The sequence below is a fragment of the Wolffia australiana genome, chromosome 16 (genome assembly GCF_029677425.1).
Source record: "Wolffia australiana isolate 7733 chromosome 16, ASM2967742v1".
Lineage (NCBI taxonomy): Eukaryota > Viridiplantae > Streptophyta > Magnoliopsida > Alismatales > Araceae > Wolffia > Wolffia australiana.
Window position 1 is genome coordinate 11,857,901 of NC_135850.1, and position 72,089 is coordinate 11,929,989.

The 72,089-nt window shown below is 39.6% G+C and overlaps 4 protein-coding genes and 4 pseudogenes across 4 annotated transcripts; 4 read left to right on the forward strand and 4 right to left on the reverse strand.

Moving 5' to 3' along the window:
* Positions 1 to 22,932: 22,932 nt before the first annotated feature.
* On the forward strand, positions 22,933 to 23,607 carry LOC144713720 (large ribosomal subunit protein uL15x pseudogene; annotated as a pseudogene).
* A 1,756-nt stretch (positions 23,608 to 25,363) lies between these two features.
* Positions 25,364 to 34,835, forward strand: LOC144713797 (LRR receptor kinase BAK1). The gene is made up of 12 exons (XM_078588488.1): positions 25,364 to 25,571; positions 25,694 to 25,963; positions 26,585 to 26,717; positions 26,810 to 26,881; positions 28,697 to 28,840; positions 29,895 to 29,966; positions 30,053 to 30,124; positions 30,211 to 30,323; positions 30,430 to 30,564; positions 31,008 to 31,349; positions 32,412 to 32,806; positions 34,256 to 34,835. Exons 2-12 carry the CDS (start codon positions 25,870 to 25,872, stop codon positions 34,565 to 34,567), a joined length of 1,884 nt encoding a protein of 627 aa, XP_078444614.1. The 5' UTR covers positions 25,364 to 25,571; positions 25,694 to 25,869; the 3' UTR covers positions 34,568 to 34,835.
* A 10,882-nt stretch (positions 34,836 to 45,717) lies between these two features.
* LOC144713936 (LRR receptor kinase BAK1-like) lies at positions 45,718 to 50,608 on the reverse strand. Its single transcript, XM_078588680.1, has 10 exons — positions 50,520 to 50,608; positions 50,122 to 50,404; positions 49,353 to 49,469; positions 49,189 to 49,260; positions 48,252 to 48,395; positions 47,197 to 47,268; positions 47,039 to 47,110; positions 46,840 to 46,952; positions 46,599 to 46,733; positions 45,718 to 46,155 (listed from the first exon to the last, which is right to left on the reverse strand). The coding sequence occupies exons 3-10, from the start codon at positions 49,451 to 49,453 to the stop codon at positions 45,785 to 45,787; spliced, it is 1,080 nt and encodes a 359-aa protein (XP_078444806.1). The 5' UTR covers positions 49,454 to 49,469; positions 50,122 to 50,404; positions 50,520 to 50,608; the 3' UTR covers positions 45,718 to 45,784.
* A 357-nt stretch (positions 50,609 to 50,965) lies between these two features.
* Positions 50,966 to 51,621, forward strand: LOC144713937 (large ribosomal subunit protein uL15x). The gene has a single exon (XM_078588681.1). It carries the CDS (start codon positions 51,032 to 51,034, stop codon positions 51,476 to 51,478), a length of 447 nt encoding a protein of 148 aa, XP_078444807.1. The 5' UTR covers positions 50,966 to 51,031; the 3' UTR covers positions 51,479 to 51,621.
* An 8,109-nt stretch (positions 51,622 to 59,730) lies between these two features.
* Positions 59,731 to 60,341, reverse strand: LOC144713745 (large ribosomal subunit protein uL15x pseudogene; annotated as a pseudogene).
* Positions 60,342 to 61,582: 1,241 nt separating this feature from the next.
* Positions 61,583 to 62,175, reverse strand: LOC144713758 (large ribosomal subunit protein uL15y pseudogene; annotated as a pseudogene).
* Positions 62,176 to 62,434: 259 nt separating this feature from the next.
* LOC144713633 (large ribosomal subunit protein uL15x pseudogene) lies at positions 62,435 to 62,911 on the forward strand (annotated as a pseudogene).
* Positions 62,912 to 71,326: 8,415 nt separating this feature from the next.
* Positions 71,327 to 71,983, reverse strand: LOC144714044 (large ribosomal subunit protein uL15x). Its single transcript, XM_078588781.1, has one exon. It carries the CDS (start codon positions 71,914 to 71,916, stop codon positions 71,470 to 71,472), a length of 447 nt encoding a protein of 148 aa, XP_078444907.1. The 5' UTR covers positions 71,917 to 71,983; the 3' UTR covers positions 71,327 to 71,469.
* Positions 71,984 to 72,089: the final 106 nt, after the last annotated feature.

A 72,089-nucleotide genomic window follows, 5' to 3' on the forward strand; every position in this document is an offset into this window, starting at 1 on the left:
CCAACAGGGACTGCCCAGGTCAGTCAACGCCGTCGTCCCAGCGTTGTGCATGAGGGTGTAGCCAAGACGTTGTGTCTTGGATTGTCCCACATAGACAGGACTATGTGGCGGGAAGGTCAGGACGGTCGACTGCCATCCCACTGACTGAATCGTGGACGGTCGATCACATCTCGCCGATTTGTAGAATCAGCAGATGCTGAAGGGATGATCCTCTGTGGGTTGTCGGGATGGGCACTCCAAAGAGTAAACACCGACAGCCAACGGAATGCCACCGAAGTCACAATCGCATCTGGAGGATGGGAAAGTTTACCTCACAAGGTCTATCTTAGGGGAAATATGGCATCCCTCAAAGAGGGTATTCCCGACGTTGGGTGAACCCAAGGCGTTGATGGCTGGATATTGATCTGGAGATATCGTATCTCTCTTGGCGGCCTCCGTTGACGGTGATGGATGACCCTTCTTTTTGGCAATCAATGATACAGGTGTCACGCGCGTTGAACAGGAAGTCCTGGGCGCGCGATGACGTAGGGGATGGGGATAATTGGAAGTCTCGACCCACAAGGCATTGCAGTCCCACATTTTGGAGCACACTTCTTCCCCTCTCGTTCTTCCTTGCTCTCCTCTTCCTCCTCGCCTTCTCCTTCCTAGGTGAGATCTGAAGAACGGCGACGTGTAACTGCCAACAATCAAAACTCCAGATCTGAGTACGTGTGGCGCCAATCATGGCCTTATATAGGGCCAGGATGGGCCCTTACAAGATGGTCCATTGGTCAACTAATAAGGGTCCAACTTGGAGAGTCCTTTAACACAAGGACTCTCTTTAGAACAACATTAAAGAAAGAATGATTTAAACAACACATAGAAAGCGATGATGAAGATGAAAATGATGAAGGTGATGGCGGAGACGAAACGATAAGATGATGACGAAGATGAAAACATCAAAAGAAAGATAAAATAAAAACACGGGAAAGATATGGACGAGCTTTCACCCAGGGTTGCTGAAACCCGTGTGCCTTCATTTGCGCCTTGGCGTGCCGATTGGAGGGACACGAGCCAGCTGGAGTCGATGAAGATGATGACGAAGGCTTCGAAGACACGACGGTAATCTCGAGCAGTCAAACTCCGTAAACCCACTTGTCATGGCATAGTAGGTTTTCTCCAATTGACCTAAAAATAACATCTTTTTAATCTGCATTAAAACTAACATCTTTATATTCTCGGTTAATGAATCAAGAGAAGTTTTCCATACATTTTTGGGCTTCACACAGAATTTTTGGCACATTTACTCGCCAAATATTATCTCTCATCCACTTGTCTCATCTTTGAAATCTCATTTATTAAGATTTTAATACAATGTAGTGCCGCCTCATGTCTCTGCTTTCCCATCACATTTATTTTAATTTTAATCTCCCGTTTTTATCATCATGCTGCATGTTCATTCACACTAAAAAAAGGGGATTTTGGTTTGTGATTAATTCATTATGGTGTCACCCTTTGTGGATAGTGGCACATAGCAAAGCATAAATAATATAGCAGGAAAATGTGTTTAAAACCAAATAAAATGTATTCTGACTTAAATATTTAATATTTATATTGATCCAAAATCACAGAACTCCACAAGTAACAAAATTTTAATATTTCTATGGATCCTTATAAACCATTTTCTTGTTATATGATCCTTTTAATGCATACCAACATGTAAAATCAATGATAATAATGCAACATTTAGTATGCTAACACACATATTTATGCACATTATAACAAATAAAATTTATTTGATAATTGGCATGAAATGGCATCAAAATTTGAGATAGCAGAATGACACATCTTTTCAAATGATGATGGAAAACCAATCATTGGTCACAACCATAGATTGGTCACAGACAATGATTATCCATACTATGAATAAATTATACTGTGATGAATGATGAATTCAAAATGAAACAGGAAAAACATAAAATAATCAATCATATTTTCAGGAAAGAAATTTTATTCTAAGTTATAAATTAAATGTCTCTATGAATATGATTTCAGTAAAAAATTTAAGAATTCTCAAAAAAATCCATAAGAATCAGAGTAGTCTTCTTTAAATAAAATTAATCATCTAAATTCTGGTAAAAAGGATTGTTCAGGACTTTGACGCAAATAATCATGTAAATTATTGATTAAAAATGCAATAATAGTGTGTTATTGTACGTCTATGTCCAGGTTGTTAATGATTGGGTATTAGTGCAAAGTAGCTCTTCATCATGCACAGAAGATTCCTGCTCTCTATTTTCAGTCTTCCTCGTTCATACATGGAATGACGAAGTAGGAATGTGTATGCATGTATATGTGATACTAGAAAGATTCTAGAGGAAACATATGCCTTCTTTTCACCATGATAATGGATCCTTTTGTTATCATAAACATCATTCAATTCATTCACTATTTTATAAACCATTTTTTCTAAGAATTTAAAAAGAAGGTATTGGCATTTTTGAGATTTTTTTTATTCTCATGAAATTTTAATTATTTCATATTTAGGGAATATATCAGTCATTTAGTTCAGAACTAGACAACGATATTCAAATCTTTTTTAACTTAAATATTTTTTCATAAATTTAAGGCAAGATGGGCTCAATACATATCGAGGTACGAATTTAATTCTTACTATATGAATTTTCAATATGATTAAGTTTCAATTACTGTATTTTTGAATCTACAGTTCAAATCATTATGATGCTTTCATTTAATATCTATTAAATAAATTAATATTCCTTATTATGCACATGTGATGATTATAGTGGAGTCCAATAAAATTTAAAATTATTTTTGAATTATGATGAGATGTATCCTGAACACTACTTATCTTTAAATATATATCCTGAGAATTCCTAATGGTAGGATATTGAAGGATTTCAGAGTATCTTATAGAAATAGTTCTATTTTCTCCTACTCATATAATGAGTATGTTAGATTCCATAACAATTACTGTGGGATCACTAAGAAAAGATAGAAAGTGGTGCTCTTTGGAGAAATATTTATGGAATTCATCTGAACCAAATCCTACCAAATCACATTTTTTTGCAATAGTGAGTGAGTGACACTTTTGTGTGAGTGATCCATAATTTTTGAGACACCAAAGACATATTATGGATTCATAGTTCTAATTTTACAATGATATATGAGTCCCTAACCAGTGATTACCCATAGTCTTCATTCAGATGCAAGAATAAGTCTACGGATAGTATTGACTGGTCTAGATGGGATTTTGTGCCCTAGGTATAAGAGGATGCTGACTCAAGGAAAATGATGCCATGAAGTCATTGGCGAAGGTAGTAGAAACATAAGAGGAATAGTCATTTAATGATTTCACAATGCATCAATGCTTGCTAAGATGACTCATTAGGGTTTGATACTCAACCATACTCTAAGTTGGTCTAAGAGTATCATACAAACAAAGTATTATAATACATGGTAAATGATGACATAAATGGTTACATGAAATATTTGATGAACTTCTTTGTACCTTCTAGGTCAAGTGATGTAGATTAACACCTTGGATGTTGGTGAGTTCACCTATAGATTGGGTTTAATTTGATCCAAGTAATTAAAATATATCTTGAATATAATAAACTAAATAATTATCTAATGAAGAGTTATTTGCTTTACGGATTCTTTAAATATACTAGAACAGGGACCTAGACGGTTACAAGCATAAAGTTTTGTAAATATTAGAGGATATACTTAATTTATAAGTGTTTTATAAAAAATTCCATCAAAGCAGAAATGGAATACATCATTCTTTATTTTTACTTCATTAAATAAACCACTTTCTTAGTGGCCTCAAAGAAGGTCTTAAATACATATGCTTAGTCCTTGACCTTGAGATTGAAGAATGATGTATTCTTCAATCTCACCCCTTGCTTAAATATATTTCTCGCCCCTTGACCTTGAGATTAAAGTTCTTTGTGGAAGACTACATTAACAACACACAGTCATCTTCTTACCATGTATTGATTCATTAAAATGCATTTTATTATCTCATAAAGAATGTTTAACCTCGTTGGTAGGTCCCCAAGCACTGTATTTGTGTTAAATAACTGCAATGATTTGCACATTTATGCATAATGGGATGCTTATTATGGCAAAAACGTTGAACATATTGACCAGCACGTGCACCTAAAAAATATCTTCTTTTAGTGAGATTGATGAGCATATGTGTGACTATTTATGCATGGTGATCAATGTCCAAAGGATTTTCTTCATGATTGTGCAAAGTATGTGGTCCAATGAAGCCCGCCAAAAAATTAGATAAGTACATAGAACATGCACAAGTGTTAATAAACTGTGAATTGAGAATTCACAATTATGAAAGATGTGTTCAACTTAAATAATATTTATCATCAAAATGTAAAAAATAATTATTAGCAAAAAACAAGGACAATGATTTTTCAAAAGAAAATAAAAGTTTTTTGACAAGTATAATTCAGATCATGTCGAACCTAGCACTAATGTATTTATTAATATGAATTCAAGAATATTTTTAATCCTTTTATTTTTGTGATACTACCTGTGGCCTTTCAATTTGTTGAACGGCGAACAACCAGGGTCAGAGTAAATGATTGGGATCAACCAATCATTTAGCGATGCCATAACAGCATTTAATGATGATGGATTTGATTTTTACTTTTTTTTCTGTCGCAGGGTAATAAATGCCACACGGAGACCAAGGAGTGAGGACTAAAAAATAGTTTTTTTCTTTTTTACCAGATGAAAATTACGGTTACGATTATGTGTCATGCGCCACATAGCACCACTTGTACATGTGGCGCACATATGTCATTTTTTAAAATGCTACAAAAGGGAATGTGATGGTGTGGCGTGTGTTTATACACTGACACATCACACACATTTTTAATTATTTATTTCCTTTATTCTTTTTGTCTCTATTTTGTCTTTCTCCTCAAGGTGGGATGTGGCACGACGAGAGTCTTCGATCGTAAATGATGAGGAAGAATCTCAACTAATCATTTCACTTAATGATAGGATGAGACAAAATCCTGACCAAAAGATGCACAGTGCTGAAGAGGATGAAGAGAGAGAAATGTTTGGATTCAATCAACGATTAGGAATTGTCCAACTTCCAAGCTTGATATACGATGATCCAGAATTTGAATTGAGCAGAAATTTTAAGGGTAGATTTGTCTTAATGTCCTCTATCCATCCATACTGTTGGATCTATAAATTGAGCCCCCAATCTTTATAAAAAACACCATTAAGTTCACTTCCTTCAAGATAGGCATATTTAAAGAAAGTGAAGTTTTGAAGGTCCATCAAGAGTTTCTTGGTGTCCCTAGTGCCTGGAGATGTTCAGTAGAGAAGTAGTTTGATCTACATTAGGAAGATGCATTGATCCTGGCAAAACATAGGGATATAAGGTTAGATGTGGTGAAAGTTAGTTCAACTAACATCATCATCCATCACCTTCATTCATCACCATCCCTGTCTAGCATCAACATCTACCACTTCCATCCATCATCAAGACTCATCTATAATCTATTTCACGTGACCTCTACACCTTTACAATCTCAACACCTATCGATCCATTTTTGTTTAAGAAAACATACATCACTACCTCTCCCGTTTCAATCATCATTCTCATCCTCACTACCCCTATCACCATGTCTCACACCATCACCTTCATCCTTTCTCATCTCTTGATTCTCTCATATTCTATTAAACCCTAAGTAGACATGGTCGTTCTGTTCTTTTGTGTGAATTTGTGCTAATTGTTTTTTCTGTTTGGTTTTCCGAATGGAACAAAAACAAATTCAAATACAACATCGCACAGACCCTTGTGCGGTTCTTTTGTTCGCTTTGTGCGAATTCTGTTCTAATCGTGTGCGAATGTGCGAATTTGTGTGAATGTGCGAATTTTGTTTGTGTTTGAAGAAAAAAAGAACAGAACAAAGAACAAGGTCGTGTGCGGTTTCTTTTGTGCAATTTTTTTGTTCGTTTAAAATGAACAGAACAGAACAACCATGTCTAACCCTAAGTTAGTAAACGCGAATTATTAAACCCTAATGCAATAACTTCTTATCATATCATCTCACGCCACCATTCACACTCACCTTGATTCTATCATCTTACACAATGATTCACAACTAATCTAGCATGATGCTCGTCCATCTTCTTAAATTCCTCCCACCTATATCGTAATCACTATCTCTGCCAATTCACTAGCTTGCATGCTATATGTAACTCTTATCATCTTCTTGACTTCACCCAATTGAGGGAGTTCTTTCCCTGATGTATGTTGCCTCTAGAGATGAACCGTACTAATCACTAGCTAACTAAATTATTTTATGAGTATAGGTTTATAAATATTATTGATTAAACTCAATTTCATAACGAAGTAATTTTACCCCCAATTTTGAGTTTATCATGTAGGGTTGCGACTTGCACACATGGCCTGCCCTAATTCCCCGCGCTTGCATGCCAGCATGCAAAGCACCATGCGGGCCTTGGTTGCAATGATGAAGGATAGGCATCACCACCCGTGATGCAAGTAGCATCCACACGAAAAACTCGACTTCCTATCCTGAGTCCAAGTATGTGGGCATATTCTGAATAGTTAGCGAGATGTTGGAGCCTTACTCATGGCCCTGTGTAGGGGTGTTTCCTCCTTTAGGGCCTTACACATGGCCCTGCTATCCTAATCAACAGACACCACTGAATCAGCAGCCCTCAATACAAAAACTAAAGGTCAGTATTAGTGTGATGGGGGATTTAGGTTGAGTCAGCTAGAAGCCCATTCATCTTCTTGACTCTCACATCTTAAAGATCATGACTTGTTGGGTGGTGATTCCATGTTATCTTCATTGGCCTGCCTTGCTTGGACTTAGATAATAGGTAAAAGTTGATTCCCATATTGAAACTTTTATAAATAAAAACACATACATATGAGTCCCATTATTGGAAATTTCATGCAAAACTATGTTTAAAAATTGGGCTACCCTATCCCTGTATGTGTTCGGGGGCTCCCTCTTTGATACTTCATTAGGCTCTCTTCGGGGGAATTAATACACCCACTTTGTTCCACCTCCTCGCCTTGATGGGCCCTTATGCTGCAGTTGTGCCATGTTGTCTTTGCTAGCATGTGTTGGCGCTCACTAGTTGGTGTTGTCTTGAGTGATGGTGTGTTTCCACGCCAGTGGCTAGCTTGAGTCGTTGGCTGGCAGCTAGTTGTTGCGTTTGCTGGCCACTAGCAGCGGCCCAATTTTTTTTGCTCTTATATTTTTATTTAAAATTCCACCCCTTAAATGATGAACATCAAACAATAACTAGGGCAACTATTAAAATCATTGAACCAAAATAAACAAGCTTCCATGATATAAATATAAGGCATACAGATGATTTAAAATCACCATAAAAAATATAAATATACACATTACACCAATTAATATATGAAGTGTAATGTTGCATTAAAATGAGAATATTATCCAAAATACCCTTAGAGGATCTATGATTTGATGCATAAATTTGGATCGGTCATGCTCCACATGGTCTAACAGAAGACTATCATTGAGACTCCATTATCAATATCTCTAATGCTGACTTGAATGGGATCTCAACCAAACAGCAAGCCACCAAAGCCTAATTGATTAGGAGGCTGTAAAAAAAGCAATACATTGTACCTGTACGCTTATTTTTGTTTTTCCACATCCCATATACTTTTATGGTGTGAAGAGTATTTTAGCGTGAGTATTACTGCCTTAAAGGCTTTTAAATATTATTATCTCTTGGAAGGTATAACCCATATTGCCGACTTTCATGAAATATTTCCTTAACTTTTTAGTACGCATAGTCTGAGATACCAATCATGAGGCATCTCTAGATCTTTCCAAGCATCAAACTTATCCAATTTATCCAATTTAAGTACCTGTATCCAATTTAAGTACCTGTATCCAATTTAAGTGTTATCCCTTGGAAATAACTTCGAGTGAAAGTTAGTACGCCAACATCTTAATAAACAGAAATATAAGGCTTCAATTAAAGTCATTTACATGTGGTTTGATAAAATTACTAATCTCTTTTTTTCAATATAATTGCTGCTTCGCACTTCTAAGACATTGATAACATGTATACTTTTACTTTCATTTTCCATGTAATATATTCAAAAGTGGCCTTTAGTCTTTTGATTCCCTTTGTTCTGCATAATTATTTTGGAATCATGTAAGTCTTAATGGATATAACTTTTTTTACACCAGATTCGGTGGGCCAAAACCGCAGAGAAGTGTCCCTATCTTTGATAATTTTCTCCCGTATTTCCTTTATTTTGTAGTCTTGAAGACCTTCTATCCCACTGTTTACTAACTATCACTATGATTTTATATTCAATTTTAAAAGTAAGAGTCAAGGTTATCAATAGTTGAGTGTTTTAGAATAAGTTCAAAGTTGGATGAAATTAATGATTGATGGTTTTTACGAAGATGTTATTATTATATATTTTAACAACACCAAAGCTTACCCATAAATCACCCCCATCAATAAGAGCACAATCAAAATACAGAGAAGTGTGTCCCTATCTTTTGATCATTTTCTCCCGGACTTTCTTTTGTAGTCTTGAAGACCTTCTATCCCACTGTTTACTAAATATCACTATAATTTTATATTCAATTTTAAAAGTAAGAGTCAAGGTTATCAATAATTGAGTGTTTTCTAATAAGGTCAAATTTTGATGAATTAATGATTGATAGTTTTTATAAAGATATTATTATTATATCTTTTAACAACACCAAAACTTGCCCATAAATCACCCCCATCAATAAGAGCACAATTAAGATAATGAGAAAAATTAAATTTTGCATCAAATCTTATTGTTCAACCCTGTCTTATCAACCATAAAGCCGGACTGATTTGAAACCATCATCCAATTTTTTTAAGGCTTCAAGAGGTGATGGTTTATTCAAAATTAATGTTTAGATAATATTTCAATATTTTTCTCTTTTCACTTTATATCATTATATTGTTAAATATTTTTATACTCTAGACTCCAAGTTCAAAATATTTCCACTTTAGGATTTTAAATGTTGGTAGATTGAATTATACAAGAGAAATATTCAGGTGAATGAAGTCTAAAAGGGATGTTAAAATATCATACATTATTAAATGTAGATATATTATTTTCAGAAGGAAAAATAGTCACTTAAAATATTTTGAAAATGGAAATACTATTGAAAGAAATTTAACGAGTCAAATAATCAAATTAAAATATATAAATAAATTTTTGAATATTAAAATGGAGTTGAGGTTGGAATATATTTCAGTAAAGATGAAATGAATTCAAATATAAAAACTTTTTTTATAACTTTCACAGTTTTGAATTTTTTATTTCGAGTCAAATATTTCCTTTTAAAATATCTTTGAATCCTAATTAAAAATATTAAAATATATTCATTTTAATTTATTCATGCTTCAAATTTATTTTTTTATTTACTTAAGTATAAAGAAATTTCAATTTCAACATTTATTCACTTCAATATATTCATATATTCATCATATACCTACTTAAATATCGTATAAATTGAGTTCTATTTGAAAATCTCTTTAGTTTATATATTTTACATTTTTATTTCACTCTCCTTTTCATTCGCAATTTTTCTTAAGATCCAACTCTTTTTATTTTAAATGTGAAACATCCAACAAAAAAAAGTTTTTTCATAATACTAAATTCAGTCACTTTTAATCATGGATATAAATCTCAAAAAACAAATATTTCAGTTCCATGTTATCTATTTTAATTTAAAAATGTATATCATATATTCAATACAAGTTATAAATACTATACATATTATACTTTGTTGGTCAAACTTGTAACATAATCTATTAGTGTCTTTTAAGGGCTTAATATTATTCTTAGAAATCAGAGAATTGTGGACACTGATGATTCCAAAGAGAAATTCACCTAAACGTAGAAATATGCTATTATGCAAATTATTCTTCATTTGTCATGAAATAAAATATATATTACAAAAAATAAATGATGACTGTTTTAAAATATATATGTCATGAAGCATAATACATAAATAATTTTTCTTTCATTGAATTTTAATATTACAATTATCTGGCATTCTCTTTGATTTATCTTTAATATCTTATTATAAGTCAATATGCACCAATGCACTTATAAATATCTTTAAATAATCATTTTGTGATATGAATTCCCAGTCATTTGTTTCAACATCTCATTTGATTTTTTGAATGATAGCCCCTGATCAAATTATCTATTAGATTTATGTCACCAATTGGTAATAAATAAGTGTATACACAAATATAACACACACACACACATATGACATTTTCAGCGTTTTGCATAATAATAAATTTAATTTCTAAAATATTTTTAAAATATCATTGAATCAAGGCTTTTAAAATAAAATTAAATATCATTAAAATGGTGACATAACTTAACTATCATAAATTTTAAGAGAAAATTGAGTAAAATTACAATTTAAAGCATAAGAAATCCTTAAAGATAGTAGTGTTCATATTTGTCATATTAAAGTATTTTAATCAACAGTATTTTAAATTATGATAAGTATAGATTATGACACAACTTCAATCAACAGGATATAATATATTTTTTCCTATAACACAAGTACCAATAAATTCACAGTAATATTATTTTTCTACTAGATTTATGTCACCAATTAGAAATAAATAAGTGTATACACAAATATAACACATATATATGACTCTTTCAGCGTTTTGCATAATAATAAAAATTAATTTATAAAATATTTTTAAAATATCATTGAATCAAGGCTTTTAAAATAAAATTAAATATCATTAAAATGGTGACATAACTTAACTATCATAAATTTTAAGAGAAAATTGAGTAAAATTACAATTTAAAGTATAAGAAATCCTTAAAGATAGTAGTATTCATATTTGTCTCATAAAAGTATTTTAAATTATGATAAGTATAGTTTATGACACAACTTCAATCAGCAGGATATAATATATTTTTTCCTATAACACAAGTACCAATAAATTCACAGTAATATTATTTTTCTACATTTAGAGGTTTTTATTATATTTTATGAATTATAAGTAATTTTATCATAATTTTAAAGGTTTTCAGTGTTATTTTTGTGTTCTCCCACGTGTCACCATTCAATTTGATAAATGGGAACTAATCATAATTTTTTGTAATGATCAGTGCATCTAATCATTACACAAAGACAACATTATTCCATAAATATTATCAATGCCATGATGGACATGCCTTTTATTGATGGGGTGCCGTGGACCCTAGAAAAAGGATAAATTATTTTTTGATAAATGTGAGAAATTGAAATAAAAGTTACAAAAAAGAGTCAAAAATTAAATTTTAATAAACATGATTGCAGATGATGAGAAATAAGGACACGTGTCAGGTGGAAACAATCCATAAATTTTAAATGAAACTAAAAACTGATGGTGTGCTTACTTTTCATCAATTTATGGGTAGATAAGAAATAATCACACTAACATGGTGCCACAAATTGTGTTCCCACATCATACCTTTCATTTCCTAATCATTCCATCTTTTAATTTAGTGATAAAGAGATGTGGCCAATAAAGAAATTAGTAGACATGGTGAGCGAGGACGTGATTGAATCATTTCTCTTTTATTCCTTATTTTTTGTTTTATTCCATGTTGGAACATGCAGCATAGTAGGAGCCATAATTTAAGGACTAGGTGGAAAAACATGGCCAATCATTGCAAATAGTCTTTGGAAAATTTGAAGCGACAACGGTACTGATGAGGAGAAATATTATTTAATTAAATCAACGATTAGTAAAACTCCAACTTCAAACCTTGATACTGATGCCTTAGAGTAAAGTTAGATAACATATTCTAAAATTAATAAACACCTCTTTAGAAAAGTTTAAACTATCAACCCTATTATTTCCATTTTATACTATACTTAATTAAAATTTAAAAGGCAAAAGTATTCTTCCCAACATATAAATCATAAATTATCATTGATAAAATAATTGGAAAATGATTCATGAATAATATAAAAGTATCATTTCAAAATTCTAATGCCCCGTGATTCATCTATATCCACATAATATATAAGATAATTATTGATTCACGACTTTTATCCTATGATGTATTCCATCTCTGTGGGGAGGGAGTTTCATAACGTGGCTTGTGTTAGAAGTGATATCAGCCAGCCATATAACAGCTATGAATAGATGTTGTGGGGTCAAACCTTGATTATTTTATGGCAGATAACATTTCACTCATTATAATTCTTTTTAAATGGTTGAGCTTCCGAAAACCCCTTGATCTTAAACTATTGTTTTTGGATAAAGTTTGGAAGTCAGTATAAAGTGCCACTTCTTCATATTTCCATGGTGATCATAAATTTACCATGGTTTCATTTTTAAACTAATACTTTGTGTTATTTTATTTAAATGATTTCTAAGAACTATAAAATAAAATTTTTTTAACCTTATAAAATAATCTTAATACAAAATAATATATGATAATGGAATTTATTTTAAGATTTTTTTTCAAATAAGGTCAATAAATTTTAGGTAAATATAGATAATATATTGACATGGATATTTTCACTCTAATATTTTGAGAGACCTTGGTAATTTTTTCCCATTTCAGAAACTAATTATTTTATATTTTTATATATATTATGCACTATGAATATTTAATTTCTCATATTTTTATAAATTCAATAACAAAGCATCTGAGCAGTGAGACACAACCGCTGGCATGCCGTACAAAAAGTTATTGTTTTAATCCATAGTTGGCACCTTGATTCTCACAATAAAGCTGCCAAATTTCTCCTCCTCTATAGATATTGTGACTAATGTCAAATTCTCCACCTCTAGTTTATAAAAAAAAGCTTATATAGAGCCTTTAATTTGAATTAAATATATTAAAGTTTTAAAATCTATAAATTTATCACCAGTGGTGCAGAACACTTCTTACAATGATTGACCTTTCTTAATTCCAAATTCAAGTCCCTCAATGTGATCATTTGAGATTATTTGAGGTATCCCATTTATTATTTTATTATTATTTTATTATTATTTTAATTATTCATTGATTTATAATAATATGTATTATGTATCATAACCATGTCATTCCAGATACAAACTATCTACTGATATACTATAAAATTTAAATGACATAAATTTCTTCAAGTTTTTTCAAAAGTGTAATGTTATTCTACATGAGATTATCTTTGATTTTACTTATTTAAATGTTTACCTTTTAAGGTTTAATTTATATTTATTAATTCATAAGATCCAAAAAAAAATGAAATAAAAAATATCGTGGAATGATTCATTTGAATAAAATAATATGGGCGCATTGATTTAAAAGAGGAATCGTATTAAATATGTTAAATATTCCATAAATGTATTTTAATATTAAATATATATTTTCTAACAATATCATTCATCACATGACATAACATATAATTATACTGGTTTTTTTTCTAAATCTAGCAAAATAAATTGTTCAAGTGTGTTGGAAGTCAGAAAAAAAAGCTAAAAAATGTGACCATGTGTACATACATACTATATCTATTTATTACTTGATGAGTAATTTTGATAGATGTAATGGATTTAATCATCAATGTCCCCATTCTTATACATTCTATGTGTTTCTTTTATAAGAACTCTTCATGTTCGTAGTATTTTATTTTATTGATTTTATAGACTAATCCTATTTGGATTCATTAAACTCAATAAATTATATGTATGTTCATTAATTTTGAGTCTTAAACCTTCATGACTTAGGTTTTGTTTGGGAGATTTGCATCAAGCAAAGGGATTCAACATATTAGGTAACGTGCTAAAAGTGAAGGGAGTTTTAAGGGATTGAAGGGCCAAACTGACATGAAGCTAGAATTATAAAAAGAGAGGTTTTGTTATGATCTACAAGCTAGTTACATAACATTCACATAAATTATCTCATTCAATTACGTCTCCCAGATTCCCATAATTTTAATAGTTGGGTTAAGTTTTCACAGCCTTTTTGGGAGTGCATGCTTGCTATTTCAGAACTTCCCCTAAATAGTGGCATAAGGGGTGGAGGTAGTCATAAATGGAAGGGTAATAAAATATTTGTTTATAGAGGGCATTTTAGGGACAACAAAAAATAGTTGACTGGACAGAAAAAGCATATGAGAACTCTCGCATCTTCAAAGCCAAAATGAAGGCATTCCATGATCAACACATCCACATGAAGGTTTTTGTCCCTGAACAAAAAGTCTGGTTATATAATTCTTGACTTAAACTTTTTCCAAGGAAGCTTAAATCAAGATGGGATGGACCTTACATCGTATGCCAACCTTTTGACAACGGGTCTGTCCTAATTTGAGATCCAAAATGTGGGGCAGAATTCAAAGTCAACGGGCAGCACTTGAAGCCTTTCCTCGAACACGAGCCTCACCCTCCCAACAAGGATATTTCTCTTGCAGCGGCGACATCATCACTCGATTAGAGTTCTCAATTAAACTGTTTATTTTTATTATTTGTCTTAGGATTTGTTTTTGAACTATTTTGGTGTCTTATTTTTGTTTGTGTCTTCTATGGTACCTTTGACCAGATTGAGAGCTTATGATGTTCAACGAAGCAGCAGTGTCTCCAGGATCTTTCACTCATCGTGTCATTGAGCACAATGTCGCCCATCTTACTGTTTGCCATTCTCACTTCAAGTTTCCTTTTGGTTATTTTCTTAGTTATGCATTAAGGACCATGCATGTTCTAGTAGGGGGAGCTAGTTCATTTTATATGGAAAACGGTGACTTATGCATTTAATTTTAAAGAATATTACATGAATTGAGCCTGCTTATAACCATATTTAACATGCACATACATGAATTATATTTTTCATTGATTGGTTTGGGAACATGTGTAGAGAAGTTAAGCTCCTAGAGCGGATCAAGAACATGTTTGAGGTGCAACACACGTGCTTTTGAGCAATGTGGGTTCAATTTCAAATTGGGGAAGGTGTCTAGTAGGCAATTTCAAATTGGGAAAGTCTAGTAGGCGATTATCTTCCTTTCCACGATATCAAATTGATATCGCCTCTTCGCCTCTTTTTCTGTCCATGCTTCACTCTGCATTATCTCAATCTTATTCTTATGTCCTGTCTATCTTGACCAATGTGATTGATATGCCATTCATGATAGTTGTGATAAGATGTTTAGAAACCATTTATAGGATGGAAGATGTTTTATTTTTGTCATGCCTCTCTTCTATTCAAAAAAAAAAGAAAGACAAAAATAACTGTTAAAAAATAAGAAGAAGAAGAAGAAGAAGAAGAAGAAAAAAGGAGGGGCGGTTTGACATGTATGAATTTCTTATGTTAATATCCCATTCATGGTAGTATTGGTCTACGTGTATGAATCATCATATTGGTCATATCTTTTCTATCTCTCTCACTTCTTCTTAAATCTTGGGAGTAGGTTATCTTAGGTAGCAGCACATCCATTGGACCGTAAATCTATCTCATTGTTAACACTTACCCTAACCCCTTCACAAATTTTCCATCTTCCCTATCACAATCATTATAAATCCGCCATATATTCTTCTTGTTATCTCCCATATTTTGTGCTCAACAGGAGGAGAAAATGGCTTCTTCTATTCTTGGGTAGGAGAAAAGCTAATGGAGAGACAAGTACTAGGTGGTCGCCACCCCGGGAGAGAGTGATCTTGCCTGCGAGAGATGTGAGGCCAGCTTCAAATGAGTGCAGCGAGTTTACCTTAGGAGTATAGCGTCATACCTAGCAACAAGTACACTCCCTTTTCATCTACTTAGGCATCCAAACCAAGGAGAAAGGAACCCCACATTCCTGAAAAGGTCGAAGCTCAAATTGTATTTTAGTGTTTTATCTCAGCTTGTGGTTGATATACTTACCACTTCCAACACTCGTTCTTTGACCTGCAGGATGAAAAAAATGATAATTCGGCAAAATACCTAGATGTTGCTAAGGGACTAGCAAAGTCTAAGTAGGGGGGTATATGATAACACCCTAAATTCGATCTTTCTTTCATACTATTAACACAATTTTATGCATTCAAAGAGCTTAAACTGGGGTTGTTATCATGTATTTACATAAAAATACTGTTTTCAAGTGATTTCTGATTTTTCCCTAATCTTCTGTTATTTCTATGAATTTTAAGGGATTTATTTGAGCTTTAAATAATTATTTTTGAATGAAAATGGCAAGTTTAATATTTAACTTCAAGATTTATTAGTACGGGGATGAATCAGTGAATTTTCTAGAATTTTCTTGAATTTTTTAGGATGTTATTGGATTTTTCTGAGATTTATTTGAGGAAGAAATACATTTTTTATTAAGAAAAAATATATATTTATAAGGAAAAAAATGAGTATTAAGATTATTTTCAAACTTTGAAGGGTTTTTCGTAAATTTTTGTTGCAATGATGCCCTCAAAATAGCTCTCAGTCGTGGTTGCATGAGTAAAGATATCATTTAAATTTTTCTAGGGTTTTACTGCAAATGATTTAATATTTATTTTAATGTTTTTAGGAAAAACCAGAGGAGAGAGAGTGCGCAAAGGGCATATACACAAATATTTTTGGGCGGCATCCATCTGCAAGTGCGCGTTTTAAAAAGGCTTTTTGTGTAAAATGACAGGGCGACCTTCGTTGGCGACAATGTGGCCTCATCACAGCCGTCGGATGAGAATCTGACAACAGGTAGTGATAGCGGCCACTGGGCGGTAAGTTTACCGGCCGTGCGGCGCATGCAAAGCGCACGCACGGGTGGTGACATGGCGAGCTGCGAGTGGATACTGCAGTGAACAAATGCAGCTTAGGTGCTTGGCGAAATTTACGGCGCTTATTTGTCTCACCTTTTCTCTTTCTTTTTTTATTTTTGCCAAGGGGTACGTGGCGCAACGAGAACGCACCAGCTTGAAGAAGTTGAAAAGTCACCGCCAGTGAGAGGACCACACCTCAGCGAGCGGTTTAAAAGAAAAAAATTATAAATAAATGATTTAAATCCAATGGTTAATACTGGTTTAAATTCATTTATTCATAACTTTTGATCCAGAAGTCCGATTGAGATGAATTTTTTTTGCATTTGCTCATCTTGATCCCCTCTTTCTATTTTTTTAAGTTGGATCATTATAAAAATTAATTTCTAATTAGGGGTAAATGGTAATTTTTACCATTCAACCTAAGTATAGAAGCCGAATTTCAAGAGGAGGGGGTCATTCTTGATGGTTCTCTATCACAGCTGCAAGATAGAGAGGAGCCCCAGCCTGGATCAACCTGTTTGGTACCTTTCCCTTCATTGTATTTGAATTTTTGGTGCATTTTGGATGAAGTTAGTTTAATTTCTTGATTGATCTTCTTAATTCTGGTCTGAACCTCTAAATCGCTTGGCTTGAGCGGCATGTACAAGCCCTGATTAGGATTGAGAGGAGTAATTGAGATATTTAACTGGTATTCATGTGCATTTCAAAAGAAAACTATAAAAAAAACTTTAAATTCTAGGGTATTAAATTTATTTTTCATTAGTAGCTAATAGTGTAGTTAGTTCTGAATTATCAAATCTAAAAAAACCAACCAACCAAATCAAAATTTTCTTCTTAATCCCTGTAATAAAATTCTTTGATCCTTTCATTTGGATCAATTAATTCAACTTAGAGCTCCCTTACTTCTTCTACTCTTCTCATCTCTTCTACCTCCCTCTCTAAATTCCTTGTCTAATTAGGTTGATTTGATCTTCATTGAAGATCAAATTAATCCTAATTAGGGTTGATTTATCGAAAAAATCATCGAATTGAACTCCTTACTAGCCTCCCTTGGACGATACCTCTACTCATCATTGTACATCTTAAATCATTGTACATCATTGTACATCATTGTATAAGCTAAAATTGACAACGACAAGGGTTTAAAATTGCATAAAATTTACCCCTATTTTTGGCTTATCAACAACCAAGTAAGAGGTTATTGTTTTGAAGAGATCTACTCAGGTATCTAAAGTTATGTTCATTTTATTCATTATACTTAACATAGTCTAATGATTTCACCGAAATAAAGTGCATCATGGCAATGCAAAACAGTAATTAGGAGTTATATATTTGTGTTTTATGAAGTGAAATATATTCCATACACTAATTAAAACCCTAAATGTGTGCAATTAGTGAACGGAAGTAAATATGCACAAAATTATTTTATGTAACTAAATACCATGATTATGTGAATAAAAAAATTCAATGAAGATGTATATACATAATTTATGAACGTATTTTTGTTATTATCCAAAACATAATAAATACATATGAGTGTATTTTTAATCCATAAATATATCAATATTTTTGGGTTCTTAAAGGCCTTGATATGGATAACAAAATTCATGAAATATATCCACAAATTTTGATTGGTCGTAGTAGAAGACTTAAATGGAATTGCAACGACATCAACAAAATCATGAAATGAATCACCTGTGTACATATCACATCTGGGATTTCTTGGGTCCTTGAGTGAGACGAGTCAAGCTGCTCATGTGTGCAGCCTCTTGACATATCCATGTGGTCCATGGTACGTCAAATCTCCTACTTCAACTTAATGAGCTCTGTTCACCGTCCATTGTCGTCATTCCACTGTTTTGATCACATTGAGAATGGAGAGTAGCTATGGGGAGAAGAGAAAAGAAGGGGAGGCCCCTAAACCATTATGGATTGGGTTAATTTTTTTAGGAGCTTCCCTTGTTTATACTAAGTAACAATTTTCATTAAATCCCAAACTTTGTATATCTTTTGACGTCCAAAAGACTATTTGTGTGTGACCCTCTAGGCCCATGTATCAGTTTAGTCAATGATTCCATTGTCTCAATAACTTTTATTTGCCTTTCAAATTATTAATTTATCATCATATATTTAAATGCATGTTGGATTGATTTAACCCAATCGATAGGTCAAGTCTCCAGCCCGTGAGATGCCATGCTACATCTCATACTCTAAAAGATATGAATGAGTGTGTATCGACTCACTGGGGAAACCTGTCTATCAATGGTAATTATCCACGTGACCCTTCTAGGATAACTCAAGGTATGATCAACTTTCAAAACCTAAGTGATAATCCGAGTTAGTATTGATGCGTTCAGAAATTACCGGAGAACTCTTCTTTGATATTTCACTACCTTGTCCAAGAACTTCATCGCATAGTCTTCCTTGATATGTCTCATCTTATACCACAGGCGAACAATCCCACTTTAACAGCTCAATTTTCTTTGTGAACTAATTATAGTATTTTATTTATTCTTATGTTTGAAAAAAACTAAAATATTGCCTATAGTCCTATAATTTTATGTAAATTTTATTCTCTTTATTTCTTTCCAAGTTGTTTATGTTTTCATTACTTTCGCAAATGATTTGGCAGCCCATAACAAATTCATTTTCTTATTGAGTTGAGAAAAACCCACAGTTATTTAATCCCCATGAGGAAACTAATAAGATAAATTTAGTTCAGAAGTTTGAATGCCTAACCATAATTATTGATCGATAAATTAAACAAAAAATGGGTAATTTTGGAGTTCAGTATGGTAATATGTTTTTCAAAAACAAGTGAATAGCCAATTAATTCCAATGAATATGAGATTTTTGAATCTTCAAAACTAGCCAAACTTATTTTATTAAGTTTAACAAAGTTAGTGTCATTTGGTTTGTGATTTTGGATGACTTATGTTGATTTGGGCTTTCTTTTAATTGACTTTAACCCATAATGGCCCGAATATCATTGACACCTAATTGAGAGATGTGGTTTTTAAAAAAATATATTATTGAAAAATGACTTAGAGATGTTATCTTTAGTATTAACAACCTAAATGTATAGTCTACTAATTTTATCAAAAATTCTTGAGGTATGGAAACTATGATCCTTTGAATGTGATAATTTTCTACTTATCAATTTTATAATAGTTGAAGTTAAGAGACACAACATAAAACCATATAAGCTTGATGTTAAAAATATAATGTAGTAATGCAAACCAAATGCCAGGTATGATTGATCTTAATTTAGACTCAGATTTACTAGTAGGATGACAAAGTTGGAGCTTTGTAAGAGTTAAAGTTATTTAGTTTCAAAACCATTGGTTGAAGAACAAGGCTGAAAATTTATAAGAGATTATACAGGGCCTACATGAATCCCACCAATGTTAGCCCATTGACTTCATCAGTAGAAGCCTGGACCTTCATCATATATATCCTCCTTAGGGAGAACTAGTATCTAGTTTAAGTTGCTAGCCCAAAAACTACGTTGTAGCCTTCTAATGGATTGTAATAATCCTTTATCAATGCCACCAATTTGAGCCCCATTAACTTAATTAACATAACCCTTTATGTCATCCTTTATGGGGAACAAATTGCATCACATACACAAGTGCTCTCTGAACCGTGCAATAAGGTCACCCATAACACAGCTCTCCCACTTGAGTTACCTTAGCCCCAGGCCATGCTATTCCATAATATTGTAAATGAAATGGCAGCGTGATGTTTTATTAGTATTAAAAGCTGGGTTGAGGGAGGTTCGATTTTAATCAGAACAAAGAAAGCTTGCTTGAAACTCCATTAGGTGGGGGGGAGAGGAAATCGATAGCTTTGCGTCCGGACAAGGCGCATAGCAATTAAGGTGAATGAGGCACGAGTTTATGAACGTTTAGGAGAAAAGTCAATGTTATCCAATTATTTCAGAACGTAAGGGGCGAACGAGCAGGTTACGAAGTCGATGATGAAGCATCTGAATGTTACGAAGCAAATGAAGATGAATCTGCTAAGAAGTACATTCAGGTGCAAGTTTGCGATGTAAAGGCTGGACCTTTATCATGGACTCTATTGTGCCTTGGTTCAATCATGGAAAGCATGTTTTTCAATAAATCGGAAGTGATTTTGACTCCACATCAATCTTTAAAATCATACATCATTTGTAAATTTTGCGGAACTTGTTCCACCCTTGACTTTCTCGCTCTGAAATCATTCTGAAGTCGTTCATGTGCTCCACCTCTAGAAGTATCCACCCAATCATTTTGCTCTTGGATCTCCACTTCTTGTTCTCCAACTCTTCCTGAAAATCTTGAAGATCTTTGCACCACGAAGACTCTCTCCTTGGTTGAGTGGAGAAGGGATCAGAGTGGAGAAAGGGGGGCCTCCCACTTCTAGCTGGCCTGCGTACCTAAAATGGGTGCCCCGTCCCCTATTTTTAGTTTACCTAGGTTTTTCAAAAAAACTCGATAAAGTAAAATATATTCATCAATGCCCCTATGATCTTATTTGTGTGACCCTCTAGGCACATGTATCATTATACTAAATAAATTTCATGGCCCAAGAATAATTATTGGCCAACCTTATTAATTAACTATATCAACATATAGATTAATTAACTTAGGATCGATTTAACCCAATCGATATGTTAAGTTTTCACCCATGGGGTGCCAAGCTACACCTCATGCTCTAGAAAATAGATGAGGATGACGATGATAATGGTGACCATAAATGATTGACTAGATGACGAAGAAGATGAAAATGATGATGATAGGCGATGAGGAAGATCTTGTTCTTTGGGCAGTTTTCATTGGCATGACTTAAAAGAAGAAGATGATGAAAAAGATGATGCTAGACTATGCAATGAAGAAATTCTCACTCTTTTACTATTTTTCTATCTTTTATGTTTCTTTGGTGTCTCCCAGCTCTCTCATGGGAACAATGAACATTCAACTGGGTCCATGCCTTTTAGCCATTGACCAGCTATTTTGTACAAATTGGAGAGAAAAAACCTATTCAAGGACATACGTTCTTCGAACAAGAAACTGAACAAAAAAATTCACAATTCATATTAAAAAAATTATACAGAATATACAAAATAGAAAGAGACATCTTTAAATCATCTACTACTAAAAGTGTATGAATAACATTTAAGATTAAGAAAATATCACGATTATTATTCCAACAATTCTACAAAATCAACAAAATAAATTGAGACATTATACCGATAAAAAAATTATGAAACCAACTATGGATTTTTATTTAAATGCACATTTCAATTGGTACAATTTTACAAAAAAATTTACGTGTTTAAATTAATATATTACATAAATTCGTCATCGGAAAAAGTCATCCATCAGCCACCACTTTTCGTCCGTCATTATTGTCATCCATTGTCCATCACGAATGACGGATGACAAATAACGTATGGCCGATAGCCCTCCGTTCAGTCATCCGTCTGTCGCTCTTGACGACGACGGATGACAATTTTTGATCGAACTGGGCCTAATAATGCTGGAACATTATTAGGGTTTACTATACTCATAATATGAATATCACCAATCTGAGTTTCATCAAATTCATTCCCAAAACCCCAACCCCCTTTAATTTTAGAACAATTCACTCCAACCAGCGTTGAAGAACAAAGGCAACCACACAAACTCCCCAAGAAAAACAAGTTACATCAACTAATGATAAAAAAATATTTCCATTTCATCACAGTTTACAATACTCCAACATAAATATCACCAATATGAGCTTCATCAACTTCATTCCCAAAACCCTAACCCCCTTCAATTGTAGAACAATTCACTCCAACCATCGTTAAAGAACAAAGGCAACCACACAAACTCCCCAAGAAAAACAAGTTACATCAACTAAATGATAAAAACAATCGCGAAACTTTTCTAGTCTTTACAATACTCAAACATGAATATCACCAATCTGAGCTTCATTACCAAAACCCTAACTTCATTACCAACTTCATTAAGAGGGATGATTAATCATACTGGGCCTAAAAATCACCCACTTAGAATTTCAGCCCACAAACAAAAAAAAAACCCTAGCCCGTTCCACCCTATATAAACTCCTCCACGAACTCCCAACTCCTTCTAGGGCACAGATCGATCGTCTTCTTCCCCGAGCGGCGCAGTAGAGCAGCGAAGATGACGACCCGCTTCAAGAAGAACAGGAAGAAGAGAGGTCACGTCAGCGCCAGCCATGGCCGCGTCGGCAAGCACCGCAAGCATCCCGGTGGAAGAGGTAACGCCGGAGGTATGCACCATCACCGTATTCTCTTCGACAAGTACCATCCCGGCTACTTCGGCAAGGTCGGCATGCGCTACTTCCACAAGCTCAGGAACAAGTTCTTCTGCCCCACCGTCAATGTCGAGAATCTCTGGTCTCTCGTCCCCGAAGGCGTCAAGGCCAAGGCCAAGAGCGACGGATCTTCCATCCCTCTCATCGATGTCACCCAATTTGGGTATTTCAAGGTTCTCGGAAAGGGGGCTTTGCCGGTTTCGCAGCCGATTGTGGTCAAGGCCAAGCTGATCTCGAAGAACGCCGAGAACAAGATCAAGGAGGCTGGGGGAGCTGTCGTTCTTACTGCTTGATTGATAAGTTTTTTTCTTTTTTCTTTGGGTTCTTTTTTCGTGGATGAGGAACTTGGGTTTTTATTTTTCGTGGAGTTAATTATGAGGATCGAACTTACCTTATTTTGTTTCGTGTTTCGTTTAATTTAGAAATCTGTCCTACAGTCATCCTTGTAGATGTCATCGTTTGAATTTCTTTGTAACATCATCTTCATGTTTTTGAGTAATATTTCAATCATAATAACACTCTTTCTCTAATCCTCTTACTGATGCCATTATTATATTTATGGCTAATTACACCATGGAAATACTGGAATTAATCTCAGCAGTATTGCATTCTTATGTCTTTAAAGTTTATCTGACCTTGTAAATCCGTCACTTAATAGTTAATCGTCCTTGTATTGAAATTTGTCATACAGTCATACAGTCATCCTAGTATATATCATCTGCAAGTTTTTGAGTAATATTTCATTCCGTGCTCTTTCATAATAATACTCTTCCTCTAATTCGTTTACTGATGTTCATATGCCATTACATTCTACTTATGGCTAATTACACCGTGGAAATACCGGAATTAATCTCAGCAGTATTGCATTCTTATGTCTGTAAAGTTTGTGTGACCTGTAAATCCGTCACTTAAATCCATCACTGGTTATTAAAATACTAAATTCATAGTCAACCATCTTTGAATTGTAATTTGTCATACAGTCATCCTAGTAGATACCAACATATGAATTTTCTCTGTTAGTAGTATATCAATCCGTGCCCATTAATAATCATGTTCTTCCTCTAATCAGCTTATGGCTGAGTACAACGTAGAAATACTGGAATTAATCTCAGCAGTATTTCATCCTTATGTCTGTAAAGTTTGTCTGATCTGTGAATCCCTCGCTGGTTATTAAATTATTAAACTAATAGTTATTAAATCATCTTTGTATTGAAATTGTCATACAGTCACCCTAGTATATATCATCATATGAATATATTCTGTGACAACATCTGCAAGTTTTTAAGTAATATATCAACCCTTGCTATTTCATAATAATATTCTTCCTCTAATCCGCTTGTTGATGTTCATGTGCCATTACATTCTACTCATGGCTAATTACAACATAGAAATACTGGAATTAATTTCAGTAATATTAAATTTTTATGTCTGTAAAGTTTGTCTAACCTTTTAATCCATCACTAGATATTAAAATACTAAATTAATGGTTAAATTCCAGATATCTATAAATTGAAAATTCATATTTCTTAATTTAATTACCTTTTTAGAATTATCTAAGGCATCAAGATATTCTAACTTAGATTTTGAAATACCACCGCCCTCATTTTAATATTCGAATGATTTTAAATTTCACTCACCATTTAGTTAAGAATTATGATATTATTTGCAAGCTCAGACGGATGGTGGAAACCTATATAATGTCTAGAATTATGAATGATGGGATAAATTATTTGTCCTGTAAATTAATTCGAGGATATTTCTATTATTAGAACCCCCACCCAGAACGACACTTACAAATAAAAAATTAGAATTTCAATGGCATTAAAGTCTAAACTGCTTTTAGAAGAAATAAATAAAAAATCCTACCTTCTCCATTACGCCGTCACGTGCGAGGCCACAAGGCGGCATTGTGTGGGTGCGTTGATCAGATCACAATGTTCACACGTGCCAAACGAGATAGAACGCGTCGAGATAAAGTCCTCTGCCGGTACGGTTACCGCTCCGTTTTAAAAATAATATCAGCAAGGATGAAAATTCTTGGAGGAAGGTAAGCGGGACATATGCTCACCGGCGGAGGACCCGATCCCTTTCAGAAGGAAGCGTGGCGTATATAACTTTGCAATGGCAGCAAACGCTGACCATTGACTATAATAAACTGTGGGCCCGGAAGAGACTAGTAGTTTGACCGTTGACTACTACTTAATAAGCAGGCCCTCTCTCTCCTCCGTTTAAATCCTGCTCATTCTCTCTCTACATTCTCTCTCTTCGCCGCGTTCAATCCTGCTGCTTCTCTCTCTATATTCTCTCTCTCTATCTCTCTCCTCCGCATTCAATCCTGCGGCTTCTCTCTCTACATTCTCTCTCTATCTCTCTATGAAACTGAGTCTTCGGAGATCGAAGAAGCTGTGACGGATTTGGGGGAAGACGAAGGTTTGTGGAGGGAAGAGGTTCGGAAGATAATCTCGCATTGTGAATTTTTTTTGGTTTTTTTTTGTTTTTTGCTGAATGATTTTGCTCCGATCTTTGGGTTTGTTTCCTGACGAGGTGTGAATTTGGTTGATGTTTGCAGAAAACGGTGTTTTTTATTTGAAGGCGGAGAGATTGGATTGTTGGCGTTTTCTGGGGTGGGGAAATTAGGGTTTCGTGGTCGTTGTGATCTGCGGGGAGTGAATCTGGACCAGTTTTGATGGATCTTAACGGGCTGGTGTCGTAAGGATCGGAGGTTTGGTCTGGGGATTTGCAGGAATGGCGCGGTCGCGGATGCAGGTCATTGCGTCTTGGGTCGTTTGGGCGATCCTGTTCTTTCGGCCTGTCTCTAGGGTTTTCGCCAACTTGGAAGGTGATTTCACAAATTAAATGTTGAAACTTTAATTTTAGGAGCTACAGCTCCCCTTGAGCTATCAGTAGGCCTTTCGTTTGCTTCCTGAAGTATATGATATGCTTCTAATTGTAGTTTCTCACGATGGTTTTACTGTTGTTCTAAATTGTCCTCTCTCAAATCTTCTTGTGGGTGTGCTGGAGACCAATTTCCTTGCTCTTTGTTGCTCATGAACTTCTCTCTGTCTCCTACACGCTGGAGGAGAAGCTAACAGTTCATTTTTTTTGTTCTCTATCAATGATTCGTCACTTCAATGGGGAAATGCACATCGATGATTTATTCTTTCCTTTTGACACTCGGTGTATAACTTGTTGGAGTGTAAAATTACAGCCCTGATTAAAGACTTTCTCTCTTTTATTACTAATTGGTAACCTTGAATTTACAGTTTTTCCTTTTTCATAATATTTAAAGTATTAGAGTCTATTCTGAAAGTAGTTGTAACCTTCTCTTTTTATTGAGATCTTCTTGTTCATTTTTCAAACCACGCGAAACTCGCAAGAAAAATTCGAACACTTTTGAGTTTAAGTGAATTCGACCGACTGCTAATGTCTTTTTTATTGTACTTTTCTCTCTGAATAATAGGTGATGCACTGCACAGTCTACGGACCAATTTAATGGATCCTAAAAAGGTGCTTCAAAGTTGGGATCCGACACTCGTGAATCCTTGCACTTGGTTTCATGTCACCTGCAACGCTGAGAATAGTGTTACCAGAGTGTAAGTTGTGTTTTTATCTCTTCTGAAAAATATACTAGCGTCGAATATTCCAGTTTAATTAGTTCATGCTAATATTATTCCCCTTTGTGCAGTGACCTCGGAGGTAGTGGACTGTCTGGGACTTTGGTGCCACAACTTGGGTTACTGAAGAATTTAGAATACCTGTGAGCATTATTACTTGCAGCCTTAACATTTTCATTTAGTGCGATCTCTGGTTTTGTTCTAAAGGATCTTGAAGAAACAAATATTTCAATGTAGTTTTCAAGCTTTTCTTAGCTTTCACTTGTCGACTATTACCGTTATCTGGGTCTCTCAAAAATAAATTACCATTATCTGGAAAAAATAGTCTTAATCAAAGGTCATGAATAATTTCATGTTGACCGACCTATTTGCTTTCCGAGTAATGTCTATTTGCTCTCGGAATTTTTGATAAGATTATTTTGGTTACGTTCCATACCTGGAAAAATTTTGGGGCGTTGCTGCCTTATTTTTTCTTCGAAAACTGGCCCCTTGACATTCAGTATCTGACATAACTTCTTTTAGTTGCACGTTGTGGACAAAAGTTTGTACATAGTTTTTGTCGTCCGCTCTCTTTGATTGGGCAAAGATGGTTCTATGTGCCAAAATATTTTGAAGAAGAATGGTGCCAAATTTGATGCGGATTTAGTCTCATTTTATCTTAGTCTCAGTCAGTTATATTGATTTTGATTCCAGTCCTAGCATGTTGGAATTATCTGGATTTATGATTCTTTTCCAGATTCCAATTTTCCTGCCATTGAATCAGAACTTTTGACTCGCTGATGAACATTCATGAAGAGATTGAAATTGTCTTTTTCTCTGATAAGTTCTATTCGAAGAAATATCAAAGGAAGAATAGAAAAAGGGCGGGTCAACAGTACGTTGACCAGTCGATATGACTAAGCTTCTGTGTTCACCGCCCTATAAATAAAGGGGTCGACAGTCAGGTACGCATCTGGACTTTCTTGTAACGCACGCCGGGTTCCGCATCGGCAAGGCCAGAGCGGGAGAGACTCGCCGTCGACCGCCTGGAGTGGGAGGAGCTCTTCCCATCGGATGAGACGCCCGATCGTCGAGAAGGAACTCCGCCTGGAGTGGGAGGAGTCGTCTCGATCTTACTCGTTACCATATAGTGTATACCGGACAATTTACAATTTCGGAACTCTAGTATTCTTGGCATATATCGTGATTGAAATTCGAGTTCAGATACGTTCGCGTTGAACCTATCAACTGGTATCAGAGCCAGAGATCTCCGGATTCAAGAATTCAGATTGGAAGCTAACGGAATCAAGATTCAGATCCGTCGTCAATACCGAGCTCAAGATTCAAGAGGCATCAAGATTGGAATTCAAGAATTAAAGAAATTATCAAGCAAGACTCGAAGCCAGATTGAAGTGACCGGAAATTCAAATATCCAAGGCTTCCGGAGAATCCTTGGCCATCGTATTCAAGAAAATTCAATATCAGGAGGCCACTTCGAGGCGACTGCTCAAGAGGTCGATATCGACCACCAGTCTTACACCTTCCGTTCTCGTAAATGGAAGATATGTCCGACAAAGGAAAGGCAAAATGTGAAGATATCCCTGTGCCAGCTGAAATCTTAGCTGGAATTTTACAACAGCTGAAAGCGATGAACTCAAAATTGGAGATACCATCATCTACATCTACAAAAAGACCAACGGATCAGCCCAGGCAGGGCAGGGTCCAAACGTTACAAGATCCGCCAACAGACCAGAAGCTTAGTCATATCGCCTGGTCAACGTACTGTTGACCCGCCCTTTTTCTATTCTTCCTTTGATATTTCTTCGAATAGAACTTATCATTCTCAGCGACATTGGCGTTGCTATTCCGAGTGACATAATTTTTATCTTGGGAATGACATAATTTTTTCTTTGTTAGCCATCTCTGGCTTTTACGACTAGTATGAAACTTTGATAATTGACTTTTCCTATCCTTGACAGGGAACTTTACAGTAACGAAATAAGTGGCACGATTCCACCTGAACTTGGGAACTTGACGAACTTAATTAGCTTGGACATCTACTTAAACAAGCTTACTGGTGAAATACCTGAAACCTTGGGAAATCTTAAGAAACTGCGTTTCCTGTAAGTTCTGTATTCATTTCCCATGAGCTACTTTTGGCTCTTTAATATAGTTCTGGGTCATGATGAACATTGTTAAAGTTATTATATCAAATCGATGTCTAATGTTTTAGTTGACAATGTTATGCTCTCTTTGAACCTCCAATTTTCCTGTGGAACTCTAAATACACGTAGTGTTCGCCTTTCAATATTCTTCCTGATATCCAATACCCGGGAAAATCAAGGTGATTTCTTCTTTTCTTCTTGAAGAATAAATCAGTACGATTTCGAACGACTGTGTCAGATATCAGACAGAGATTTGGTATTTGCCCGATATCAGATATCAGGATGGACACTGAAGGGCCTGGGACAGTGGTAGATGACGGTACCAGATATTGGCTTCCAACATCTGTATATCGATAGACGATATCTGTACCAAGATCTGAGATCCGGATATTGGATTTTTTTCGTGAGAAGCCTGTCCAATATGAAAACTTTTGAGAAAAAAGTTGCACATATTGTTTTGTCTGAACATAATACCGCATAGAAACCTTGTCACCACTGAATACCTTCCACATTGACTGTATGTAAATGCATATTTGACTAATATCTTGGGTGGTCAAAGTCTTCCCCTTTTGTATGTCCTCGGTCATATGGCATTTTAACTTAATTGTATTCCTAATTATGTAGGTTATAACTTAATTTTGTTCGCAATTTGGGCGTTTCACATTATACTTAGCATAACGTAAGAAAAAAATATTGAAAAAATATTTAAGATATTTAGCTGGATATCTGAAAATCTGATATCTGCAACCGATATCCATCCCTCAGGCAAATGCGGATGCTGATATCAGAATAGATATTGATACGGATGCCAATATTGTAGCAACAAACATCTGATATCCAGATATCAGTCTAGGCAGATTTCGGATTTCCCCCTTCTGATATCTGGTTCAGCATCGGCCTTGATATTGATTTCGGCATCAGGGCAGCTGAACACTGAATCCAAACATACTTGAAATAATCGGCTAGACCTACTTCTATGACAATGACAGAAAATTTGCGTTATTAATTTCAGACGTCTTAACAACAACAGCTTGACCGGTCCAATTCCTGTGTCGCTGACCAACATATCTACTTTGCAAGTCTTGTAAGTCACCAGCGTATTAATTCCAGTGTTCTTTCATTCTAGTCGATGTCTTTATTCTTGAACTGCGATTCTTATGGCTTACTTAGGGATCTATCCAACAATAACTTAACTGGGGAAGTGCCCTCCAATGGTTCCTTCTCAATGTTCACCCCAATCAGGTTTCTTGGCCTTTGACTTCACTGCTTGACTCTACTTTTCACGTTTTGTTGTGTGTGGTTTCTAATGTCCGAGTTTCCTTTTGTAGCTTCAACAACAATCCTCTACTCTGTGGTCCCGGCACTGCAAAACCCTGCCCTGGGTCACCTCCATTTTCCCCGCCTCCTCCATTTTTACCACAGAATACGCCTCCTTCTCCCGGTAATAGTTTCGTGTATTCTCTTTTTTGTATTATTTTTTTAAAGTCTCTGCCCTTTTTCTCCTTCTGGTTTCCTGACTTCTGTATATGTATATCTTGCCAAGGCAGAAACTAGCACCTCTAGCACTGGCGCCATAGCTGGTGGTGTGGCCGCAGGTGCTGCTCTGCTTTTCGCTGCTCCTGCCATTGGGTTTGCATGGTGGCGACGTCGGAAGCCACAAGAGCACTTCTTTGACGTTCCAGGTATGTAGCTTATTATGTCCATCCAAGCGGGTCAGCATGTCCTGACAACACTGATGCGGTATATTGACGACTGGTTGACAATTTGTCGATGATCTCATCAACATCAATCTACTTCAACTTCAATGTTGACTTTAACCATTTAGGAGTGCCCGCCATTGTCAACCCTCAAAAAATATCAACATCATTGTCAATGAGGCAATAGTAGTTGACGCCTGCCTCTGTCTAGTTGGGTCATCCCATTAATGGCGATGTTGACATGATGTTGATGCAACATTGATGCTGTCGTCAACTGTCAACTGTAGCCCATCAATGGCGTTGTCATTGTCAAGTACCAATAATTGTCGTCTACTAGGGTTGTTGAATGTGGCGATGACATTGACGGGTGCTTCACCCTATCAGCAATGGTTGGCTCTCTGTTAACAGTTTTCTTTTGTTTGGAAAAGCTGAGGAGGACCCGGAGGTGCACCTTGGCCAGCTCAAGAGGTTTTCCCTGAGAGAGCTGCAAGTGGCCACAGATAGCTTCAGTAATAAAAACATACTGGGCCGAGGAGGGTTTGGGAAAGTCTACAAGGGCAGGCTTGCAGACGGGTCTCTTGTGGCGGTGAAGCGGCTCAAGGAGGAGAGAACACCGGGTGGTGAGCTCCAGTTCCAAACGGAGGTGGAGATGATCAGTATGGCTGTCCATCGCAACCTCCTCCGTCTTCGTGGGTTCTGCATGACCCCCACAGAGCGGCTCCTCGTCTATCCTTACATGGCCAATGGGAGCGTTGCGTCCAGATTAAGAGGTACTTTATCTGTTCTGTTTGATTTTTAATGTCGAATTTCTCACTCGTGAGTGGCATCTGTCGCCTCCTAAGAAGATTTCTGCTTTAGCATCAAGATATTTTACCCTCCACAATAAAGGGAGTTACCCTGAAGCCACTCCATGTGGAAAATGCTTTATATTTAGGTCTGAAGTTTTTCATTCGGGATTAATTTGTGGGATCCTAGGTGTCAGCGGTGTCTCATGTTTGGACCTCGTCAATCACAAAGCATCTTCATCGATAGTAACTTCATGTCCTTAACATAAATTTCTGTCATCTGGTCAAAATTAAGAGGATTATGCGGGTGCCCTCATTTTCACATGGATATCATTAAGGATGGCCGATGAGGGCTATGACGAATCATCATCCACCTGTCATCTTTTATCGTTCAAATGTAGAGATGACAAGGAAGACTTGTCATCTTCATCTATAGCCATTGTCAAATGATGATTTTATCATCATCATTATCATTTTGACGAAATGCAGAAGAGAGGGAAGATTAAGACTCGTTGTCATTCCCTCGTCCTCATAGGGGATGGTAAATACGGCTGTGTGCAACTTGAAAGGGAGAGAGTCCTTCTCTTAACGTTCGTCATCTGATCATCAGCGTCATCATCATCAACCGAATGGTGATAAGACATGATGATGATGACAACTCATCATCGTCATCAGGGAGGGCAAACTTTTGGAAGCTTCCATTCTGTTACAATCCCCAATTCCTTTCAGAAGTATTTTGGTAATTTTTTCTGTTGTGTAAGTTCCTTCAAATACTTGTAGCCTCCCCTATGGAGGACAGTCAGTGACTCAGTTAAACACGGGCTTGGGGGTCCTCCGAGGTGGTTCAGGCATCAGTCTACCATTCGATCTTTTCTCCTACTGTTCTCTCTCCTGTGAGATTTCCCTTCTTCAATGGACACCTACCAGAGTTCTCTATCTCATTCCTAGAAATGAGTACCTGTTCATAAATCCTTAGTTTTCTTGCCTGATCTGGATTTTGACAATTTTGACTTGTATCTCATCTTCCTCGCATTGAACTGGATGCAGAACGGCCTCCTAATGAGCCACCGCTTGATTGGGGGACAAGAAAGAGGATCGCCCTTGGGTCAGCAAGGGGGCTTTCGTACTTACACGATCACTGCGATCCGAAGATCATTCATAGGGACGTGAAGGCGGCCAATATCTTGCTAGATGAGGAGTTTGAAGCTGTGGTTGGAGACTTTGGCCTAGCCAAGCTCATGGACTACAAGGACACCCATGTCACCACCGCTGTTCGTGGCACTATTGGTCACATCGCCCCGGAGTACCTCTCGACGGGCAAGTCCTCGGAGAAGACTGATGTCTTCGGCTATGGCATCATGCTTCTGGAACTCATCACTGGCCAGAGGGCCTTCGACCTGGCCCGCCTTGCCAACGACGACGATGTTATGCTTCTTGACTGGGTATGCATTTCCCTTTTTCACTTCTTTATCTGCCATTGAAAGGGTTTTGTTCTAGGTCGTCATCATTGTTTCGGGCCTTATATTTACCACATGCTCTTAGAAATAGTCCGCAAATCAAGTAAAGTTGCCGCTAAACAAGAAAGTGATCATGATGTTGAATCTCAGCTTAGGATTTTGAGTTAAAGGCCATGAACATTATTGGTGCTGCATTATCAACATCATCATCATCTTCCGCAAGGGCATCTCCATTGTCATTATCATTGTTATAAACTTAATTACCATCATCTTATAGGCCATCAACGTTTCATCATTATCATTTTCGGAATTTTAATCATCATCATCATCATCATCGTTCTAATGAAGGCAGCCATCATCATCATCATTGTCATCATCATCAGTGGACCTATTATGCACGAATAAAGATGTGGACATGGTGGTGCAAGGATGATAATGACTTGATGATTACTGACTGATGTAGTCCGTAAGTCAATTAAAGTTGCCGTTAAACAAGAAACTGATCATGATGTTGAATCTCAGCTTGTAGGCCATCAACGTTATCAACAACATCATCATCTTCCTTTAGCACATCATCATCTTATAGATCATCAACGTTTCATCATTATCATTATCAGAATTTTAATCATCATCATCATCGTTCTAATGAAGGCTGCCATCATCATCATCATCACTGGACCTATTATGCATGAATAAAGATGTGTAAGGCCGTGTACATTACTGGTGCAACATCATCATCATCATCTTCCTCAAGCGTATCTCCATTGTCATTATTATCATTGTTAAAACCTCAACCATTGTCAGAGTTTCATTATCATGATCATCATCGTCGTTGTAATGAAGGCCATCATCATCATCGCTCTAATGAAGGTAGCCCTCATCATCATCATCGTTCTAATGAAGGTAGCCATCATCATCATCATCATCGTTCTAATGAAGGTAGCCATCATCATCATCATCATTGTTCTAATGAAGGTCGCCATCATCATCGTCATCATCAGTGTTCTGATGAAGGTAGCCATCATCATCGTCATCATCAGTGTTCTGATGAAGGTAGCCATCATCATCGTCATCATCATCGTTCTAATGAAGGTAGCCATCATCATCGTCATCATCATCATCGTCGTCGTCGTCGTCGTTGTCGTCATCATCATCATCATCATTGTCATCATTGTCATCATTGGACCTATTATATGAATAAAGATCTGGACGTATCACTAGTATCAGCACACTAGCGTGCTGGATGCCATTAGAGCTCCAAAGTTAAGCGTGCTTGGGCGAGAGCAGTACCAGGATGGGTGACCGCCTGGGAAGTCCTCGTTGATGACCACAGCATGGGCATGTGATCACATCATGATATGATGATTACTGAGTGATGTAGCCGGATGGATGATGCGATCTAACAAAAGCGTGCATGTGGATGGGGAACGACAGGTAAAGGGGCTGCTCAAGGAGAAGAAGCTGGACATGCTCGTGGACCCGGACCTGCACAACTACATGGAAGCTGAGGTCGAGCAGCTGATCCAGGTGGCGCTGCTCTGCACCCAGAGCTCGCCCCTCGAGCGGCCGAAGATGTCCGAGGTCGTGCGAATGCTCGAGGGCGACGGCCTTGCCGAGCGCTGGGAGGAGTGGCAGAGGATCGAGGTCGGCCGCCAGGACCTCGACCTCACCCCCACCCGTCACTCTGACTGGATCGTTGACTCCACCGACAACCTGCACGCCGTCGAGCTCTCCGGCCCCAGGTGACCTTTGTTTCTCTCTCTACCGTTTTCTCTCTCTACCATTTTCTCTCTCATCATTAGAGGTTTTGTGCATATGAATTTCCTATTGGGAGTGTATTTATTGTTGGAGCCACAGCCGGTTCCGTCGGCTCTGCGCCGATTTTAATTTTTCTCCCTGTTAGAAGCTCTGGGCTGAGCTGTTCTTGCCCAAACCCATCTTCTGGACACTGAAATAATTTATTTTCTTATTATTCTGTTTAGAAGCATTTACTATAAATGGATTTGGGCAGTGAGATTTACCTTCCCAGTTATTTTTATCTTTTTTCTGATCTTGGAGCCATCTAAAATTAATGAGAACTAATTAGAAACACATTGTTGAAATAAAAAAGCTTAAAAGCTGTGTCATCAAGAAGCTTGCTTGAGAAGTCTGAATGAGCACAAGTTATAATGAACTAGTGAGATAGATTGGTTAAACCCATTTTTCATTGAGACAAAAATTGCTCTATTGTTCTTCGATGTGCTCTAAAATAAAATTTTGGGTCTAGGCAAAAGAAATCTGCCCACTGATTCTCTGGTATTTGGGCCAATAAAAGGGAATGTAATTGAGAAAACACAGATAGAGAGAAAATATGAAGATTGATCAATACTTTTATAGGTCACTGCATAAAAGACTCCCCTAGATTCAGTAACAGGGAGCTAATATTCTCACAGGCCTCTATGGTGATCGTGGAGTGCTATAACAGTCTTAGTCCCAATTTTTCAAAAGGCATATAATATTACCTAAAGTTAGGTCCTCTCTCTCTCTCTCTCTGGTCTTAGTCTGGTAAGTTGACAAGTCAACATCAAAGTCAAAGCACAATACACAATAAAAATTGACATGAACTCATACAAGAATAATACATTAAACAAAGAAGGAATAAAGTCCATCTTGAAAAATATTTACCATTACAAGGGGTTCCACTACACCTGGCCTTCACAAGATGATACTTCCGACCCTGCCATGCCTCCATTCAGTCATCTCATTGCATCCAGCACGTCATCAATTAAGCCTCACTAAGCTGCTTTAACCTAGAAATTCAGATAAACTATCAAAAATAATCACAAAATAATCATGATTCATATCACAAAATGAGAAAAAGATATTCAAAAAAATTCAATAATAAAACTATAAAAATTAATCACAAAATTTTATTATTTGCCCTTGTCCACATCATCATCATCGTTGTATTAGTCATAAACCTTATACATGAAAAATATCTATGATTATGAAGACCAACACAAGCTTATGTGTATGCAGCATTTCAAATATCTATGATTATGGGTTTGGATTCTGCATGTAGTCTTCCTCTTTTAAAAGTGACCATCCCTCATCCTACCCAAAAGATGCTCTTGTGGAGTACTCGAGGTGGAACCAGAGAAGAACTGCCTTCCAAATTACAATTAGTCGTGGATATTTTCTATAGCTAACTTCACAGCACCATTTGAGTGTGCCATCATGAAGACTAACACAAGCTTCATTTAAGTAGCCATACACCTAATCTCTTCTAGATATTTGGATTGCACCTATGCTAATTGTATGGGGATCCATTTATGTAATCATTAGTTTTGAGTGATTAGCTTTAATAATCCATTGGTTTGTTGAAGTTGAAGAGGTGGTTAATTTTTTAACCAATTGCACATCAGTGTAGATAATAAGAAAATTTTGAAAATTTTCATCCTAGATTATAAATTCAAGCCTCTTTCCACAATGGGGATCATGGGCATCAACTTCAAGTGATATTAATAGTCTCTGATGTTGTCTGTCATTGTATCGTACACACTGTCATGTGACCATGTCATTTATTTCTCATTGGCACTCCTGGGAAACTAGGAGAAACATTGTACAATACATGACTTGAAGACTTGAATGCATCTAATTAAATCTGGTGAATCCTGAAAGGATGTTGTGTCATGTGACTGTGAAGTGATGTTATTAGCATCACAAAAACCTTCTATAAATTGTCTTAAAATGTCACACTATTCAGTCATGATGGAATATCTTAGTTTCTTTATATTAATTTAAAACACTTTCTATGTTGTCTATTGCATTTCTCCAATCACATGCATTTTCAATGATTTCAGAAGTGTTATACTTGACAGGGAAAACTTCCATGATAAATTCTGATATTTCATGCCCAAGTCATAGAGCAAAATACAACAGAGGTCAGCGCTCCCTGTCAGATTTCCCAGTCAGCACTCTGCTTTTTTAGTCATCCATTGAGGAACCCCACTGTACTCATCAGCAGTCATCAACAAATTAGAAACTTGTAATGAAAAGTGAGTAGAAATAAATGATAGATCTAAATTGGATTACCATATATGTGTTAAGGAGCTTGAACGGTCAAGACTAGATGGTTATTTAAAGTTCAGGCCATCATAACATGGGCGTCGGGCCAGGTTGGCTTGAAGCCTAGTCATTTTGGGCCTCTTATTCTCTTATTTTATTACAATCCATCTTTTCACCTCTTGACCTAGCCTAAGTTAGAATCATTCGAATATTAAAATGAGGGCGGTGGTATTTCAAAGTCTAAGTTAGAATATCTTGATGTCTTCGATAATTCTAAAAAGGTAATTAAATTCAGAAATATGAATTACCAATTTATAGATATATGGAATTTAGCCACTAACAATTTAGACAAACTTTACAGAAAAATAAAAATTTAATATTGCTGAAATTAATTCCAATATTTCTATGTTGTAATTAGCCAAATAATTTAGTGCTTTTAAGTAGAATTTAATGGCACATGAACATCAATAAGTGGATAAGAGGAAGAATATTATTATGAAATAGCAAGGTGATGTGAAACGACGACGACGACCGGGATCGATCGGCGCGTTTCACGTCACAGGGTTATGATGCGAATGTATGGGATGTAAGCCGAATGATGAGAAAATACGAATGAGCAGATAAGGACTTGACGGATAGCGACGTCGGCCGTACCGATCAATGAGAGACGAGTGATCCTAAGATCAAACTCCCAATGACCCGCTGGACCTACTAGACGTCTACTAAGTGAGGGGCATCTAACAGCCCTAGAGCGTTCGGCGTCCAAGTCGGATGACAGTCCGTCTACCACAAGAATCCCTACGCTCGACAAGGTGGCTAGTCCTATCCGATGATGTTCGAGAATATCACGGTAGCGGACGCGATAGGGGAAGACGAGACTGTCGAAGATAATAATACTGGAGTTTATAGAGGGGAGACTGACCTTTGTATCGCTTAGTCCAAGGTGTCCAAGTCGTCGGCGAATGCTTAGTGTCGGGTCGTGCGGGCGAGTGTCGTTGGCGAGACAAAACCGGGTGCGGGCGGTGCGATCGTAACTACCAGAGAGCTAAGTCCACGGGTGGCGTGCAACAAAAAGTCGGGCAGAGGCGCACAAAGCGCGCGCTTGGCTGGCGCCGCGGCGTAGTCGTGTGGCGGGCAAGACAGCGAACCAAATATCGTGGGAATAGTCGTGGGGTGGGGCAGAAAACCAAGTGTCGGTTATGGCGTAGAGGTGGGAATCAAGAAATCAAGAAAGATGAGGCGAAGGGGAGAGCGAAGGGGAATCAAGGAGATATGGTGAGATCAAGAAATCAAGAAATCATGAAATCAAGAATTCAAGAAATCAAGAAATCAAGAAATCAAGGGAAAGAAAGTGGGCGATCAAGAAAGACAAGAGGATGCAGTTGGGAATCAAGAAGCGATGGGGAAAGGAGGGTGGGCGATCAAGAAAGGCAAGGCAGGCGGTTGGGAATCAAGCGATGGGAGAAAGGAGGGTAGGCAATCAAGAAAGGCAAGGCAGGCGGTTGGGAATCAAGCGATGGGGAAAGGGGTGGGCGATCAAGAAAGGCAAGAGGAGGTGGTTGGGAATCAAGAAGCGATGGGGAAAGGAGGGTGGGCGATCAAGAAAGGCAAGGCAGGCGGTTGGGAATCAAGAAACAATGGGGAAAGGGGGTGGGCGATCAAGAAAGGCAAGAGGAGGTGGTTGGGAATCAAGCGATGGGGAAAGGAGGGTGGGCGATCAAGAAAGGCAAGGCAGGCGTTGGGAATCAAGCGATGGGGAAAGGGCGATCAAGAAAGGCAAGGCAGGCGGTTGGGAATCAAGCGATGGGGAAAGGGGTGGGCGATCAAGAAAGGCAAGGCAGGCGGTTGGGAATCAAGAAACGATGGGGAAAGGAGGGTGGCGATCAAGAAAGGCAAGGCAGGCGGTTGGGAATCAAGCGATGGGAAAGGAGGAAAGAGGGAAATTCAAGAAATGTGGGAGGGTGTTCAAGAACGGTGGTGGGGTGGATCAGACGAAGAGAAGGGGTATGGATCAGGAATGGTGGAAGGGTGGAAAAAAGGTACCAAGAAATGGCTTTCTTGAACTGTAACAACCAAGAACCCTCCAAGAAAGAGGAGTTCTTGATGGATCTGGGTGTGCTCCTCGGCGGAGCAGATTTCCCAGGTTGATGGCGTGTCGCGGCGCTTCTTGAATCTCCCAAGACCCCGGAGTAATCTCGGCGAAGGCCTCTTCGATTCTTGATGGCGGCGACTTCTTGAAACTCTTTCCTCACACGGAGTGATCTCGGCGGCGGCTTTAACACGTCTCCTCGGGTGATCTCGATGGGAGGCGTGGGCTCTACCGCGGAGTGATCTCGGCGTGGGGTGGGGCTAGCCAAACCCCTACACTACTCTCTCGATGGGGAGGCGAATTGTGAATAAACTTTTCAACAATGACTCCAAGGTGTTCCTTGGGCATGCCATCCCCTTATATAGTGAGGATGGGTGCCAAGTGAGCGTGGGAGAGGGCGAACCGTCGCGAGGCGTGGTTCGGCCTCCCTTACAAATTAAAATACAAACATAAAAGTAAAAATGGCGAGGGCGGGGCCCAACAACATTGGCCCAGTCCACGAATCAAAAATACAAACACACATGAAAATGAGCATAAGTAAAAAGATAAAAGTTCTTACGGTACTTAAACCCAGGTTATGACGTCGGCGTGAGCTGCTCGGCGTGGCTGACGACATCCCGTCGCGTCATCCTCGAGATGGTTCTTCGTCATCGTGGCGTCGTCCTCGAGATGGTCCTCCATCACAAGGGTTGATATAATAGTAATATGATGATATATACTAGGGTGAGTGTATGACAATTTGAATACAAAGATGATTTAATAACTATTAGTTTAATTCTTTAGTAACCCGCGAGGGATTCACATATAAACTTTACAGACATAAGGATGAAATACTGGTTGATTAATTCTAGTATTTCTACGTTGTACTCAGCCATTAGCTGATTAGAGGAAGAACATTATTATTAATGGGCACGGATTCATATACTACTAACAGAGAAAATCCACGTCACTGTATAACAAATTTCCATTCAAAGATGGTTAACTTTTAATCAAGTTTTTTAATAACCAGTGATGGATTTAAGTGACGGATTTACAGGTCACACAAACTTTGCAGACATAAGAATGCAATATTGCTGAGATTAATTCCAGTATTTCCACGGTGTAATTAGCCATAAGTAGAACGTAATGGCATATGAACATAAGTATGCTGATTAGACGAAGAGTATTATTATGAAAGAGCAGGGATTGAAATATTGATACTTACAAACTTGCAGATGTGGTTAAAGATAAAATTTACATGATGATATTTACTATGATGACTGTATAACAAATTTCAATTCAAAGATTGAATTAACTATACATTTTTTATTTCAATAAGCAGTGATGGATCTACGAGGCAGATTTACAAGGTCAAACAAACTCTAAAGACATAAGAATGTGTTAGTGATAGACTATCCCTCATGGGCTAATGGGCCCTATTCTATAAGCCCATTAGCCCTATTATCCTCTCTCCCTCTTAGGGTACATATACCCTTACATGTACTCTGTTCAAGTTATGTCATTATCTTCTTCTTCTCTTCCCCAACATGGTATCAGAGCTCCTTCCCTAGGGTTTGACATCGCCCACATATAGTCGCCGTGCACGCACAGCAGCCGCAGCCGCAGCACTGCCGTAGCAGCGCCGTAGCAGCACCATGCCGTTCACCGAGACCGACTTCCTGGAGAAGCCACTGTCCTACAAGGTGGCTCATCCACTTCCGTCGGTCCCGGAGACGACACTCTTACGGGGCCCGAATCTACTCCCGTGGATGCGCTTCGTCGAGACCACCTTGGAGGCGTGCCACCTCTTCAAGCATTGCACTGAAGACCCCCTTACCGTCGACCACCCACATTATGCAGCGTGGGACGTTGAGGGCCAATTCATCCTCGGCTGAATGTATGCGTACACCTTGGCTCCAGATTTCCGCGACCGTCTTCCGCATCAGAAAACGGTGAAAGGCTTCTAGGATCAAGTGCGCTCCTTCTGTGGCAGGGAAAGCGACTGGTGGCGTCTTTATTCCATTGCAAGTCAGGCCAGCAATCTCAGTCAGGGGTTGTTGACGATCTCTGAATATGCACTTGCCCACAAGAAGATGTGGGATGAAGTGGATTACTACCAACCGCCCGACGATCCGACGTCCAAGACGTTCCAGAATGTGCTTCTTCTGCGGATCATGGGCTTCCTCAGTGGCCTGAACCGCGAGTATGATGACGTACGTCGTCGTGCCTTGCACCGCAAGGAAGGTCCTCCTGCCCTTGAGGAGTTGGTGAAGGAGCTTCAAGAAGAGGAAAGCCACTTCCTCCTCCATGGGACTCCCTCCTCCGGCCCCCCGGGTGAGTCGACGCACTACTTTCTGCCCTCTCTTCAGGCGGCAAGGCACCGTCGATCCTCCCTACGCCCACCTCCGCCACTCCTCCAGCTGGGAAGACGATTTGCTCGTATTGCGGCAAACCGGGCCACGGGAAGAACAAGTGCAAGAAGCGCCTGAATGACTGGCGAAAGAAGAAAGAGGCCGCAGAAGGCAAGGCCATGGTGGCCCATTCTGATTCCTCCTCCGCCAGCCCCTCCGCAGTGACCATGGACCAGCTTCAGGCAGATTTGGCCCACCTCCGTGACCAGATGGCTGCCTTGCAGAATCCGTCCACGGCCTACTTCGGCGGCTTTGGTGCGTCTTCCACTCCTTCATCTTCAGATGCATGGTACTGTGGCCACACGGCCTTCCACTCACCTGTCGTCTCCGATACGACTTAGGTCCTTGACTCGGGGGCTACCAAACACATGACCCCAAGCAATGCCCAGTTTGTATCATATGAGCGGCATCGTGGTGGCCGCACTGTCCTCACGGCCGGGGGTGGACGTCTCCGTGTGGCCGGAATCGGGGCAGTCTATGTGGACGGCCTTGGTGTGGTCCACAACGTTCTCCATGTCCCTGACCTGCGGGCCGTGCTTATGTCTCCGCAGCGCTTAGTTGATGCTATCTCCTGCTCCTTCCACCTACAACCTGACGGCATGTTTCTGTCTGACAAGGTGGGCCGGACTACACCGATTAGGCGGGAGAATGGACTGCTGATGCTGGACGATGGAGGCCACTCCCAGTGCTTCATGGTGCACCATACTCTTCTCTCGGTGGCTGAGCAGCGTCGGAGACGCCTTCTGATGGAGCATTAGCGACTTGGACACCCACCTTTCTCCACTTTACAGCGTCTTTTTCCCTCGTGTTCGGGTGTGGACCTTAAGACTATGATTTGTGAACCTTGTGAGTTAGCCAAGCACCGCAGATCCTCCTTTGCTTCATCCTCGTCTCACACATCGACCCCACTGTTCTGAGTCCACAGTGATGTTTGGGGGCCGGCCCCGCAGATCAGTCTGAAAGGGCACCGCTACTTTCTACTCTTTGTGGATGAAGCTACCCACTATACGTGGGTCTACCTCCTAACTGCGAAGTCGGAGATTGCGCAGAATGTTCGACACTTTTGCGCCATGGTACAGTTTGGTCGAGGCATCTAGCGTTTTCGTTCCGACAATGCCGGGACTTCTTCAACGCTGACCTCACCTCCTTCTTTGCCGACCGGGCATCCTCCACGAGTCCTCTTGTGTACGCCGAGCAGAATGGCATGGCTGAGCGTCGCATCGGCTATGTTACCTCGGCAGCGCGAACATTGCTGTTGGACTCCAAGCGCCGGGCGTTATTGGGAGAGGCGGTTTTGAGTACTCACCTCGTTACCGTATCCCCACCCCACTCCTGAGTTCTCCAGCCCCTTGGACCGGATGACTGGCATTCCGAATGCTTCTTTGCGGACGGGACTCTTGCCTCGTATCTTCGATGCACCACCTCGTCCATGATACTTCTCCCACACGCACGAAGTTTGATGCACGCGCACTCCGGTGTGTGTTTGTGGGCTACTCTTCCCTCCAAAAAGGGTACCGGTGCTATCATCCGCCTTCTCAATGGTTCTTCATCTCGGCAAACGTCACCTTTGCCAAGCATGAACCCTATTTTGGGGACTACTCTACCTCATCACGCCTTCCGCTGGATGAGGCTCCCTCGGCCCCCCCCTTGGGACCAAGTCCGATCGTGGAGTCCACCACTCCTCCACCCTCCTCACTTCGGATCTTTCTCCCTTGATTCCTCTTCCTCACTTCCTCCTGCGGGGTCCTTGGACGTGTTCTCTACCTCTTCTTCGTTACCTGCCCTTCCCCCTTCGGCAGCTCTCCCTCTCCCATTGGTCTCCGTTCCTCCTTCCAGCCCCCCATCCTTGTCAAACCCCGGTGCGTCACCCTCCTCCTCTCTCGGTGACCAACCCTCGTCACCCCCCCCTCCCGGTCTACCCTCGCCCTCCGGTGAGTCTCCTGCGACTCCCGGTGTGCGTCTCTGCTCCTCCCGGAGTCCCCATTGCTTCCGCTCCTTCTCCTGTCGATGGTGACGATCGGTTGGGGTGGCCTATTGCTCTCTGGAAGGGGTCCGTCAGTGCACTAAGGCCCCCCTCTATCCTCTCTCTCATTACCTCTCCTTTGACCGGCTGAGTCCTCCCTACCGGTTGTTCCTCACCCGCATCGAGTCGGATCTCGTTCCTTGACGCTTAGCCGATGCTATCGCTTATCCCCATTGGAAAGCGGCGAGGGACGAGGAGATGCAGTCTCTCCTCAAGAACCACACGTGGGACGTCGTTCCACTACCTCCGGGCAAGAGGGTAGTGGACTGCAAGTGGATTCATGCCAAGAAGCATCATGCGGATGGTACTCTCGAACGCCTCAAGTCTCGGCTTGTGGCTCGGGGGTTCACTCAGACCTATGGCGTGGACTACTTGAGGCGTTCTCTCCGTGGCGAAGATGGAGACTGTCCGGCTTCTTCGGCGCTTGCAGCGCACTTCCACTGGGCCATCCGCCAGTTCGGCGTCAAACGCCTTCTTGCACGGTGACTTGACGGAGGTGTACATGCAGCACCCCCCGGGCTACTCACTCGGCCCCCCCGGTCACGTGTGCCGACTGCAGAAGTCCCTCTATGGACTCAAGCAGTCCCCGCGCATGTGGTTTGGGAGGTTCTCCTCTGTTCTGAAGACTGAAGGGTACACTCAGAGCAATGGAGATGCCTCTCTCTTCTTCCGTCACCGCCCGACCAGTGTCTCCATTCTTGCCGTGTCGTCGGCGACATCCTTATCACGGGATCTGATGCTGCGAAGCTGTCCGCCTCAGCACTGCCTTGGCTAAGGAGTTTGAGATCAAGGCCCTCGGCCTTCTTCGCTACTTCCTTGGCCTTGAGGTAGCCTACTCCCCGTGGGATCTTCGTCTCGCAGCAGAAATACGCCATCGACTTACGCACGCAGCGGGGATGACCGATTGTGCGCCGGTGAGCACTCCCATTGATCCCAAGCGTGAAGTTGGGCAAAGGGAGGATTCGCGGCAATTCCCACCGGTATCAGCAGCTGGTGGGAAGCTCCTCTGACGCACACTCGGCCCGACATCGCCTTCGCCCGTCAACCTGCTCGGTCGGTTTATGCACTCCCACGGAGATTCACCATCAAGCCACCCACGGGTCCTTGCGTACTGAAGGGCTGCCACAGAAAGGGCCTGCTCTTCCCTGCAACACTGACGGACGGTGAAAGTCTACACTGATGCTGACTTTGCCGGCTCCGTTGTAGATCATCGGTCTACCACGGGCTCTTGCCGCGTTGTTTTTGGCGGTCTCATCAGCTAAAAAGTAGCAAGCAGGACAAAGTCTCGCTCTAGCGCGGCCGAGTACGCGCGCACTGGCCGATGGGGCCTCACGAGGGCGATGGATCGACGGCATCCTTCACGATCTTCGCGTGGAGTATGCTGGCCCGATTCACTTCTTCTGCGACAACAAGTCGACGATCGCGTTGGCCAAGAACCCTGGACAACAGGGCCGCATCAAGCAAATGGAGCGCAACTGCTACTTCATCAAGGAGCGAGTTGACGAAGGGATCTTTGACCTGGACTTTGATGCATTCGCCGAACAGGCAGCGAACGTCCTTACCAAGGGACTCTCCCGCCCTCTTCTTCAACGTGCCGTCTCCAAGCTCGGTATGGAAGATATCCATACTTCGCTTGCGAGGGGGTGTTAGTGATAGACTATCCCTCATGGGCTAATGGGCCCTATTCTATAAGCCCATTAGCCCTATTATCCTCTCTCCCTCTTAGGGTACATATACCCTTACATGTACTATGTTCAAGTTATGTCATTATCTTCTTCTTCTCTTCCCCAACAGAATGCAATACTGCTGAGATTAATTCCAGTATTTACAGATGACGAACGTTAAGAGAAGGACTCTCTCCCTTTCAAGTTGCACACAGCCGTATTTACCATCCCCTATGAGGACGAGGGAATGACAACGAGTCTTAATCTTCCCTCTCTTCTGCATTTCGTCAAAATGATAATGATGATGATAAAATCATCATTTGACAATGGCTATAGATGAAGATGACAAGTCTTCCTTGTCATCTCTACATTTGAACGATAAAAGATGACAGGTGGATGATGATTCGTCATAGCCCTCATCGGCCATCCTTAATGATATCCATGTGAAAATGAGGGCACCCGCATAATCCTCTTAATTTTGACCAGATGACAGAAATTTATGTTAAGGACATGAAGTTACTATCGATGAAGATGCTTTGTGATTGACGAGGTCCAAACATGAGACACCGCTGACACCTAGGATCCCACAAATTAATCCCGAATGAAAAACTTCAGACCTAAATATAAAGCATTTTCCACATGGAGTGGCTTCAGGTAACTCCTTTATTGTGGAGGGTAAAATATCTTGATGCTAAAGCAGAAATCTTCTTAGGAGGCGACAGATGCCACTCACGAGTGAGAAATTCGACATTAAAAATCAAACAGAACAGATAAAGTACCTCTTAATCTGGACGCAACGCTCCCATTGGCCATGTAAGGATAGACGAGGAGCCGCTCTGTGGGGGTCATGCAGAACCCACGAAGACGGAGGAGGTTGCGATGGACAGCCATACTGATCATCTCCACCTCCGTTTGGAACTGGAGCTCACCACCCGGTGTTCTCTCCTCCTTGAGCCGCTTCACCGCCACAAGAGACCCGTCTGCAAGCCTGCCCTTGTAGACTTTCCCAAACCCTCCTCGGCCCAGTATGTTTTTATTACTGAAGCTATCTGTGGCCACTTGCAGCTCTCTCAGGGAAAACCTCTTGAGCTGGCCAAGGTGCACCTCCGGGTCCTCCTCAGCTTTTCCAAACAAAAGAAAACTGTTAACAGAGAGCCAACCATTGCTGATAGGGTGAAGCACCCGTCAATGTCATCGCCACATTCAACAACCCTAGTAGACGACAATTATTGGTACTTGACGATGACAACGCCATTGATGGGCTACAGTTGACAGTTGACGACAGCATCAATGTTGCATCAACATCATGTCAACATCGCCATTAATGGGATGACCCAACTAGACAGAGGCAGGCGTCAACTACTATTGCCTCATTGACAATGATGTTGATATTTTTTGAGGGTTGACAATGGCGGGCACTCCTAAATGGTTAAAGTCAACATTGAAGTTGAAGTAGATTGATGTTGATGAGATCATCGACAAATTGTCAACCAGTCGTCAATATACCGCATCACTGTTGTCAGGACATGCTGACCCGCTTGGATGGACATAATAAGCTACATACCTGGAACGTCAAAGAAGTGCTCTTGTGGCTTCCGACGTCGCCACCATGCAAACCCAATAGCAGGAGCAGCGAAAAGCAGAGCAGCACCTGCGGCCACACCACCAGCTATGGCGCCAGTGCTAGAGGTGCTAGTTTCTGCCTTGGCAAGATATACATATACAGAAGTCAGGAAACCAGAAGGAGAAAAAGGGCAGAGACTTTAAAAAAATAATACAAAAAAGAGAATACACGAAACTATTACCGGGAGAAGGAGGCGTATTCTGTGGTAAAAATGGAGGAGGCGGGGAAAATGGAGGTGACCCAGGGCAGGGTTTTGCAGTGCCGGGACCACAGAGTAGAGGATTGTTGTTGAAGCTACAAAAGGAAACTCGGACATTAGAAACCACACACAACAAAACGTGAAAAGTAGAGTCAAGCAGTGAAGTCAAAGGCCAAGAAACCTGATTGGGGTGAACATTGAGAAGGAACCATTGGAGGGCACTTCCCCAGTTAAGTTATTGTTGGATAGATCCCTAAGTAAGCCATAAGAATCGCAGTTCAAGAATAAAGACATCGACTAGAATGAAAGAACACTGGAAATAATACGCTGGTGACTTACAAGACTTGCAAAGTAGATATGTTGGTCAGCGACACAGGAATTGGACCGGTCAAGCTGTTGTTGTTAAGACGTCTGAAATTAATAACGCAAATTTTCTGTCATTGTCATAGAAGTAGGTCTAGCCGATTATTTCAAGTATGTTTGGATTCAGTGTTCAGCTGCCCTGATGCGAAATCAATATCAAGGCGATGCTGAACCAGATATCAGAAGGGGAAATCCGAAATCTGCCTAGACTGATATCTGGATATCAGATGTTTGTTGCTACAATATTGGCATCCGTATCAATATCTATTCTGATATCAGCATCCGCATTTGCCTGAGGGATGGATATCGGTTGCAGATATCAGATTTTCAGATATCCAGCTAAATATCTTAAATATTTTTTCAATATTTTTTTCTTACGTTATGCTAAGTATAATGTGAAACGCCCAAATTGCGAACAAAATTAAGTTATAACCTACATAATTAGGAATACAATTAAGTTAAAATGCCATATGACCGAGGACATACAAAAGGGGAAGACTTTGACCACCCAAGATATTAGTCAAATATGCATTTACATACAGTCAATGTGGAAGGTATTCAGTGGTGACAAGGTTTCTATGCGGTATTATGTTCAGACAAAACAATATGTGCAACTTTTTTCTCAAAAGTTTTCGTATTGGACAGGCTTCTCACGAAAAAAATCCAATATCCGGATCTCAGATCTTGGTACAGATATCGTCTATCGATATACAGATGTTGGAAGCCAATATCTGGTACCGTCATCTACCACTGTCCCAGGCCCTTCAGTGTCCATCCTGATATCTGATATCGGGCAAATACCAAATCTCTGTCTGATATCTGACACAGTCGTTCGAAATCGTACTGATTTATTCTTCAAGAAGAAAAGAAGAAATCACCTTGATTTTCCCGGGTATTGGATATCAGGAAGAATATTGTATTTAGAGTTCAAAGAGATCGATTTGATATAATAACTTTAACAATGTTCATCATGACCCAGAACTATATTAAAGAGCCAAAAGTAGCTCATGGGAAATGAATACAGAACTTACAGGAAACGCAGTTTCTTAAGATTTCCCAAGGTTTCAGGTATTTCACCAGTAAGCTTGTTTAAGTAGATGTCCAAGCTAATTAAGTTCGTCAAGTTCCCAAGTTCAGGTGGAATCGTGCCACTTATTTCGTTACTGTAAAGTTCCCTGTCAAGGATAGGAAAAGTCAATTATCAAAGTTTCATACTAGTCGTAAAAGCCAGAGATGGCTAACAAAGAAAAAATTATGTCATTCCCAAGATAAAAATTATGTCACTCGGAATAGCAACGCCAATGTCGCTGAGAAAAAAAACGATTTCAATCTCTTCATGAATGTTCATCAGCGACTCAAAAGTTCTGATTCAACGGCAGGAAAATTGGAATCTGGAAAAGAATCATAAATCCAGATAATTCCAACATGCTAGGACTGGAATCAAGATCAATATGACTGACCGAAACTAAGATAAAATGAAACTAAATCCCATTCTTCTTCAAAATATTTTGGCACATAGAACCAACTTTGCCCAATCAAAGAGAGCGGATGACAGAATCTATGTACAAACTTTTGTCCACAACGTGCAACTAAAAGAAGTTATGTCAGATACTGAATGTCAAGGGGCCAGTTTTCGAAGAAAAAATAAGGCAGCAACGCCCCAAAATTTTTCCAGATATGGAACGTAACCAAAATAATCTTATCAAAAATTCCGAGAGCAAATAGACATTACTCGGAAAGCAAATAGGTGGGTCAACATGAAATTATTCATGACCTTTGATTAAGACTATTTTTTCCAGATAATGGTAATTTATTTTTGAGAGACCCAGATAACGGTGATAGTCGACAAGTGAAAGCTAAGAAAAGCTTGAAAACTACATTGAAATATTTGTTTCTTCAAGATCCTTTGGACCAAAACCAGAGATCGCACTAAATGAAAATGTTGAGACTGCAAGTAATAATGCTCACAGGTATTCTAAATTCTTCAGTAACCCAAGTTGTGGTACCAAAGTCCCAGACAGTCCACTACCTCCGAGGTCACTGAACAAAATGGAATAATATTAGCGTGAACTAATTTAACTGAAATATTCAACGCTAGTATATTCTTCGGAAGAGATAAAAACACAACTTACACTCTGGTAACACTATTCTCGGAGTTGCAGGTGACATGAAACCAAGTGCAAGGATTCACGAGTGTCGGATCCCAACTTTGAAGCACCTTTTTAGGATCCATTAAATTGATCCGTAGACTGTGCAGTGCATCACCAATTATTCAGAGAGAAAAGTACAATAAAAAGACATTAGCAGTCGGTCGAATTCACTTAAACTCAAAAGTGTTCAAAATTTTTTTGCGAGTTTTGCATGGTTTGTAAAATGAACAAGACGATTTCAATAAAAAGAGAAGGTTACAACTACTTCCAGAATAGACTATAATACTTAAAATATTATGAAAAAGGGGGAAAAAAACTATAAATTCAATGTTACCCATTAGTAATTAAAGAGAGAAAGTCTTTAATCAAGGGTGAAATTTTACACTCCAACAAGTTATACACTCCAACGAGTGTCAAAAGGAAACAAATAAATCATCGATGTGCATTTCCCCTTTGAAGTGACGAATCATTGATAGAGAACAAAAGAGATGAACTGTTAGCTTCTCCTCCAGCGTGAAGGAGGCAGAGAGAAGCTCATGCGCAACAAAAAGCGAAGGAATTGGCCTCCAGCACACCCAAGAGAAGATTTGAGAGAGGACAATTTTGGAACAACAGTAAAACAATCGAGAGAAACTACAATTAGAAGCATATCATATAATTCAGGAAGCAAACGAGAGGCCTCCGTTAGCTCATGGAGAGTTAGTTGTAGCTCCTAAAATTAAAGTTTCAAACAATTAATTTGTGAAATCACCTTCCAAGTTGGCGAAAAGCCGAAAACCCTAGAGACAGGCCGAAAGAACAGGATCGCCCAAACGACCCAAGCCGCGATGACCTGCATCCGCGACCGCGCCATTCCCGCAAATCCCCCGACCAAACCTTCAATCGTTACAACACCAGGCCGCTAAGAAAGATCCATCAAAACTGGTCCAGATTCGCACCCTAGCGGAGCACCACGACCACGAAACCCTAATTTCTCCACCCCAGAAAACGCCAGCAATCCAATCTCTCCGATTTCAAATCCAAAACACCGTTTTCTGCAAACATCAACCAAATTCACACCTCGTGAGGAAACAAACCCAAAGATCGGAGCAAAATCCTTGAGCAAACAACAAAAAAAAAAAATTAAAAAAGCGATTTTATCATCCGAACCTCTTCGCTCCACAAACCTTCGTCTTCCCCCAAATCCGTCACAGCTTCTCTAATCTCCGAAGACTCGGTTTCATAGAGAGATAGAGAGAATGTAGAGAAGCCGCAGGATTGAATGCGGAAGAGAGAGATAGAGAGAGAGAAGCCGCAGGATTGAATGCGGAAGAGAGAGATAGAGAGAGAGAGAGCAGCAGCAGGATTGAACGCGGCGAAGAGAGAGAATGTAGAGAGAGAAGGAGCAGGGTCCTTAAACTAATAGTTATTAAATCCCTCTTTTTTAAAAAAAAAAGTTATTAAATCCGTATTAGCTCCGCTCCACCCTAAATTAAATGATCTTTGTATTCAAATTGTCATACAGGCAATTAAACAATTAAACAAAGCCAAAAAAAAAAAACCCTAGCCCGCTCCCCCTATATAAACTCCTCCACGATATATGTATCCCCTCTTCTCTTCTAGGGCAAACACAGATCAGATCGATCGTCTTCTTCCCCGAGCGGCGCCGCGGAGCAGCGAAGATGACGACCCGCTTCAAGAAGAACAGGAAGAAGAGAGGGCACGTCAGCGCCGGCCATGGCCGCGTCGGCAAGCACCGCAAGCATCCCGGCGGAAGAGGTAACGCCGGAGGTCTGCACCATCACCGTATTCTCTTCGACAAGTACCATCCCGGCTACTTCGGCAAGGTCGGGATGCGCTACTTCCACAAGCTCAGGAACAAGTTCTTCTGCCCCACCGTCAATGTCGAGCATCTCTGGTCTCTCGTCCCCGAAGACGTCAAGGCCAAGGCCAAGAGCGACGGATCTTCCGCCCCTCTCGTCGATGTCACCCATTTTGGGTATTTCAAGGTTCTCGGGAAGGGGGCTTTGCCGGTCTCGCAGCCGATTGTGGTCAAGGCCAAGCTGATCTCGAAGAACGCCGAGAAGAAGATCAAGGAGGCCGGGGGAGCTGTCGTTCTTACTGCTTGAAATTGGTAAGTTTTCTTCTTTTCTTTTCTTTTCTTTCTGGGGTTTCTTTTTTCTTCGATGAGGAACTTGGGTTTTTTTTTTCCTGGAGTTATTGATCATGAGAACCGGACTTATATTATAGTCTTTTGAATTTCTTTGTTACATCATCTTTGAGTAAATTTGAGTAAATTTTTGAGTAATTTACATCATCGTGGATTGCTTTGATGAGAGCCCCAGGCTTCAACGACTTCAATGCTCCCGTGTGTCTGCGTTTTGGAGATATTTGAGCAACACTGAAGAAACTCAAAACAATTGCAACTCTTAAGGGAGCAGAGTAAATTCATTTTTTGGAGTAAATTCAGTTTGAATCAGAGAGCAACTTCAAGCATTCTGAGATTTTTTTTTTTGCAAAGCGGAGGAATGGTACTTACACAATCTCAGTGTACCGCATTCTCCATGCCGGAAAGCCTAAATGGCACCTTGCTGGGGCAAACACCAGAAGAAGCTCCGGTTCTGGTCCATCACGACCTTTGAGAAAATAAGAAATTATCAGTTGTTATAACATTAAGTGAGTTGATGGAAAAAGGAAACGACAAAAAGAAATGGAATACTGACTCACCCACTCGTCTCAAAGCATCAGAAATATCGGATTCTGAGGGGGTCAGCGATTCAGTTTCTCTCAATAGATCGTCGCCTTCTAGGTAAGGTATTTCGAGCAGATGATGAGTAGACAAAACTTCTTTCCCATCGGCGTAAGACAACTTCCAGAGACATCTTATTATGATGAGGAGAATGCAACCGAGATGAGTATTCTATGCACAAATGAAACAAGTTCAAACATTTGGTTTAAATTAAGACCTACCCAGGAAAGCGACGCTGAATCGAGCCACTTCTTCAGGCTGGATTCGGATCTCTTCAAAACGCCTAAAAATGACAGATTGAAACACATCAGAATTTCAATCGGTCGCCTAATTCACAATAAAGAACAAATAAATAATTCAATCAGTCGCCTAATTCACAATAAAGAACAAATAAATAATTCAATCAGTCGCCTAATTCACAATCGAAGGCACTAAAGTCTAAATTGCTTTTAGAAGAAATAAATAATAAATCCTACCTTCTCCATTACGGCGTCATGTGCGAGGCCACGTGGCGGCATCTTGTGGGTGCGTTGATCAGATCGCAGTGTGTTCACACGTGCCAAACGAGATAGAACGCGTCGAGATAAAGTCCTCCACCGGTAAAGTTACCGATCCGTTTCAAAAATAATATCAGCAAGAATGAAAATCCTTGGAGGGAGGTGAGCAGGAGATGTGCTCACCGGGCGGAGGACCCGATCCCTTTCAGAGGGAAGCGTGGCGTATATAACTTTGCAATGGCAGCAAACGCTGACCATTGACTATAATAAACCGTGGGCCCGGAAGAGACCAATAGTTTGACCATTGACTACTACTTAATAAGCAGGTCCTCTCTCCGTTTAAGGACCCTGCTCCTTCTCTCTCTCTCTTGCTCTCTCTTTCTCTCTCCTTGACTCTCTCAGGCTCTCTCTCTCGCTCTCTCTTTCTCTCTCCTTGACTCTCTCAGGCTCTCTCTCTCTCTCTGTTGCTCTTCGACTCTCACTGAGTCACTGTCTCTCTCTCTCTCTCTCTCTCTCTCTCTCTCTCCTTGACTCTCTCAGGCTCTCTCTCTCTCTCTCTGTTGCTCTTCGACTCTCTCTGAGTCACTGTCTCTCTCTCTCTCTCTCTCTCTCTCTCTTTCTCTCTCCTTGACTCTCTCAGGCTCTCTCTCTCTCTGTTGCTCTTCGACTCTCACTGAGTCACTGTCTCTCTCTCTCTCTCTCTCTCTCTCGCAATCTTTGACTCTCACTGGCTCTCTCTCTCTCTCTCTCGCAATCTTTGACTCTCACTGGCTCTCTCTCTCTCTCTCTCTCGCAATCTTTGACTCTCACTGGCTCTCTCTCTCTCTTTGACTTTCACTGGCTTTCTCTCTTTCTCTCTCTCTTTGACTTTCACTGGCTTTCTCTCTTTCTCTCGCTCTGGACTCTCGCTGGGTCTCTCTCTCTCTCTCTCTCTGTGACTCTGACTGGCTCTCCCACTCTCTTTGACTGTCTTCGGCTTCCCCTCTCACTCTCTCCCTCTACTATCTCTGCACTTAGAAATGATAATGGTCCCAGCAAAAGCTAAGGACCTAGGGTAAGTATCCTTGCCTTGCGTTGTTCCATCTTTATCATCACTCCACGGTTAGATCCATCGTCCCTACCTTCATCACATCAGTTCCAGCATCTCCATCACCTTTAAATCCTTCCATTTCATTTTATTTCATTTCCCCTTTTCTCCATATGCTAACCTTCTTATCCCATCACCTTTAGTCCAATTTATCTTTCTTATTCCTACTTCTCATTCTTTCTCACACATCACCATCTACTATCTTATTGTTCATTCTAATATTAATAATATCTCAATAAATATTATGTACAACCTTCCTACATCACAGTTTCCCTTTTTTTTTCTATGTCTTATTTTACAAGTGCCATGTCTCACCCCTTAAATCACCATATAAACAATGTTAAACCCCTTATCATTGTTAACCATGCAGACAATCCTTAATAGGAATTAGTCATATTTTAATTCAGTAATTTTTTATAAATTTTATTGGCTAAACTCAAAAACCAACAGTACCAGAATTAAAAACCATAATATTGAGTTTATTACTTACCATGCATGGTGATGCACAATTTGATATGTCCGTGCACCATTTGAGCTTTTAGGTCAATTAATAACGGTGAGTATTTCTTCATGGGAATTGTGTAATCAATAATTATAAATTAATATTACAATAAATAACTGCAAAAAAACTTTTCTTCCATGTTGCTTCATTGCCATCATTAAATTCAAATTACGTTTCTAATTTGGTGATGGATTAAAAAAAGAATTATCAGACATAAATACCATAATGCATTTCGTATTTTAAGATATATAGTATCTCATGATTAAGATGTAATCAGCTATTAAATTTATTCGAGTATTATTTTAATCTATTCCATTTATTCTATGATTTTAATGTTTATGTCGTACAAAAATATATGGCACTTTTTGAAACTCTTTATTCTAATGGTTTATTATTATATTTGAATAAATAATTATTCTTTCAGATGTATATTTAATGTAATGACTAGTATTTGTAATATGCTTTTAGAAACTATTTAAATAGCAAGTTGGAAAGGTATAGTGCTTCTAATCCTAATTGATATTGATTTGGTGGCCCTTTGATCAGGTTTCCAGGTTGGCTGACATGCTCTGTTGATTACAACACAGACATGGTTAATCTTGAATGACATCAAACTTTCCTAAGTTAAATGGGCGATCTCTAGCCTCACTTGATCCCATGTGAAAATATCCTTTTTAATTTTTCCTCGATGCGCAGCAGCAAAAAATATTTGTACATGATAAAACTATTATGGAGATTACATAAAAATTATAAAAATTGTAAAATCTACGAATTTAATAAATTATAGGAATAACAAGCACATGAGTATGATTTCATGAGAGTCATATGCAATAGATTTTTTGAGAGTTGATAAACACATGAAAGATGGTCGTTCTTATCACAATAAAGTACATAGGGCATAATCTTTTAAGGTTTTAGAATGAATTATGTTGTTCAATATAGTCAAGTAAATATTTATTTTCTATTTTTTTGTAAATTCATGTTTCAAATACCATTCTACATTTTGCAAGTACTTTAAAAACTTTGGAAATTTCAATATTTATTTAAAAAAACGTGACAATCCATTGGTTAAACATGGCTAGAAGCTAAATAATATTGTTTCTAGAAGAATAAATTTGGGAAAGTCTCCTATAAAAGGTTTTTTCCTTTGATTATATCTGCAGTTTCCCCACTTTACCAATTAGGAGACTAAACTATTTCCAAAATCATAGTTGTTCAAACCAAAGGGGAATTGTTCAAACCAAAGCATTAAATTGAATGAAAAACACACGGAAGTGAGAGGATAATTGTTCAAACCAAAGGGGATATTTTGAATCAAAGAAGAGATCCAACTGTCTCAAACCCAAAGGAAATAAACCTCAAAATCCTATAAAGGATTGGGTAAAGAGTTGGACCTTTATTTTGGTTTAGTGCCAAGATGTCCAAAGAGACTACACTAGATGCTAAGAGTCAAACCATAATGAGGCGTCTGGAGCTGAGGAAGGGGATCTTAACCACTACATCAAGATAACCCTGGTAAATGCTCTCTCGAAGGCTGGGGGTTGTAGCGGTACTAAAAACGTTATCTATCCAGTTATTGTTATGAGAGGGCAGTTAGTCTGGCCATGGAGAAAGAAGAATGGAAAAAGAGAACAATCACCCATTATACACACATACACAGATATGTATATATATATTTTTTTATAAGAAGATTGAACTATGGGAGAAATGGGAGAGAGTGATGTAGGTGCTTCAGGAAAATTATTGAACAATAGTCAATGTCCCATGGTTTAGCATTCTTTCATATCATCTTTCTCTCTGGGGGTGTTTCCAGTTGCATTAATAAAAATGTATATATGTGTATACATATATATGAGGATTTATAATCAGTCACATATATATGTGTAAATGCGAGTGATTATTTAATTTCAGCAATAACTTCAACTATGCAGATTTTTTTTTTCAGTCAGGCTCTACTAAAAAATAATCAATCAGCCAAAGAGCGCTCCTCTATTGATCAGACCCTCAGTTTAGAGATTTTCGCGTCAACATGTTATGAGTATCTCGGTTTCATTACTTGTGTGTATAATGAGTCATTGTTATTCCTTTTTCTTCATTATCATCATTTTTGTGAGAATCCAAGAAATCATTGATAAAATGGCGGATGGATGACGGAACCAAGACATTTCTGTTATAAGTCATCAGTAATCTTTCTGAGATGACGAATGCCTGATGACAGAAAATGGATGGAAAGTACAAAGAGACAACAGAGAGGGAAATAGATCAATCTGAATGGAGAGAAAGATAGAGAGAGAGAGAGATAGAGAGAACAAAGAGAGATGTAAATTACAAGAAGGTGATCAAAGGGATGACTGTTGATAGAATGGTGACCATGACAAAATGCAGATGGATGACGATCGAGATGAAATAAATGTAGACAAATGTCGTCTATCCTTGACCGAATTCTCTCGCTATTCTATCGTTTCGGATCTTATCATGACATTGGCACTAATTTTTAGAGCTAGAAAAATATCTAAAAAGATCTATTGTCATAAAGGAAGGATCGCCGATATCGGGTGACCTTCATCCTTTTTCTTAAAAAAGGAATCAACTACGAAGAAGATTTACTTCATAAAAAATATATCATACATTTTTTTTTTTGAAGAAAAAAAAATATCATACATGTATCTGGTTAAGAGTTTAGTGACATCCTGCATCATGTCCCTAAACTCTTACTGCTTGATTGCTAAGTTTTCTTCTTTTCTTTTTGGGGTTTCTTTTTTCGTGGATGACGAACTTGGGTTTTTATTTTTTCCTGGAGTTAAATTATAAGAACTGAACTTATATTATAGTGTTTCGTGTTTCGTTTAATTTATAAATATTAAACGACTATGATATAAGTCCAATTTTTGGGGTCTCTCCACTCCCATCAAAGACCTTGCGCCGGTGTCTCTCCATGTAGTTTTGGCAGCTCTCAAGGAGATGAGAGGGTACCGGGTAGAACGGGCCAAGCACCTCCGTAGTAAGGCCTAGAACTTGTAAGTTGCTTTTGAAATTGTCTCTCTCTCTCTCTCTGCCAGAGGTAGCTGAAATCTTATTTTTTGAGGGATAGAGGGAGCTAATACCTTGATTGTTTTATTAAACATGATGCAGGATGTCACTAAACTCTTAACCAGATACATGTATGATATATTTTTTATCAAGTAAATCTTCTTCGTAGTTGATTCCTTTTTTAAGAAAAAGGATGAAGGTCACCCAATATCGGCAATCCTTCCTTTATGATTAATAGATCTTTTTAGATCTTTTTCTAGCTTTAAAAATTAGTGCCAATGTCATGATAAGATCAGAAGCGATAGAATAGCGAGAGAATTCGGTCAAGGATAGACGACACAGGACTGAACAGCTATCCGTTCATTTGTCTACATTTCATCGCGATCGTCATCCATCTGCATTTTGTCATGGTCACCATTCCATCAGCAGTCATCCCTTTGATCACCTTCTTGTAATTTATATCTCTCTTTGTTCTCTCTATCAATCTATCTCTCTCTATCTCTCTCTCCATTCAGATTGAACTTCTTGTAATTCCATCAGCAGTCATCCCTTTGATCACCTTCTTGTAATTTATATCTCTCTTTGTTCTCTCTATCTGTCTCTCTCTCTCTATCTCTCTCTCCATTCAGATTGAACTTCTTGTAATTCCATCAGCAGTCATCCCTTTGATCACCTTCTTGTAATTTATATCTCTCTTTGTTCTCTCTATCTATCTTTCTCTCTATCTCTCTCTCCATTCAGATTGAACTTCTTGTAATTCCATCAGCAGTCATCCCTTTGATCACCTTCTTGTAATTTATATCTCACTTTGTTCTCTCTCTATCTCTCTCTCTCTATCTCTCTCTCCATTCAGATTGATCTATTTCCCTCTCTGTTGTCTGTTTGTAATTTCCATCCATTTTCTGTCATCAGGCATTCGTCATCTCAGAATGATTACTGATGACTTTAACTTATAACAGAAATGTCTTGGTCCCGTCATCCATCCGCCATTTTATCAATGATTTCTTGGATTCTCACAAAAATGATGATAATGAAGAAAAAGGAATAACAATGACTCATTATACACACAAGTAATGAAACCGAGATACTCGTAACATGTTGACGCGAAAATCTCTAAACTGAGGGTCTGATAGATCTTTCAATTTGCTTCTTGTAAATGTCTAAAAATGTAGGAAGCAAGTTCAATAATAAATGGATAAATGTATCTAAAAAACGTAACTGGTTACCATTTGATCAAATTGAATGGTACTATGTGGCAGGTGGCAAAAAAGGCAGAAAAACATAAATAGTTCCCAAACATTGTTGCATGGTTGACCTCGGACATCTTCTCGATACACGATTTCCCTGCATATTTTTGCCATGGACTTATTAGACCCACATGGACTTATTATTTATAATTAAAAATTAAACCACTGCCAGAAATTGCGAAGGCTATGAAATGTGTACTGACTCGCTATTATTACGTTATTGATTGGCTCTCGAAGAGTTCACAATCTTTTCCAATATGTTACACTTAATGTCGTCATAAAAACATTGGGAAATTAGATTTAACTTTTATGTATCAATAAATAAAAGTATAATCATCATATCCATGTAGGTGAATATGTCAGCGATCCTTCATCATGAATGAGGAATAGAATAAATATTTACATATTCATGCGAAACATTAAGAGAAAATTTATCTCGAGTAATTAGTACAGAAAACTATTGCGTTATCTCATTTCGGTTACATTTGCCTTCTGAAAGTGTTGATAATTTCTTACATGTTATGAATATAAGTTCTGACGGTTCCACAAATGTGCATCAAAGGACTAGCGTACATATTTATTTATTAAGATGGGGTATGAGTCACCACGTTGAATAAATAACGAACGATAATGATAAAACTCAGTAGGAATGGAGAATGCTTGCATATGTTTTACTGTTTCAATGTGTTTTATAAATAGTATGTGTTTGAAGCAGCCACGATAGGATATCCTTTTAAATTAAAATCATGTCAGTTCTAAGGATCCCTTGGGGGGTAAACTCTGGTCAAAAGCTTCTAAATTCAGATAATCAACGAATATTATGTCTCCTCATTCATATTGGACCAAGTCAAAGTTAGGGTCCGTGCATGCCCTGTTCGACAAAAGAAAATCGCACACATCTAAGAACAGCAAGAGGGGCCAGTTGACATCGCAGCGCCAACGCGTCTCAGTAAAGCGTAATTTTTGGCCATATGAAACAGGGAACCGGGAGGATGGAATACTAATGATTTATGGAAATAATATATCTGCAATTCTATGTTCCAATGGATGCTTTGCCAAGCAAATAGGAATGAAACCTTGAAAATATCTATGAAAATAGTCATTAAACCGAGCTACCAATGGCGAGATCTGGTATACCATCAGAAGATATGTGTGAAAACTGCTATAAATAGTGAAAAGAATATACCAACAAAAAATACTGCACAGGTTATCGAAGGGTGAAAAATATCAATATACTGACTAGTTATTAAATAGTATGAAAATCATGAATGGTCTTTAACCTTCGAGGAAAAAATAAAAACCCAAGTTCGTCATTCACGAAAAAAGGGAAACCCCAAAAAGAAAAGAAGAAAACTTATCAATTTCAAGCAGTAAGAACAACATCTCCCCCGGCCTCCTTGATCTTCTTCTCGGCATTCTTCGAGATCAGCTTGGCCTTGACCAAGATCGGCTGCGAGACCGGCAAAGCCCCCTTCCCGAGAACCTTGAAGTACCCGAATTGGGTGACATCGATGAGAGGGGCGGAAGATCCGTCGCTCTTGGCCTTGGCCTTGACATCTTCGGGGAGGAGAGACCAGAGATGCTCGACATTGACAGTGGGGCAGAAGAACTTGTTCCTGAGCTTGTGGAAGTAGCGCATCCCGACCTTGCCGAAGTAGCCGGGATGGTACTTGTCGAAGAGAATACGGTGATGGTGCAGACCTCCGGCGTTACCTCTTCCGCCGGGATGCTTGCGGTGCTTGCCGACGCGGCCATGGCCGGCGCTGACGTGCCCTCTCTTCTTCCGGTTCTTCTTGAAGCGGGTCGTCATCTTCGCTGCTCCGCGGCGCCGCTCGGGGAAGAAGACGGTCGATCGGTGTGTGCCCTAGAAGGAGAAGGGAATTCGTGGAGGAGTTTATATAGGGGGAGCGGGCTAGGGTTTTTTTTGGGTTAATATCATGGTTCAGCCCAAACTTTTTCGAAAATCAGCGTTCTAGCCCTAACTTTTTTTCGCCGCGGCACAGCCCGAACTCCCTATTTGGTCCGCGTGCGTAGCCTGGCTGTGACGTGGAATCGACGTGGCTGCCAGGTGGGTTTCCAGCGGAGTCCACCTAGGCGGAATCCACCTGGCAGCCACGTGGATTCCACGTCATAACGGGATTTGGAGAAAGTGAGATATATGATCGATTAGCCCGTCCAAGTAGAATCACCCGGGAGAGAGCTCAGAACCAGGTTTGAGAGAGGGGACGGTGGAGAGGGAGAAAGAAAGGGCGTGAGAGAGAAGGGGCGGCGGATTGTTGCTATTTGCAGTGGAATCGTTGCAAGTTTCTTCTTCGCTACGGGAGTTCCAGGAGCTAGGGTTCATTGCCGTCGTCAGGGGCTGCCTTATTATCTCCCCCATTGGTCTTGTTCATCCAAGAAAGGTGCTCTCTGTCCCTCCTAATCTTCTTATTATGCAACTCATTTTTTTTTTTTGAAAATTTATCCGAAAGTATTGCGGTTTATTGCGTCACTTCGGTGATCTATAGGAATTTTTTTTGTTGCGGTGATCTTGTTTAAAGCTGATTGTTCTAAAGGATGAACTTGTATGAAAAGTGTTGATTTTCCATTCGAATATTCTTGAAAGTTGCTGTGCTTTCCCATATGGACTGTGTCCTTCTCGTTGTCTTTGTTAAATTTTTAGCTCAAATATCTTGTTGTTGATCCTCTCGGAGTTTATCTCTTGGGAATTACCTGAAATTTGTGGATCGTCTTGTTAATTTGGCCATCTATCTGAAAAAAATGGTGTGATGTCCTTGTTGACTGTTGGTTGATCTATATTGAGAATTTGCGCAAGAAGAGTAGAATTCACAAAAAAATGAAATTTGGGCCGTTTAGTGAATAAGTGGAGAACTAGGAATTTTTCAAAGGCCAATGATACTTTAAAATTGAGATAGATCATATTAAGATTGATGATTGCGGGGAATTCCACCGATGCTGCTATCTTCTCTTGGAAGATTTTTATATCGTTCCTGATTCTTCAGGCTGGAGAAAATTTCAAAAGCAACTTACAAGTTCTAGGCCTTACTACGGAGATGCTTGGCCCGTTCTACCCGGTACCCTCTCATCTCCTTGAGAGCTGCCAAACCTACTTGGAGAGACACCGGCACAAGGTCTTTGATGAGAGTGGAGCGACCCCAAAACTTAGACTTATATTATAGTCGTTTCATATTTCTAAATTAACTCCAGGAACACAAAACACTATAATATAAGTCCGATTCTCATAATAATTAACTCCAGGAAAAATGAAAACCCAAGTTCCTCATCGAAGAAAAAAGAAACCCCAAAAAGAAAAGAAAAGAAAAGAAGAAAACATAGCGATCAAGCAGTAAGAAGGACAGCTCCCCCAGCCTCCTTGATCTTCTCCTCGGCGTTCTTCGAGATCAGCTTGACCTTGACCACGATCGGCTGCGAGACCGGCAAAGCCCCCTTCCCGAGAACCTTTAAATACCCGAATTGGGTGACCTCGACGAGAGGGGTGGAAGATCCGTCGCTCTTGGCCTTGGCCTTGACGTCTTCGGGGACGAGAGACCAGAGATTCTCGACATTGACGGTGGGGCAGAAGAACTTGTTCCTGAGCTTGTGGAAGTAGCGCATGCTGCCATCGCCCGACCATCGCCCGACCATCGCCCTCGGGATTCTCAGCGGCGGAGCTCTCCGCCATCGCCCGACCAAGGGGCTGAACACCACCATGCCTCTCCGCACCACCCCACCCCCCCGCCCCCCGACGCTGCCACCGAGTACAGGAGTACAGAGAGAGAGAGAGAGGGAATTACGTCCAATGAGGGCAAGACATGCGTTTTTTTTCCAATGAGGGCAAGACACGGGTTTTTTGGGGCAACCGGTTGCCCGCGTAGTAGGGTCCCACAAACAAACCCAAAAAAAAAAACCCTAGCTCCGCTCCACCCTATATAAACTCCCCCACGATAAATCCCCCCTTCTTCTAGGGCACAGATCGATCGTCTTCTTCCCCGAGCGGCGCCGCGGAGCAGCGAAGATGACGACCCGCTTCAAGAAGAACAGGAAGAAGAGAGGCCACGTCAGTGCCGGCCATGGCCGCGTTGGCAAGCACCGCAAGCATCTCGGGGGAAGAGGTAATGCCGGAGGTATGCACCATCGCCGTATTCTCTTCGACAAGTACCATCCCGGCTACTTCGGCAAGGTCGGGATGCGCTACTTCCACAAGCTCAGGAACAAGTTCTTCTGCCCCACTGTCAATGTCGAGCATCTCTGGTCTCTCATCCCCGAAGACGTCAAGGCCAAGGCCAAGAGCGACGGATCTTCCGCCCCTCTCGTCGATGTCAGCCAATTCGGGTATTTCAAGGTTCTCGGGAAGGGGGCTTTGCCGGTCTCGCAGCCGATCGTGGTCAAGGCCAAGCTGATCTCGAATAACGCCGAAGAAGATCAAGGAGGCTGAGGGAGCTGTCGTTCTTACTGCTTGATTGATAAGTTTTCTTCTTTTCTTTTTGGGGTTTCCTTTTTCGTGGATGAGGAACTTGGGTTTTTATTTTTTCCTGGTGTTAATTATATTATAGTGTTTAAGTTTTCGTTTAGTTTAGAAATTTGGCAGACAGTCATCCTAATAGACATCATCATTTGAATTTCTTTGTAACATCATCTTCAAGTTTTTGAGTAAATTTTCAATCATAGTAACAGTCTTCGTCTAATCCTCTTACTGATACCACCATTCTACTTATGGCTAATCACGCCGTGTAAATACTGGAATTAATCTCAGCAGTTTGACCATTGACTACTACTTAATAAGCAGGTCCTCTCTCCGTTTAAGGACATTGACAATGGTGATTTTGTCATCTATGATGGATGATGAGTGAATTATATACTTAGGACAATGATGATTTCTTGACATCGGCCAGATATATGAGGACATCTTGTCATTGCCTTCGTCATCTGAATAGGTTAAATTGATGAGAGAATGATGAAAATTTGTCATCTCATCCTCATCCGCAATGGCAGTAAACCCAAGATGAAGCAGGAGAAGTGACACAGGTGTGACCTGATACACGATGACGGCACCATAGAGGCCGAAGAAGATGCCGGCAAAGAAAGCCAGTATATCACAGCCAATGACGGCGACAGGCCAGAAGAGAGGATAGCCAGGCCGGCAATCGGCACACAGGATGTCTCCTGAAATGGCCCTTTCCTGCTTATCAGGTCTTGAAGTTTTTGTCAATAAAAAACCGTCCCATCCAATCATACCGGGCCAGTTTTTCGTTCCGTCCAGTCCATCCGGGACAAATTTTTGTCCCAAAAAATGTCCCGGACCAAACACCCATTTTATATTTTTAATATATTAATATAAACTTTTCTAAGGTTCTTAAGGGAAACATGGAGGAGAGAGAGTGCAAATGGACAAATGTACAATTAATTGTGAGCGGCGTCAGTCTGCATGCGCAAAAAATTATAAGGACTTTGATGCAAATTGTCTTGTGAGGCCATGTGGTGAGATTTCATTTGCCAGATGTGAATCCAGCGGTCTTCCTCCACACCCGTGTGTCCATTGTCCAAGACCCCTGGATGGATGTTTTCTTGTCCCACGGGACAAAAACCGTCCCGTTCGTTGGCCTCTCGGGACGAATTTTTGTCACAAAATTTGTCCGCATCCTTTGATGGGATGATTTTTTTCGTCCCAGGATGAAACAATCGTCCCGTCCGCGTCCCTGAACTTTACGTGTGTTCCCAATGTTAGTGTTGGGGGATCTGAGCATGAAATCACAACGACGATGATGTCAACTTTCTGTGTTGTCGTTAACGTCAACGAGTGTTGACAACGAGTTTTACTAAGATTAGAAAATCAGTTCTAGAGGGATCAGCGTGGGGGCACGTCAACGATGAGTGGTGGCAACGTGAAAGTTGATGAATAGGAGATGAAATCATGACGACGACGTCAACTGTGTATGTTGGCGTCATTGTCAATGATAGTTATTGACATTCATTATTTAGGTTAGGATTTGTCACTCGTCAATGCCAAAAAAAGTCAACGCGAACGTCAACGGGTTTAATTGGGTTGGCCATTCCCGTTCCCTTGGGGTCTACACATGTGGACGATGACGAAGAGTGATGTCAATGATGATGTCAACAAATAGAAGATGAATTCACTAGGATGATGATGTCAACTGTCTATGTTGTCGTCTTCGTCAACGATAGTCATTGACATCATGGCTACTATCGAGTAATTATTGACAGGAATTTGCAGAGCGATTTTATACTGGCATAATCAGATATTCTGATATCAGATCATAAAATTGAAGTAGAGATAAGAAGTGTACGAAGCACATGAGAAGTTTTCATAAATAGCAAACCGAAAAAATACTAGTGGAAAATTTAAGAAATTCCAGACGAATAAAGTCGGGCAGTAAGTGTTAACAAATAGAAAGCTGATACTAACCCAGTGGAAGATTTTAGCATTTTCCCTGGTTAAGAATTAGAATTGAACAATATCAGGTGGATACAAATATTCAACTGGCAACATATGGGAAATGGAAAAAGAATGAAGAAACACACACTAAAATTTCAGTTAAATTGTTATTCTAAGATGGTGATTGTGTCATCATCTTCATCCATGTGTCCCAAGTTGACTTTGTTGATGTTATCATAATCTCATTACATCTACATACAGCAGGCGGATGACGGATGATGAATATTATGCCGATTACGATGACAGCTAATGAATAGTGGTTACTGTCATTCATCAATGTCTGCCACCAACATTGAAATATTATTGTTATGTTATGGACGACAATTTCCTATGTTGGTATTGGCGTTGACGATGGCAGAGTCATCGACAGTTCGACAACTGTTCATCGCCTTTGGCGTCAACGTTGATGGAGGCAAATTGAGGGTATTAATTTTTAATGTGTCGTTGTAAATTTTAACTTGCCTACAATCAAATAAATTTATAAAAGTTGAAACTTACTCAGGACGTATAGTGTGAGTAAGGTCTGTTGGGTTCTGGTGGCCTTGAGATGGATGAGCAACACAAAAACGATGCACAACGGAAAACGTAATTGCGAATCGAACGGCATCAACAAAACCATTAAAATGGCGTACCTTTACACGAATCCGATTCGTGATTTCTTCAATCCCGGAGCGAGACGAGTCGAGCTGCTCAAGTGTGCAGCCTCTAGATGTATCCACACGTTCCTCGGCACGTCGGATCTCCTCCTTCTCGTAGACGAGCCCCGTTCGATCTCCGTCGGCGTCTTTACGTCATCCCGATCACATCAGGGGTGGAGAGGGGGTGTGGGGAGAGTGGAGAAGAAGGGAAAGGCCCCTAAACAATTCTGGCCTGGGTGAATTTCGTTCAAGGCCTTCCCCTATTTATACTAAGTGGGTATTTTTCATAAAAACCCCCAAAACTTAAGTATATCTTCCAACGTCCAAAAGACCATTTGCGTGTGACCCTCTAGGCCCATGTATCAGTCTAGTTAACGACTCCAGCGGCCCAATATCCATTATTGGCCTTCCAAATTAATTAACTATATCATCATATAGATTAATTAATGTCGGATCGATTTAACCCAATCGATAGGTCGAGACTCCGACACGTGGGGTGCCAAGCTACACCTCGTGTCCTAGAAGATACAAAGGAGTGTGTATAGACTCACTCATGGAACCTGTTCTTCATCGGTTACCGTGTATGTATAATCCCTCATCCACTTGACGCTCCTTGGACGACTTAGGGTATGGTCAACTGTCAAACCCTAATCGATCATCCGAGTTAGTACTGATGCATTCAGAAATCATCGGAGAACTCTTCTCCGATATTTCACTGCCTTGGCCAAGGACTTCATCGCATCATCTTCCTTGAGCTGTCACCTCTTATACGGAGGGTGGATGATCCCATCTTGATCACTCAATCGCCTTCGTGTACTTCTTGATGCACCCGAACTAAGACCGTTTAGAATCCCATGATTAGAGACTCGTTGGCCATAGCCAAAGTACAACCGTCCGTCCACAAGACGTCTTTGGTGTCTCAGGTCTAAGGACCACTTACACAACCGTGACGTGAATCAACCTGATTGACAGTTCGGTATAATACCATTCAGGGATTCGTACGGATCAATCCTGTGAACTCTTTCCACTAAAGAACACCCACTATCTATCCTTAGTGTTGGCACACTAATGGCTACAGGACCGGCCATACTCATCATATGAGTGAGGCTAGATAGTGCTATTCTATCCGGATACTTCGATGTCCTTCTCGTGTATCCTTTGAACAGAAATGTTTAGAACACATACTTAAAGACGAGTGATCTCCGTATTACGATCTCATCATAATTCACTAAGTCCGATCATGTATTCATGGACTTCATTATACGCATCACACGTGCACTATAATGAATATGTTATATTATTGAATATGGAACGAGATGTGGATTGTGTGATTGGCTTGCCGGCCACATATATTTCCATCAATCTCCCACTTGGACAAAAGCCAATCACTCTAAGTGAACAAACCCTTTGTTTACAAGTGATACTCAAGATACATTGAGCTTAATGGCTCCATCTATGGATTTGCTATAATGTCGGTCAATGGAACACTTCCATTACGTAATCTCCTACTAAAGATGATCTTCCTAATCAAGTGAAGTGTCTTAAGAAGTTCTCCAACTTCAGATGAGACCTAGACTATTTCTCTTGTGCATTAGCACCATCGGTGTCACACAACAATGGAATAGGGTTTATGATCAAATATAAATGCATGGTTAGTGATGAACATTTCAATCATTATTTCTTCTTTTGGTAACATCAACTACAATGATGTACTCCACTCTCGTCGTCAAGATTTAAGTTGACCTACTTGGAAGCTTTACAATTGACTGTACTTGCATACAATAAAACTTAACTTCAAATGTAGACTTTGTATCATTTGAATCTCATTGAAAACTCAATTTTATGTTGCCCTTGAGTTTCAATGCATCTTCTACATGAATGCTACATTTCCTTTTGTCTTCTCAAGACATCCAAAACACATATCATGTTGTTTTAGTGCTCATAACTATTAGATCTTGAGCCACTTCAGGCATTGCACATAGAATGATGTGCATGATTAATCTCATTATCATGACACAATGGACCTCTCTTGGAGTTCCCCATCCCAAAACTCCTTTTTAGAGATGACATCTATGTTTATGGATTTGGGGAGTAGTTACCTTATTGACCTATCTCTATAGATCGGTATTCTCAATACATAGGTTACTTCTCCAAAATCCTTTCATGGAGAAGATATTTGACAGTCGTTCTTTTATAGAGTATAACATTCCTACATCATTCTCAATGAGTAGAATGTACCCTACACAAAGAATATGATAATTATGATCGTATTTGTGCTCCCACTGGTCATCATGTATACTTGCATGGCTGGTTCTTCATTCTCAACGAAGACATAAGATTTGATCACTCTATCAAAAACTCATATTCTAATTTTAGAATGTCTGCTTCAATCCATAATTGGATTCTGGCAGCTTGCACACTTGGATGTATGATATTAGGTTGTATCATATACACCTTCATCCATTTCTTGATTCGTAATCATAGTGTGCATCTATGGCGAAAACAATTCTGGTGGACTGTATCATGGCAGCTAGTGTGAACCCTTACTCCATGAACTTTTGCTTTGAACAATTTCAATCTTTCCATCAGCACCTAATCTTTATCAAAAGATTACTTACTCTTAATAGGTACCATACCATTCAGAGTGTCAACCAAGTTCACAACTTTGTTGAGATGTGTGGACCAAATTCCAGAATTCATATGTTCTCGCTCATTCCAAAAGTTAGAATAGCCTCTTCATATGTTAGAGATCACCATCTCTTAGGTAGAGTGTTCCGACATTAACTCAAAATCACGATGTCCAACATTATGATCTAGTTATCTAGTCACTTCTACCAAACATATGAACCTTGTCGGTATAATTCTTAACAAGTTTAGGACTAACTCCTCGTCTAATGAGGTTATGATATTTATGGATCAGGAATTCCTTTCGAGACTACTTTGGCTCCCACTATCTTCTCGTAGAAGATATGTGTCTTCCATCAAGACAATCCTTAGTCAACAAAACACTTTTGTTGCTTAGGATGGTAAAGGTAGTATCCAAAATTTCCAATTTGGATATCCACACAATCCATATTTTATAGTCCTCAACTCCATCATATCTGAGTCGAGCCTTATCTTATGGGCTAGACTTCCCATTTGTAAAGTTGGGCTTCATTTTCTTTCCACAACTCTTGTGGAATAAAATTCACAGATTAAATGGTTAACAAGTTCAGCATTCATGCAATTGCAATGATTGCATGTACACATGGGTTCACTAGAAGTCTTAAGTTGCTCGTCATGGAATCCACCATGTCTAACACAATGTGAATCCATGTCTTTGATGAACCATTCATCTCATACGTGGATGACTAAGTTGAGATAAGTAACATCTTCATGCATGAACTATGTGAACTCCATACTCAAGTATTATTCTCTTCGATCACATCAAAAAGTTTTATACTCTTTCAGGTGTGTAGTAACGTACCTCCCCATGTATCAACTACAACAAATCATTGACATGTTATCCACTTCATAAGTTTGGAGACATGGGTACTTTACCCAAAAGGTACGATTAGCATCTAGCATATGATTCAAAATCAAACGCGCTAATTATGCATCCTATGCATCTTAGATTCTGTACCTTTTGACAATATTACATGGGCCTTGGCGCGGGCACACCGTTGCGTTCCCTAGTGCACTGGGTCTCGCTGGCGGTTGGGCCGGCTTGAGCGTCTTCGCTTGCTGGCCTGGCTGCTAGCTTGAGGCCCAATCCTTGGCCGGCCCAACAAAATATCAACATTTTGTTTGGCTTTTAGAAAGTTCCCTCTACCTTTTCTGCAAATTCCAAAAACATGCTTTCTCCTGCGATTTCATAGGAACATACTAAATAGAACATGAGCCAATGTAAATTATGCAGATTTTTTATTTAAAATGCATCATTTTCATAATTTGCTCTATTTATTGCATGACATGTAATATTTCATGAAATTGAGTTAAATATGCACGAAATGGTCCCAAAATGCCCTTAAAATATGTATAAATTCATGACAGGTGATAGGTCTATCAAACGTCAACGAGTTGTAGTCTGATATCGTCGAGTCAAAGAGATACCATAGAGAGAGGGAGATACCAGGGAGAGGGTTATAGAGAAAAGGAAACAGAGATAGGGAGGGAGAGTGAGATATGTGGGAATATGCTTGAGAGAGATAAAGAGGGAGAGATACCATAGAGATAGGGAGGGAGAAATGAGAGGGGGTATGAGAGAGATACAAGAGATGGAGAGGGAAGAGAGAGATAGTAGAGATGGAGAGGGAAGAGAGAGAGAGAGAGAGAGAGAGAGAGAGAGAGAGAGAGGGGGAAGAGAGAGAGAGAGAGAGAGAGAGAGAGAGAGAGAGAGAGAGAGAGAGAGAGGGAAGAGAGATGGAAGAGAAAAATGGAGAGGGAGAGAGGGAGAGAGGGAGGGAGAGAGATACTAGAGAGAGAGAGAGAGACTGAAGAGAGAAAGAGAGAGGGAGAGAGAGAGAGTAAAGAGAGAAAGAGAGGGAGAAAAGAAAAAGAGAGTGGGAGAGATTCTAGAGAGGGAGAGAATAGAGAAAGAGAAAGAGGTAGATGGAAGAGTGAGAAAGAGAGGGAAAGGGAGAAACGGGGGAATGGAGGTATAGAGAGGAGAGGAAAAGAAGGAGAGAGAGGGAGAAAGAGAGTGGGAGAGATTCTAGAGAGGGAGAGAATAGAGAAAGAGAGTAAGAGGTAGATGGAAGAGTGAGAAAGAGAGGGAAAGTGAGAAACGGGGGAATGGAGATATAGAGAGGAGAGTGAAAGAAGGAGAGAGAGGGAGAAAGAGAGTGGGAGAGATTCTAGAGAGGGAGAGAATAGAGAAAGAGAGAGAGTAAGAGGTAGATGGAAGTAGATTGAATTATTTATTTGTTCTTTATTGTGAATTAGGCGACTGATTGAATTATTTATTTGTTCTTTATTGTGAATTAGGCGACCGATTGAAATTCTGATGTGTTTCAATCTGTCATTTTTAGGCGTTTTGAAGAGATCCGAATCCAGCCTGAAGAAGTGGCTCGATTCAGCGTCGCTTTCCTGGGTAGGTCTTAATTTAAACCAAATGTTTGAACTTGTTTCATTTGTGCATAGAATACTCATCTCGGTTGCATTCTCCTCATCATAATAAGATGTCTCTGGAAGTTTTGTCTTACGCCGATGGGAAAGAAGTTTTGTCTACTCATCATCTGCTCGAAATACCTTACCTAGAAGGCGACGATCTATTGAGAGAAACTGAATCGCTGACCCCCTCAGAATCCGATATTTCTGATGCTTTGAGACGAGTGGGTGAGTCAGTATTCCATTTCTTTTTGTCGTTTCCTTTTTCCATCAACTCACTTAATGTTATAACAACTGATAATTTCTTATTTTCTCAAAGGTCGTGATGGACCAGAACCGGAGCTTCTTCTGGTGTTTGCCCCAGCAAGGTGCCATTTAGGCTTTCCGGCATGGAGAATGCGGTACACTGAGATTGTGTAAGTACCATTCCTCCGCTTTGCAAAAAAAAAAATCTCAGAATGCTTGAAGTTGCTCTCTGATTCAATCTGAATTTACTCCAAAAAATGAATTTACTCTGCTCCCTTAAGAGTCGCAATTGTTTTGAGTTTCTTCAGTGTTGCTCAAATATCTCCAAAACGCAGACACACGGGAGCATTGAAGTCGTTGAAGCCTGGGGCTCTCATCAAAGCAATCCACGATGATGTAAATTACTCAAAAATTTACTCAAATTTACTCAAAGATGATGTAGCAAAGAAATTCAAAAGACTATAATATAAGTCCGGTTCTCATGATCAATAACTCCAGGAAAAAAAAAAAACCCAAGTTCCTCATCGAAGAAAAAAGAAACCCCAGAAAGAAAAGAAAAGAAAAGAAGAAAACTTACCAATTTCAAGCAGTAAGAACGACAGCTCCCCCGGCCTCCTTGATCTTCTTCTCGGCGTTCTTCGAGATCAGCTTGGCCTTGACCACAATCGGCTGCGAGACCGGCAAAGCCCCCTTCCCGAGAACCTTGAAATACCCAAAATGGGTGACATCGACGAGAGGGGCGGAAGATCCGTCGCTCTTGGCCTTGGCCTTGACGTCTTCGGGGACGAGAGACCAGAGATGCTCGACATTGACGGTGGGGCAGAAGAACTTGTTCCTGAGCTTGTGGAAGTAGCGCATCCCGACCTTGCCGAAGTAGCCGGGATGGTACTTGTCGAAGAGAATACGGTGATGGTGCAGACCTCCGGCGTTACCTCTTCCGCCGGGATGCTTGCGGTGCTTGCCGACGCGGCCATGGCCGGCGCTGACGTGCCCTCTCTTCTTCCTGTTCTTCTTGAAGCGGGTCGTCATCTTCGCTGCTCCGCGGCGCCGCTCGGGGAAGAAGACGATCGATCTGATCTGTGTTTGCCCTAGAAGAGAAGAGGGGATACATATATCGTGGGGGAGTTTATATAGGGGGAGCGGGCTAGGGTTTTTTTTTTTTGGCTTTGTTTAATTGTTTAATTGCCTGTATGACAATTTGA

Bases quoted from the DNA above. Each gene is read 5' to 3' on its own strand.
- LOC144713936 (XM_078588680.1), bottom strand. From the start codon at position 49,453: ATGGATCCTAAAAAGGTGCTTCAAAGTTGGGATCCGACACTCGTGAAT. The intron at 47,111-47,196 runs GTAAGTCACCAG...TGGCTTACTTAG, and splicing joins ATATCTACTTTGCAAGTCTT to GGATCTATCCAACAATAACT. The intron at 46,953-47,038 runs GTTTCTTGGCCT...TTCCTTTTGTAG, and splicing joins TCAATGTTCACCCCAATCAG to CTTCAACAACAATCCTCTAC.
- LOC144714044 (XM_078588781.1), bottom strand. From the start codon at position 71,916: ATGACGACCCGCTTCAAGAAGAACAGGAAGAAGAGAGGGCACGTCAGC.
- LOC144713797 (XM_078588488.1), top strand. From the start codon at position 25,870: ATGGCGCGGTCGCGGATGCAGGTCATTGCGTCTTGGGTCGTTTGGGCG. The intron at 26,882-28,696 runs GTGAGCATTATT...TATCCTTGACAG, and splicing joins CTGAAGAATTTAGAATACCT to GGAACTTTACAGTAACGAAA. The intron at 30,125-30,210 runs GTTTCTTGGCCT...TTCCTTTTGTAG, and splicing joins TCAATGTTCACCCCAATCAG to CTTCAACAACAATCCTCTAC.
- LOC144713937 (XM_078588681.1), top strand. From the start codon at position 51,032: ATGACGACCCGCTTCAAGAAGAACAGGAAGAAGAGAGGGCACGTCAGC.